At 39.5% G+C, this 72089-nt stretch overlaps 2 protein-coding genes, 1 long non-coding RNA gene and 1 pseudogene across 5 annotated transcripts in view; 1 reads left to right on the forward strand and 3 right to left on the reverse strand.

The window, feature by feature from the left end:
* Positions 1-1187: 1187 nt before the first annotated feature.
* On the reverse strand, positions 1188-11032 carry LOC134730172 (unconventional myosin-Vb-like; annotated as a pseudogene).
* Positions 11033-14467: 3435 nt separating this feature from the next.
* On the reverse strand, positions 14468-14797 carry LOC129395125 (cyclin-dependent kinase 2-associated protein 2-like). The gene has a single exon (XM_055105806.2). The coding sequence runs from the start codon at positions 14795-14797 to the stop codon at positions 14468-14470; it is 330 nt and encodes a 109-aa protein (XP_054961781.2).
* Positions 14798-21644: 6847 nt separating this feature from the next.
* Positions 21645-22812, forward strand: LOC134730092 (uncharacterized). The gene has a single exon (XM_063603132.1). It carries the CDS (start codon positions 21650-21652, stop codon positions 22370-22372), a length of 723 nt encoding a protein of 240 aa, XP_063459202.1. The 5' UTR covers positions 21645-21649; the 3' UTR covers positions 22373-22812.
* A 41675-nt stretch (positions 22813-64487) lies between these two features.
* LOC129395041 (uncharacterized) overlaps positions 64488-72089 on the reverse strand; it is a 22218-nt gene continuing 14616 nt past the window's right edge. For 2 of the 3 annotated variants that reach the window (XR_010111828.1, XR_010111827.1), the window contains exons 4-6: positions 69565-69690; positions 68726-68783; positions 64488-64565 (exon numbers count right to left, since the gene is read on the reverse strand). This is a non-coding gene — a long non-coding RNA (uncharacterized LOC129395041). Of the gene's footprint in view, positions 64566-68725; positions 68784-69564; positions 69691-70955; positions 71127-72089 lie in introns of those variants that run through there. The other variant, XR_008622523.2, reaches the window with a different exon arrangement.

A 72089-nucleotide genomic window follows, 5' to 3' on the forward strand; every position in this document is an offset into this window, starting at 1 on the left:
TTCTAAGAGCAGCAAACATCTACGTCTGTTATATTACTGAATTACTCTTTTTTAAAATCCTTATTTCATAGGAGAGATATTTACAATTTTGAATTACAACGTTTGAAAAACGTTGAAAATAACCTGAAAGGGGAAAGTTGACCTAAGCCATTTTATTCTCTTGAAAAAAACCCAAACTTTTGTATAATAGTAATCCCTGAACTGAGTATTTTTGAAGGTTTTTCAGATAATCTGATGTGCGAGGTTAGTTTGTTTTACTATTCAGTTGTTTGGAATAGTAGAGCATTATATGAGGCTCTTACTGGAGGCTTAATGGTATTAAGAGATTAAAAGCTTTCACATTGTTTGGTTTTTACATCTATAAATAAAACAAGTTGTTATCATTTTGTAATATTTAGCTTATATACATTTTTGTGAGAGTTTTGTGGGACTTGGAAAGTGTATGGACTAGCATCAGACACAAATTATTTTTCCATCTTTCTCACTTGGAGATTCAGGTAGCAGCATTTTAATCATCTCTTCCATTAAACCAAGATTACACAAAAGCGTTTGAGGACACTGAGGACTGGCACTTCTAATTTTGCTTCAGAAACCAGTACTCAAAATGTCTGGTTTGGAGGTCAGTTACACTGCTGTCTTTGTATAATCAGCCATTAAAAAATATTTTGGGGACATTTCTCAGAAGTCTCATCCCCATATTTTTTCTTAACACATCTCACCACAAACTCTACCACACCTATGGTTTGCAAACTTTGGGAAATGTCAGTATATGTCATTATCATGGTTATTAGTACTATTATTTGTTAAAAGCCCTTTGAAGGCAATTTATGTGACTTATATATAGTTAGTATTTTAATTTGGACATTCTCCAGTTATATGCAAAGATTAAAACTCAGCAGCTTCATTTTATAGAATTGGCATCTTGTAGATGGCTATGGGGACTGCTTGGTGTCTATAAATTATTATGTATATTTGTTGGACTGAAATCAAACTTAAAATCTTCCACATTTCAAGTGTTTTTATTCTGAGCAGTACGTACAAAAAATAACGCCATAGTTGTGTCTAATTCTGTATAGTTCAGCACCCTCCACAGGCTGTCAATCTCTGATTTGATCTACTTTTACCAGATTTAACAGATCCTTGAATTTACTTTACTGTCTATACTTCCTTTTTGCTCACATTGAGAATCAGACTAAACATGCATCTACTTCATTGAGGAACTCCAGATTGAGACATGCTGGGATTGACTCCATGGTTAGGGAAGATGGATGAAATGGAAACAAAACAGGAAACCTGTGCTTGGCATCTAATAGCAGTTGCTGAGGGTCATTCTGCTCTTGTAGTTGTGCCTGGATCGTTTGTATAAAGGCCACTGTTACCTGTTCTTCAAATTCATTCAGGGGAGGCTAAAGGTTTAAAATTTTGACAATCTGCTCGGTGCTGAGAGAGGCACACAGGGAGCAGATGGCCTCTGCATCCTCCTGGGTTTTCTTCTTTAATTGCAGGAGCTGGGCTGCTTGGATCAGAGGTTCCATGGTCTGAACTACTCCACTCTGGTGAAGGTTTCTTCCTCAAAACCACTCCTCAAGCTGACTTATATTGTACCTGAGTTGCATGCCTGTGCTCCAAGAGCAGACGTCCTTCCACAGGATCAGGTCATTAAGAGTCACTGCATTGACCATGTAGAAGAGCAGTTTGAATACCTTCAGGATGATCTCAGGGTCCAAGCCCTGGTCACACATGACTGTATGAAAGGCATTCATCTGGCAGATGATAGCTTCCAGGCGGTATGAGTTATCCCCATCTGCCATGCTGGAGGAGTGCTTCTGGGAGCCAGTGGGCTTCACACCAGATAGACCCTGAATGCTCTCATTTTCCAACATGGCAGAAACTATCATCAGCTGTAACACACCCTCAGCAATTTTAAAGAGCTGCTGGTAGATCTGAATGGAAAGGTCGCTCAGTACCTGATGGTATTCGGTGAGGTCAAAGTTCTTAAGGCAGTGTTCGTTGTGCTTTGCAGTATTCTGAGTCATGAAGCCCTCATCCCCGCTGTACCGCTTCAGACAGTGAAGAAGGTGGCAGGTGTTGGATAACAGGAATGACGTCATCTCAAAGTCATCACTGTGCTTCTTCAGGACTTTCTTAGTGCCGTTGGTGGTGGAGGTCATCAGGGAGTGCACCTTGAGATCATCGTTGGTTTGGTCCGTGAGCCGGATGCACATGTAGAGGATATAGGCGGGGAGACAGGGCACTGTGTCCAACAGCATCTGGGGCTTCAAGTCTGTCACCAGGTTGAGGATGAGGGCCTCGCCCTCTTTGTGGCACTCCAACATGCCCTGGAAATCCTTTTCTTTCCACTGAACTGTGACCTGCCTGTTGAACTCATGGTGCTTCCTCTCACTCTGGGCCAACGCCTGGGCAGCTTCTTCATGTAAATCTTCAGTTGCTTTTAGAGCTTCCTCTCATTCTTTTCCTCTTACTTTATTTTTCACCAAAGAACTTCCTATCAACTAGTATGTTGAATATTTTGCTTATTAACTTTGTTTATTGTCTTCTCCCTCGATTAGAATATTAGCCACTTGAGGACAAGGATTTGAGCCTGTTACATTCACTGCTGAATTTTAGGCTCCTGGAAGATACCCAGCATTCAATAGAGACCACACAATAAATATATGTCAAATAAATGAGTCTGTAAGTTCATCAATTTATTTGCCCATATGCATTAAGTTTTGCCCATATACATCCAATAACTCTTTTTATATGAAATCAACTGTACTATTTGCTTCATGTAACAGTTTAAAAATACATATGTGTGTATATAAATATATACAGAGATCATAGACCTAACTCCATCTATATATGTGTGTACGTGATATATATAAATATATACACACATATATATGACTGACATATATATATAAATATATACACACACATATATATGACTGACATATATATAAATATATACATACACATAGATATGACTGATATATATCTATCTTGTGTAAGTGGAATCAGGCAGTATTCAAACATACTTTCAATTAGTAATGACTATAGTTTAAATAAGAGAATGTTTAAAGATTCTGATAGTTTAAATAAGAGAAAGCAAACATCACTACTACTAGTATTGGGGGAAAAAGATTACAAATAGAGATATTATGATAAAAGCATACAATATTTTTTATGTTTGTGCACTTAGATCGATGTTCAAACTTTGGCTCACCTATACATGTATAGCACATTGGAATATGTGCTACAGTATGCCATTTATAAAGACTGAAAATAATAGTTTATAAACATTATTATTTATTTAGCAACATCATAAGCTTGGTTTCAAAAAAAATACCTGAATTACATAGCATAATCCCAGTGCTGGAGAACAGAACAGTAGCTGCCAAGGGTTAGGGTTGGCTGGAAGATATGATTAGTGAGGGATAACGTGAAAACGTGTACTTTGTTTGTGGTGATAGAGCAGTTCTGCATCCAGATAATGGTAATGGTTACATAAATCCACACTTCATAGATCTATACACACACATCACACATACATTCAAACACATCTGTACATGTAAAATCCTTAGAAATATGAATAGGGTCTGAACCTAAGTTAATGGTATGGAAACAATGTCAATTTCCTGATTTTGGCAATGTACTAGGTTAAGTTATATATAATCATTGGGGAAAGTTGCCTGAAAATAGCATAGTCATTCATTTTACTTCTTTTTTTAACTTCTTATGAGTCAAATTATTTTAAAACAAAAGGTATTAAGCAAAGACAAAAATTTGAAAGTTCAAAAATCAAAGCCCATATGAATTTGGACATATTATTTGATTTCTTTTGTAGATCTTGATTTCTTCACCTGTAAAAATGGAATAATAGTATGATTCCTATCTCATTATTGTCATGCTTAAATCATACCACTTAAGTAGGTGCCTGTATATATATATATATATATATATATATATATACACACACACACAAACACACACACATATATCTATATATATGACTGACTTTGACTGACTTAGGTCTATGATTTAAGATGCGGAAATTGGAATTTACCAGACCATTTGTGAATTGATTTGTTCTTATGCTTCACCAACTGTCATGGTAAAGGACACCTTAGCCCCAGCTCATAGTATGAAAACACGTAAATGCTTCTATGTGCCCTAAATTTCTCTTGGTTAAACTTTATACTTTTTTTTTTGTTTATGACACAGAAATATGATCACAAAGCACATGTGTACCACAATACAAATTTCATGTATTTTGTCTCTGTATTATGTTTTCTTTCCATTTATGTCTTTTCAAGCTAACAATTCCTAATCTCCTAATACAGTGGGCCTTTCAAGCACTTACTTCTTTACATAGTCATGTTCTTTTAACTAGGATCTCACAGATAAAGTTATCAAAGCAAAGAAAAGGGTGAAGAACCTTGACTCCTTCCCCTCTCCATCCCCCACTGAATTCAATTCGTCCCAACCTTGTATTTGTTTTATTCTTCTGGAAAAGAAAATATAGTCAACACCCTCAATAAATATACAATCTAGTTAGAGAGATATGACTTCAGAGTAGGATTTCTTAGTTTTGATTTTGATTATCTTCCTTTAGATATTTGGAAAGACCAAAATGCTCTATGCTTATGGACTGCAAGCAGTATGAGTGGAAAACAAAAGTAATAAATGTTACTTCTGACTTTATTATAACGTTAGGATTGTTAATAGTTAACAATTACTTACTGAAGGAAGATTTAAATTGAATATTTCTAAATGGGAAAAATTTAAAAAGCAGGTGAGTCCATAAATTTTAGGACCCAGAATCTACTGAGCTAAAAACTCAATGAGAGTTAATTCTCTGTTGGTGTTGTAGCAATTCTTGAGGTTATTTGTGAAGACTCACATGAGAGCTAAACAATAAAAGAGGACTGAGACCATTTCAAGGGATGGAGAACACCTTCCTTTCTTGTTCAGATGATGCTCTGAGACATCGCTGTTTATTTTGACTGCCTCTTTTTAAACAAACTTCCACTTAGGAACTTAAAAACCACCTGAAAACCAACAGCCACAAAAAAGTGGGGAACTCAGTGTTTAAGCATTATTGTTCACCAGACACAGTACTGGGCACTTACATAAATGGTATGGTTTAAGCATGACAATAATGAGATAGAAATTCTACTATCATTCCATTTTTACAGGTGAAGAAATCAGGGTCTACTAAAGAAATCAAATAATATGTTCAAATTCATAAGGGCTTTGATTTTAGAAATTTTAGATTTTTTGTCTTTGTTTAACACCAATTATTTTTAAATAATTTGACTCACAAGAAGTTAAAAAATAGTAAAAAGAATGACCGTGTTATTTTCAGCCAACTTTCCCCAATAATTATATCTAACTTAACCTAGTATGTTGCCAAAATCAGGAAATTCACATTGTTTCCATACCATTAACTCAGGTTCAGACCCTATTCATATTTCTAAGGATTTTACATGTACTCTTGTGTAGGTGGGTGTGAGTGTATGTGTGATGTGTGTGTATAGATCTATGAAGTGCAGATTTATGTAACCATCACCATAATCTGGATGCAGAACTGCTCTATCACCACAAAGAAAGTACATGTTTTCATGTTATCCCTCACTAATCACATCTTCCAACCAACCCTAACCTTTGGCAGCCACTGATCTGTTCTCCAGCACTAGGATTATGCTTTGTAAATCAGGTATTTTTGAAGCCAAAGCTCATGAGGTTGCCAAATAAATAATAATATTTTATAAAAATGTTATTTTCAGTCTTTATAAATGGCATACTGTAGCACATATTCAAATGTGCTATACATGTATAGGTGGCAAAGTTTGAACACGGATCTAAGTGCACAAACATAAAAAATATTGTACACTTTTATCACAATATCCATATTTGTAATATTTTCCCCCAAAAGCTAGTAGTAGTGATGTTTGCTTTCTCTTATTTAAATTATCCGAATTATAGTCATTACTAATTGAAAGTGTGTTTTAATACTGCCTGATTCCACTTACGTAAGATATCTAAAATAGTTAAACTCCTAGAAATAGAGTAGAATACTTGTTGCCAGGGTCTGGAAGGAGGGGAAATGGGGGGTTGCTGTTCAATGGGTATAAAATTCAGTTATAACAGATGAATAAGTTCTAGAGATCTGCTGTCAACAGAGCAGGTAGAGTTAACAGGATTGTATTGCACAGTTAAAAATTTATTAAGAGGATATATCTCATGTTAAACATACTTACTTCATTAACAGAAAAAAATGGAATATTTTACACATAAAATTACATATATGCCTGAATTTCTCATTTAGTTTCACAAATTGTACTGGTGCTAAAAAGGTATTTTTGCATTAAAAAACATCTAACTGAAGGAAAAGTTACAAATGAGTGATCATTCATAAATAAAATATAATCATAGGGACTGCTGTTTTTCCATTTTGAACACCCTCCACAATTAGTCTTAATAATTATGTTGACTGAATGCAAAATAATGATTTCTCAAGAGGCAATAGAAAATAGAGAATAAGTCCATTCTTGAGAAAATGTATAATTAGTGAAAGTAATTTTTTCATCCTCTTTTCTTATTTAAATCTCAAGTACTCTCTGCCACTCTGTGCTCTTCTTTCTGGGGTAAAATATGCCAGCTATCCACAGTCAGGGCATTCTCTAACCACTCCTCCTTAGAGATGTCTACAGACTTTTACTCAGCTAGACTGTCTTGTTGCCTGTCTTCATATCAACTTCGCAAGACGTGTGGACCATTCTCTTAGGCCCCTGCATGGCAGTGCATAATATATTCCATGCTAATTATCTAATGAGGTTCACTAAATTAATCTTTTATTATACCACATAAAATACTCTTAGATCTAACAGTACAAAAATTTCCAATTATGGGCCGGGCGCGGTGGTTCACGCCTGTAATCCCAGCACTTTGGGAGGCCGAGATGGGCGCATCACGAGGTCAGGAGATCGAGGCCATCCTGGGTAACATGGTGAAACCCCGTCTCAACCAAACATACAAAAAATTAGCCAGGTGCGGTGGCGGGCACCTGTAGTCTCAGCTACTCACAAGGCTGAGGCAGGAGAATGGCGTGAACCCAGGAGGTGGAGCTTGCGGTGCGCCCAGATTGCGCCACTGCACTCCAACCTGGGCGACAGAGGGAAACTCTGTCTCAAAAAAAAAAAAAAAAAAAAAAAAAAAAGAAGAAAATTCCAATTACATCACTCCTTTGAATTACATCCTAAGACTAATTTAAATAGGATATCACAAAAATAGAAATGATAGCGACAGAAAATGGTCCCAATTTTCACTGCACTGTTGCTAAGACCACCTTGCCACTCATCATTATAGAATGCCTTTCAGGTAACATAATAAGAGCCATTTTTAAAATGGAACCTTACTATACCCATGTGTGACAGGCAGAGGGACTCTATTATTATTCATAGTTTACAGATGAAGCACTTAGATTTGCCCCAGGTCACTGGCTTATTCAATGACAGGCTAAGACAGAATCAAGTTTTATTCTCAAATAAGACCATTAAGAAGAGGATTGATCCAAATGAATTATAAAATTTTCTTACAGCCCCAGTAACAATAATAGATAAGCTAATGATTTCTTTAATAAAAATCTGATATGACAAGTAGAATGTGACAGAATCAACATGATCAATTAATCAGATTTGGGTAGTAGTTTGGTAGCTAAATGTTGGATACTCTTGGACATAAAGATGACAGTATTTATGACGATAAAGATGACCATTCCACAGTTTGAGAATTTCTACAGAGAGAGAGATGAAGAAAATTTCTGAAGTTATTGAAACTGTGTGAAGATGAATTATTTGGTTGATGAACTGCTATCATTCTAAATGGACTTCACTTTCTCAAAAAATAACGCATAAGGATGAAATATGTATTGAATGAAAATTATATTTTGTTTTTCCATTTTTTACCTAATAAAAAAATCAGAAAAACAGATTTTTTTTAAAAAAAGAAAAGATGACTATAATAGACAATGGAGACTAGTAGAGGCAGTAGGGAGGGCAGCCAGGGTTGAAAAACTACAGGGTATTAAGCTTCGTATCTGCATGATGAGATCAGTCATACCCCAAACCTCAGCATGGCACAATATACCCGGGTAACAAACCTGCCTAGACATTTGTGTAAAATGAGATGATTGCAGGGTAGTTTTAAAAGTCATTCCCCTTATGAAAATATGGAATGTTGTGCACATTATTTCATAGACTTTGTGCTTAGTTAAAGGTCTTAACCAAAAATTCTAAATGATTTCTCCTATTAATAAATAAATATCAATAACATCATTTTAATGGGCTCTATGAAGACCTTATTGTGTGATTGTATCATAATTCAACAAGTGCCCTATTGTTGAACACTTAGACTCTTTCTGATTATTTCCCTTACAAAAAATGCTATATTATACATTGTTGTATATATTTTTAAGTTATGAAATTGTTAGGGCAAAAGGTGAATAAATGTAAGGTCTTTGATAAATACTGTCAGAATTCTCTCCATAGAGGATACGATAAAGCATCTTTTCATTTGAAGGAGCAAGAATAACTGCTAAATACTTCTGAGACTTCCAGTACTTTTTTAGTTTTAAGTTTTGTTGTTGTTTATTTGGTTTTTTGGAGGTTTTCTGTTTTGTTTTATAAGTAGGTTTCAGTATTACTAAGTATTCAGTCATGGTGGATATTCAAAGAATAATTTCTCTCTTTCGGATTATTCCTCTAACACTATGAGCAAGTATCACTGTGTTCTTTCTCTAAAGGAAAATATAAAGCATAGACAAATTAAATGCTGCTCAGATTCTAAAACTATGAAAATATAACAATGGAGAAACAAATAGCAAGTCTGTAGCTACTCAATGACTTTAGCATTGAGTGGATCCTAAAATGCCTATTTTTGCACAGAATGAAAAAGATACAGCAGGTTCCTTTGGAAGATCAAAGTGAGAAATTGACTACAGCTTTAACAGCCTTAAAATAAATTTTTGGCAGAATGGAAAAGTATGCATAATTGAGAAAAGTACACTAATCTGTAGACTAAAATAGATATAAAAACAGGCTAAACCATAATGCTGCTGCCTGTTGTTTTGACAACAATCTTCCACCTGTCCCTGACTGCTGTGTTTAGGGAATCAAAGTTTAGAGCTGAAAAAAATAGGAGGTTGGAGAGTTTAGGAGGAAGGCAGCGTAGGGCTGTGTAAATTGCAGAGAAGTCGGAGCCAGAAGATTTGAGTGGCATGCAATTGTGGATGGGCTATGAAATCCGGCAGCCTGCCTTTAAATACCAACTCAGACATTTACTAATCCTATGATCCCAGGCAAATACCATATCCTCTCTTTGGCTCAGTTTCTACATTTTTAAATAGGGATAAAAATAGTGCCTTACTGCCGGGCGCGGTGGCTCAAGCCTATAATCCCAGTAGTTTGGGAGGCTGAGGCAGGCGGATCATGAGGTCAGGAGATCGAGACCATCGTGGCTAACACGGCGAAACCCCATCTCTATTAAAAATGCAAAAAATTAGCTGGGCGTGGTGGTGGGTGCCTGTAGTCCCAGCTACCGGGGAGGCTGAGGCAGTAGAATGGCATGAACACGGGAGGCGGAGCTTGTAGTGAGTCGAGATCACGCCACTGCACTCCAGCCTGTACGACAGAAGGAGACTCCGTCTCAAAAAAAAAAAAAAAGTGCCTTATTTTCCCAGTGCCTGACTCATATTATTTATTAAATATTAGCCATTCTTTTATTATATAACTAGATTGGAACTGGGCAGGTCACCTTACCTTGTGTCTCAATTTCTTCAACTGTAAAATGAAGTAGTTAGACAATGTGAGCATGTGATATCACAACTAGATGTGAAAGTCTATGGTCCTATCACAACAGCAACAACAACAAACTCACTGGATGCTATCATGCTACCATTAGAGTAGGTTTGGAAATGATCCGAAGCCACCAAAGTGAATATGAAAATAAAGAATTCAAAGCACAGTAGGGGAGTAAAGGAGAGAGGGGAAATAAGAAAAGTCACTTTTACAGATAGATTTTTTACATCTACGTTTATCATCTGATACTATAATTATATCAAATATGTGATTGATTGCATAGGCAATAAAGTTACTATAAAACAGTCATTTGTGCATTGCAAGAAGAGTGGTTTTTTCCAACTTCCTTTTGTAAACCAATAAGTGAATGAGGCAGATCTCAAGTGATTTAGAGATTTTGCTTTGCAAGGTGGAGGATACACCTGGGAAAAAGAATCACAAGTCACAAGTAGGCGATGTCCTGTGCTTTTTCTAAAGAGGGTTTTGGGAACTTCAGTATTTAAAGGAGAAAGAGGAAGCAGGCCGGAAATTAAAACAGGGGAGGAAAAGAAGGAGAGAGGGAAGGCAAGGAAGCAAATGGCTACATTCTTGTGAGGCTCTGATTAGTGCTCAGTGAATCTGTATGTTACATGTGGCAAAAACAGGAGGAAGGAGTCAGTTGTGCATTCATCCTCTCAGTAAATCTACATTTTACATAAGTTAAAGTAAGCATATGAAATTACAGCTGTTTGGGAACAAAAGGATGGCAGTTTTTGCATGACTCAGGTTCCAAGCTTAATTTTCCTTTGTCATAGTGAGTTTGGGGTCCTGAGATTTTATTTTCCTTTCACACTTTCTACCAATATAAAGCTTCCTCATAGATGCCTTCTTTTTTCAAACATTAACAACCCTCGTGGTTTTCTCTCATTTTGAGTACAGAAAACATAATACTGTACAATAATTTTATCTGTCTTAAATACAAGACTGCTTATGATTCACTTAAAATAAAAAAATGGCTCCACATTTCTGGCTTTTAGTTGGATTATGATTTCAACCCCCAAAATCAGAACTTTTTAACCTTGAGTTTGAGTTTTACAGACCCAGTAAAGTGGAAATATAGACTTTTTCTTAGGACAGTGTTATGACACTCAAAAGAATCGTGGCCAAACTTAATTACCTGTTGCAAACATCATTGCAGTTTTTTACTGAACTATCAGAGACTTTCTTGTGCCTATCACAGTGTATATGCTAAATACATATTAGAGGGCCAGGCACGGTGGCCCATGCCTATAATCCCAATGCTTCGACAGGCCAAAGCAGGAGCATTGCTTGAGGCCAAGATTTTGACACCTGCCTGGGCAACATAGCACAACCCCATCTCTAAATTTTTTTTTTAATTAGCCAAGCATGGTGGCACATGCCTGTAGACGAAGCTACTTGGGAGGCTGAGATGGGAGGATCAATTGAGCCCAGGAGTAAGGTTACAGTGAATTATGATCACACCCCTGCACTTCAGCCTGGGTGACAGAGCGAGACCCTGATTCTAAAAATAAAAAATAAATTAAAATACATAAATACATAAATAAGTATTATGGAATCAACAAATAAATAAATTGAAAAAAGGATTGAGTAAAATTACTTAGTAATGAGGCCTTTGTTGTCTATCCTTATATAAAATAAATCCCCAGGCCCCCACATCCCCATTACTGTTCTTATTTTTCTCCATACCATTCATAGTCATGTTATACTACATATGTATTTGTTGATGGTCTTTCTCTTACTGGTAGAATGTAAGCTCCATGATAGAAGAGACGTTGTTGATGTTTTCCTTTGTATTTTTTTCACTGCTTAGTTCCCAGTGCACACAGTAAGCACACAATAAATATTTACTGTATGGATATTTAAGCAAGTCACTTCCCTCAATTTCTTCAAATTATTTATGTCACTTTGAAGGTAAAATCTCTCTTCTATACATCATTTTTCCTTCAATCTCCACTTTTAATATCTGTCACTGGCAAACGTAATAAGTATACTCATTGTTCAGGTCAATAATGAGAAATTTTAAGCACTTTATTAAATATTTATTGAGTGTTCCTCTATAATGGACACTCTACTATACATTTCTGCCTTATTTGTGGAATGTATTCAATGTAATTATGCCACACAGGTAGACTTCCAGATCCTTGTGCCAAACTTACTTTCCTTGGCTTTGTTGGAAAACACATACTGTTATGAAGCTCACTTTAAGGCAAATATTTCTTGAAAATCCAAAACTGATAGATATATGTATGTAGGTTTCCTTCTTATATGTCTTTTACAAGCAATGAAGTTGTATATCTCCTTTAGTGTTTAATGTGTTTCATCAGATAATGCCCTAGAAGTTTTATCAAATTTTTCTGTCCACCTTTTGAAGGTGTATGAGAGTGAAAAAATGCAGTCTGCTGCTTCACTAATAAAACTAGGACAAACGCCATTCCAACTGAAATATGTGAAACACTTGGTTTTATTAATTTGAAGCATTTTAAACCTCTAAATTTGGACTCGAGTAAAGACATTTTATAGAAAAACTGAAAATTTTTTGGTTTATTTTTTAATCTTGATAACTTGTAATAGTTTACAGCCACAGTGGCAGCTTTTATATGTGTACATGCATTTAAATACAGTTTCATAAATAGCCATGTGGCAAAATATCTGCCTCTAGGCAAAAAAAAATATTGGCCACTAAATGAACATCTTTAAGTAATATTGAAAATAGATGTGAGGTAATTTTTTATCTAAAGTGACTGTAGTCTATATTAAGACATACTCACTGTAACAATTCAAGTTTTAAAATCCTTGTTTTATAACTCAAAAGTGTGTCTTTTCCAAAAAACACATCTTTACATTTATTGCTATTGTACATTCATTTGGCAGGAAACAGGGATGTTTGATGTCTTGCAATGATAAAACAATCATATTCAATAGAAAATTATCTCACATTCTGCATGACTTTTGAACATTCTATAAGATAATTACATAAGTGAAAAACCAATTTGTAGATATCTGAGTGAGTACAACCATTTAATAAATGTGAATAAAGCATTTCAGAACATTTTAATGTACACTGCATTTTCTGATAGTAAGATTTTAGGTTAAAATAAGATTATACTTTAAAAAGCTTACCATTTTGAAAAAAATCATATCACTGTTGGCAATGCCTTTTTCATATTTGAGATGCTAGTCCAACATATTGCATATCCATTTGTTTTTGTTTGATTTTATTGTTATTACATTCATGGTAATACTAAAATACACACACACACAATTACTTAGGTTTTTTTTCAATAAAAAGCCCAAAGAAAAATGCTGACAACGTTCAGTTGAAATTTTGAAATTGGGTTTTATAATTCTGCCCACATAGCAAAAGCTGAAATGGTCTATGAAGATGTAGTTTTTGGAAGAATGAAGCAAGTAGTAAAACCAGCAAAACCAAGTGAAAATTATACAAGGAAACACAATAATAAGTTAACAAAAAAAAATACACTTTTTCTTCATGTTGACAAGACATGATTTATTCCTTTCTAATATTTTCCCATCTCTTATAAATATATAAGCTTGCTTGTTAATACTTTGTCTAACTCTAATTTTTATTCTGTTACCAATGTCATTAATACTTTATTTTTCTTTATTTCTCTTGTAAAGTGACTTCTGAACTTCCTAGTTTGTTTAAACTATTGCAAGGTCAGAAAACCAAACACTGCATATTCTCACTCATAGGTGGGAATTAAACAATGAGAATACTTGGACACAGGCAAGGGAACATCACACACTGGGGCCTGTCATGGGGTGGGGGGCTGGGGGAGGGAAAGCATTAGGAGAAATACCTAATGTAAATGACAGGTTAATGGGTGCAGCAAACCAACACAGCACATGTATACATATGTAACAAACCTGCACGTTGTGCACATGTACCCAAGAACTTAAAGTATAATAAAAATAAATAAATACATAAATAAAATAAAATGAATAAAAAAGAAATACAAACATATTAATCATAAGTAAATGAAACATCTGATAATCTCATTATGTCTGGTAGTAATGTCACCTCTGAGTATTTAAATATTCATCTACATATTTCTTTGCTAAATTTCCTTTTATTTCTCCTTTATATTAAACTTTTTTTTAGAGAGCATAACTCCAAAGCATCTTTTATTAATATAGAAAGGACATATTTAGCAAAAGACACAAAGCAGGGAAGTGTCAGGCCTGAGGCCTGAGCTGTGCTGAGGGAGAAGGAGGCTCCGGACAAGTGCTGGGAAGGGCTGAGTGGTGGGGGCCACAGAAAGTTCCAGTGGGCAACACTGTCGGCCGGTCATGGGTGGGACTCACGGGGACCTCACTGCTAACTCTTGTTGCGTTGGTGGGGTGGGGTGGGGAGGGGGGTCCTTAGTGCTGCCACCTGGAGTGAGAACCGCCCCTTGGTTCCTGGAGGGCACCCATCAAGGGACACAGGACAGGAAGCCCAGGATGGTTAGTGCAACTAGGGATGAAGGCCAGGGAGAAGCAGGTGCTCTGAAATCCAGACACAGAGGCCTAGGAGCTTCCTGTTAAGTGTGGGCATTCCACTCTGTCTCTACCAGGCACTCTGACTAGGGATGGATGATACCTCTCTTCGGGCGCTTCACGGCACTCTTGCTGCAAGCATAGGTGGGCCAGATCCCTTTGCCCATCTCCCCTGTGACCAACAGCAGTTCCGTGTAGGTGCTCTGGGAGCCCTGGGCACCAGGTGGTTTCATGGCCTGCACACAACCGATAGTAGGCGGTCCAAAGTCTTTAAACAGCGGTCTGAAAGGGGCAGTGGCTCCCGGCCCTGAGCCCGACGGCGACGGGACGCTTCCTGTAGGGACCGGAGTGCCTGGCCCAGGGGTGCTGGAGCCGGGGGTGCTGCTGGGGGCAGGGGTGTTAGGTTTGTAGGACATCCCCAACTCCTGGGCGCTGGGGAAGCCAGCAGGCTGCTCTTCAGGGGTTGGCTGTGGGACCGCTCAGCAGCGATCTGATTGGCAAGCAGTCTGCACGCCCCCTGGTAAATCTATATTAAACTTTTTAACTGCAATTTGTATTACTCTAAATACAGTTCAAATATTCTCCATGAAAATTTCACATTTGAGTTGAGACATCCTAAAATGTAAAATACACAATGGATTTCAAAGATTTCATATGAAAAAAGAATGCAAACTATGTCTAACAATTTTTATATTGATTACATATTGACCCAATATTTTGGATATATATTGGGTTAAATAAAATATACAATTTTAAAAAATCATGCTACATTTTTGTTAAAAAATTTAAATAAACTATATATGAAATTATTTCTTGGGATAGAAAAGGGGACATGATTAAATATGTACTTAAACTTTTTTCAAAAACATATCTTTGAAACACATGTTCAAACACAACAAAAGTATTTTAATTTTGAATAGGTAAAATAAACTTATTCCTGCTAAAATTCAATCATGGCATGATTTCCTTTGTATGCATTTGAGGACTCTGTTTATAACCGAGATACAAACATAAAACTTTTGAAACTCTTCTAAGAATGTCTAACACAAATTACCTGTATAGATATCACGGCACAGACGATGCTGAGGCCGGACTGACTGAAGAAGAACAGGCTGAAGATGCTGTACTCGCACAGCAGCTGGCCCCCAGGTTACCCACCCTTCATGTACATGGCGATGGTCACCTGGCTCACCAGCAAAGTGAACAACAGGTCGGTGGCAGCCAGCCGCATAACTGTGTAGAAGGTGGTCTCCTTCTGCTCCTTGCGCAACTTGCACAGCACCACGATGGCCACCAGGTTGCCCACCACCCCGAAAATGGACGGTCCCATGCTGTCCAGCAGATCGGGCTCCAGGCCAAGGACACATTGGCCTGGGAAGGGGTTAACATGACAGTGGCTGGTGGTATGCAGCCCTGGAGTGCGAAGCTGAGTCTGGAGATGGCAGAAGAGAGACAAAGCCACCATGAGTGAAATGACCACCTGCAGGGCATTAGACCCGCGCCCAGGAAACGGGATGCTAACATGACAAGGGAGGAACTCAATCCCACTCTCTGGATTGCAACCACTTACCAACGGCAGCCACCCAAATCTCCAGGCTCCCTCTGCTCCTGCCAGCAGCACACCCTTGCTGATCTTAATATTTATAAACTGAGCCTCCCATTCCTCTTCCTCCCCCCAGCCTATCTCACTCCACTGACAAGACCCATCTCCAGGGAAAGGTAGCTCCCTAGTATTATTCCCGACAGATTCTGAGTTAATAAAATGCACATTGAAACCCTGGAAGACAATTTGGAAAGCGCTCTCTTTCCTCCTTGGCTCCCCTGGCAGCACCCCATCTCCGCACCCTTTGCCCGATAGCCCACATCCCATGTCATGTGTAGTGGCCCCAGTGGTGGGGCCTAAGACAATGAAACCTAAGACTAATTGGTGTACCTGAGGAAGAAGTGAATTCTAAAAGCTAGGAAAACATATTCGGGGGAATAATCAAGGAAACCTTCCGTGGCCTTGTGAGAGACCTAGACATCCAAATAAAAGAAGCACAAATAACACCTGGGAAATTCATCACAAAAAGATCTTAGCCTAGGCACATTGTCATTGGGTCATCCAAAGTTAAGACAAAAGAAAGAATCTTAAGAGCTGTGAGACAGAAGCACTAGGTAACCTATAAAGGAAAACCTATCAAACTAACAGCAGATTTTGCAGCAGAAACCTTAAAAGCTAGATGGGATTGGGGCCCTTTCTTCAGCCTTCTCAAACAAAACAATTATCAGCCAAGAATTCTGTATCCAGCAAAACTAAACATCATATATGAAAGAAAGATACAGTCATTTTCAGACAAACAAATGCTGACAGAATTTGCCATTACCAAACCAGCACTGTAAGAACTGCTAAAAGGAGCTCTAAATCATGAAACAAACCCTGGAAACACATCAAAACAGAACTTCATTAAAGCATAAATCACACAAGACCTATAAAACAAAAATACCAGTTAAAAAGCAAAAACAAAAAACAAAAACAAAGTACAGAGGCAACAGAGAGCATAATGGTACCTCACTTTTTAATACTAATGTTGGTTGTAAATGGCTTCAATGCTCCACTTACAAGATACAGAACCACAGAATGGATAATAACTCACCAACTAACTATCTGCTGCCTTCAGGAGACTCACCTAACACATAACGACCTACATAAACTTAAGGAAAGTGGTAGAAAAAGGCATTTCATGCAAATGGACACCAAAAGCGAGCAGCGGTAGCTATTCACATATGAGACAAAACAAACTTTAAAGCAACAGTAGCTAAAAGAGACAAAGACAGACAGTATATAATGGTAAAGGTCTCATTCAACAGAAAAACATGACAATCCTAAACATACATGAACCTAACACTGGAGCTCCCAAATTTATAAACAATCACTAGTAAACATAAGAAATAAGATAGACAGCAACACAATAATAGTGGGGGACTTCATTACTCCACTGACAGCACTAGACAGGTCATCAAGACAGAAAGTCAACAAAGAAACACTGGATTTAAACTATACTTTGGAGCAAATGGACTTAACAGATATATAAGAACATTTCATCCAACAACCACAGAATACACATTCCATTCAACAGCACATGGAATTTTCTCCAAGATAGACCATATGATAGGCCATAAAACGAGTCTCAATAAATTTAAGAAAATTGAAATTGTACCACGCACTCTCTCAGATCACAGTGGAATAAAACTGAAAATCAACTCCAAAAGGAATCTTCAAAACCATGCAAATACATGGAAATTAAATAACCTGCTCCTGAATGAGCACTGGGTGAAAAACAAAATCAAGATGGAAATGGAAAAAATTTCTTTGAACTGGATGACACAACCTATCAAGACCTCTGGGATACAGCAAAGGCAGTGCTAAGAGGAAAGTTTGTAGCCCTAAACACCTATGTCAAAAAGTATGAAAGAGCACAAACAGACAATCTAAGTTCACGTCTCAGAGAACTGGAGAAGCAGGAACAAGCCAAACCCAATCCCAGCAAACAAAGGAAATAACCAAGATCACAGCAGAACTAAATGAAATTGACACAGCAACAACAACAACAACAAATACAAAACATGAACAAAACAAAAAGTTGGTTATTGAAAAGATAAACAAAATCGATAGACCATTACAAGATTAACCAAGAAAAGAAGAGAGGAAATCCAAATAACCTCACTAAGAAATGAAACAGGGGATATTACAACTGACACCACTGAAATATTAAAGATTATTCAAGGGTACTATGAACACCTTTTGGCACATAAACTAGAAAACCCAGAAGAGTTGCATAAATTCCTGGAAAAATACAACCCTCCTAGCTTAAATCAGGAAGAAGTAGATACCCCAAGCAGACCAATAAAACAAGCAGCAAGATTGAAATGGTAATTTTAAAATTATAAACAAAAAAAGCCGAGGACCAGACAGATTCACAGCAGAATTCTACCAGACATTCAAAGAATATTTTCTTTCATTCAAAGAAGAAATGATACCAATCCTTTCACACTATTCCACAAGACAGAGAAAGAAGAAACACTCCCTTCTTTCTATGAAGCCAGCATCACCCTAATACCAAAACCATGAAAGGACATAACCAAAAAAGAAAACTACAGACCAATATCCATGATGAACACAGATGCCAAAATCCTTAACAAAATACTATCTAACTGAATCCAACAACATATCAAAAAGATAATCCACCATGATCAAGTGGGTTTCATACCAGTGACACAGGAATGGTTTAACATATGCAAGTCAATAAATGTGATACACCAAATAAACAGAATTAAAAAAAAACTCACATGATTTTATCAACAGATGCAGAAAAAGCATTTGACAAAATCTAGCATTGCTTTATGATTAAAGCTCTCAGCAAAATAGGCATACAAGGAACATACCTTAATGTAATAAAAGCCATCTATGACAGACCCACAGCCAACATAATACTGAATGGGGAAAAGGTGAAAGCATTCCCTTTGAGAACTGGAACAAGATGAAGAGCCTACTCTCAACACTCCTCTTCAACATAGTACTGGAAGTCCTAGCCAGAGCAATCAGACAAAAGAAGGAAATAGAGGAAATCCAAATCGGTAAAGAGGAAGTCAAACTGTTACTGGTTGCTGACGATATGATCTTTTGCCTTGAAAACCCTACAGACTCCTCTAGAAAGCTCCTAGAAATGATAAAAGAATTCAGCAAAGTTTCCAGATACGAGATTAATGGACACAAATCAGTAGCTCTTCTATACATCAACAGCTACCAAGCTGAGAATCACATCAAGAACTCAAACCCTTTTACAATAGCTGCAAAAAACAAACAAAAATAAAACAACAAAACTTAGGAATATACCTAGCAAAGTAATCAAAAGACCTCTACAATGAAAATTACAAAACACTGCTGAAAGAAATCATAGATGGAGCCAAGCACGTTGGCGCATGCCTATAATCCCAGCTACTTGGGAAACTGAGGCAGGAGAATCGTTTGAACCCGGGAGGCAGAAGTTGTAGTGAGCCGAGATCACACCATTGAACTCCCACCTCAGCGACAAGAGCGAAACTACCTCTGAAAAAAAAAAAAAAAAAAAACAAGAAAGAAAAGAAATCATAGATGACACAAACAAATGGAAACGCATCCCCATGCTCATGGATGGGTAGAACTAATATTGTGAAAATTACCATTCTGTTAAAGGCAATCTATGAATTCAATGCAATCCCCATCTGAATACCACCATCATCCCTCACAGAATTACAAAAACAATTCTAAAATTAATATGGAACCAAAAGAGTGCCATGTAGCCAAACCAAGGCTAAGCAAAAAGAACAAACCTGGAGGCATCACACTACTTGATTTCAAACTGTACAATAAGGCCACAGTTACCAGAACAGCATGGTACTGGTTTAAAAGTAGGCACATAGACCAATGGAACAGAAGAGAGAACTCAGAAATTAACCCAAATACTTACAGCCATCTGATCTTTGACAAAGCAAACAAAAACATAAAGTGGGGAAAGGACACCCTTTTCAACACATGACGTTGGGATAATTGGCGAGCCACATGTAGGTTAATAAAACTGGATTCTCATCTCTCACCTCATACAAAAATCTACTCAAGATGGATTAAGAACTTAAACCTAATTCCTGAACTGTAAAAATTCTAGAAGATAACACTGGATAAACCCTTCTAGATATTGGCATAGGCAAGGATTTCATGACCAAGAACCCAAATGCAAATGCAATAAAAACAAAGATAAATAGCTGGGACTTAATTAAACTAAAGAGCTTTTGCATGGCAAAGGGAACAGTCAGCAGAGTAAATAGACAAATCGCAGAGTGGGACCCCTGACCCTGACCCTGACCCCTAACCACTGACCCTGACCCCCAACCCCTGACCCAAACCCTAACCACTATCCCTAACCCTAACCCCTAACCCCAACCCTCACCCTAACCCAACCCTAACCCCTAATCCCTAACATCTCTTAAACCCTAACTCTAAACGTTGACTCCTAACCCCTAACTCTGACCCCAATCCCTATCTCCAACCCCTAACCCTAAACTTAACCCCTAACCCCTAACCCTAACACCAACCTTAACCCTAGGTTCGTTACTACGTTTGTATTGACTATGTCAATGTTGATTATTATGATGGCTGTCTTTGGACTGCACGGCAGCAAGGGGATTGCGGATCTTATATTAATATTTTTGTATTGAGGCAGCGCATTAGCATTACAGGTGCTTTTTACATGAGCAATGTGGGTGTCATACTTTGGGTGTCATGTCTGCATTAGGAATGCCGCATTTGTCTTCCGAGGCTGCGGTGTGGATCTCGCACTGCGGCCGCCTCGCCTTGGCTGGGGAGAACTTCGGTGGGCAGGATTCAGAGGGGCTTTTGGTTTCCCGTTTTCCACACTGAACCCTTCTAACTGGTCTCTGACCCTGATTAATCAGGGCTGCAAACAGGAAGGATTTTATTCACCGTTGATGCGGCCCCGAGTTGTCCCAAAGCGAGGCAGTGCCCCCAAGGTCTGTGCTGAGGAGAACGCTGCTCTGCCTTCGCGGTGTCCCCCGGGTGTGTGCTGAGCAGAACGCAGCTCCGCCCTCGCGGTGCCCCCGGCCCGCCCGCCCGGGTCTGTGCTGAGGCGAACACTGCTCCGCCTTCGCTGTATCTCCGAAGTCTGTGCAGAGGAGAACTCAGCTCCGCCCTCGCGATGCTCTCCGGGTCTGTGCTGAGGAGAAGGCAGCTCCGCCCTAGCAAAGGCAGAGCGCCCTTCGCAAAGGCAGAGGCGCAGAGCGCCAGCGCAGGCGCGGAGGGGGCGCAGGGCGCCGGTGCAGGCGCGGAGAGGCGCAGAGCAGGGCAGGTGGCACCAACAGCGGGTCCCTCAGGCCTCGAGCGCATGCATTCCAGCGGCCACCCAGACCATGCTCCGCCGACTGGGCGCCCAAGCTGCAGTCGGCCTCTGTGTGCAGGCAGCAGCTGCCTGGCAACCCCCGAGCTCGCTCGCGCTGCCAGCATCACAGAACCAAGGCCAGGTGTCCCAGTGGCTGCGGCCAAGCCAGGCATTCTGACCGGCGGCGGCGGCTGCACAGGAGCGAGAACTGAGAACCCGCCGCTCAACCCCACACTGGGTGACTGCTGAGGGCCCATACCAACGGCCAGGATCTCCCTCAGGTGGAGGACTGGGCGGGAGGCACAGCCTGGGGGCCCTCAGGCTGGGCGCGCTGGCGATCCCGAGGCCGACCAGGCCATGCACCTCCAGCCCGCCTGGGCACCCAAGCTGCAGCCGCCTTCTGTGTGCAGGCAGCAACCTCCAGGCAACTCCCGAGTCCGCCCTCACTTCCCACATCTCGGAACGAGGGCCAGATGTCCCTGTGGCTGCGGCCAAGCCAGGCGGTCTGCCCTGCAGCAGCTGCACGGGGGCGGGAACCGGCCCTCAGCCCTATCCCCCGTGGCTGCAGAGGGCCCTTGGCTAGAGGTGTCGAGCTCTGGCATAGGAGGAGCCGGGCGGGGGCAGGCTCTGGCGGGCTCTCAGGCCAAGGGCACTTGCGATCCACAGGCCGCCCAGGCCATGCTCCACCACCTGGGCGCCCAGCTACAGGCGCCAGGCAACTCCCAAGCTGGCTGGCGCGCCCAGCCTCGCAGACCCGGGCCTGGATGTCGCCGTGGCTGCGGCCAAGCCAGGCGGTCTGCCCGGCGGCGGCTGCACCGGGGCAGGAACCGACCCTCAGCCCCATCCCTGGTGGCTGCGGACGGCCCCTGGAGCGGCCCGGACGTCTCTTCGGAGGAGAAGAGGGGCGGGAGTCACGGACAGGCAGGCCCTCAGGCGGGAAGGGATGCGCGCCTGCGATTCCGGGAGGTACCGCGCCAGCCCAGGAGAACCCGGAAGCCAGCAGCTCCTGTTTCTCTGTGTGATTCTGTGAGGAACCACCAAATTGTTTTCCACGGCAAGTGCATCATTTTCTATTCCTAGCAGCCAGTTCATGAGGGCTCCAATTTCTCCACCTCCTTAGCAACATTGATTTTCTGTGTCGTTGTTATGAAAGCCTTACTAGTGGATGTAAAGTGGCATCTCATTTGGGTTTTGTCTTGCATTTTATTAATGAATAACGGTGTTTAGCATCTTTTCTTATCCGTCTTAGACATTTGTGTATCTTCTTCGGAGAAATATCTATTCAAGTCCTTTGCCTATTTTTTAATTGGGATGTTAGAAATTCTGATGTTGAGTTGTGGGATATTAAGCTTTTATCAGATACGCACTTTGATTTTATCAGATACATATTTTCTCACATACTATGGGTTGTCTTTTAACTCCCTTGATAGTATCCTTTGATGCATAAAGGTTTTTTATTTTGATTAAATCTAATTTACGTGTATTTTCTTTTGTTATCTGTGCTTTTCTGTCATATTTCAAAATACACTTAAAACTCAAAGGTCATAAAGGTTTACCTTGTGTTTTCTTCTAAGAGTTACATACTTTAGTCCTTACATGTAAGTCTTTTATTAATTTAGAATTAATTTTCGTGTGTACTGCAAGGTAGGGGTCTAACTTCTCTCTTGTGCACTGACATCCAGCTGTTGAAGAGACTGTTCTTTCCTCCCTTGACTAGACTTGGACAGCTTGTTGAACAGTCATTGACCATATATGTGAGCACTAATTTGTAGGATCTGAAATCTGTTCTATTGTATTGGTCTAAAAGTCTATTAGTCTTATGCCAGTACCACACTCTCTTGATTACTGTAGATTTGTAGTAGGCTGTGAAACTGAAAAATGTGAGTTTTCTAATATTCTTTTTCAAGAGTGTTTTGTCTGTCAGATCCTTTGAATTTTTGTATGAATTGTAGAATGAGTTTCTTTCTTTCTGCAGAAATGCCTTTGGGATTTTGATGGTATTGCATTGAATCTGTAGATTACTTTAGATGGTATTGTCATCTTAACAATATTGTCTTACAACCCGTGAACACAGAATGTCTTTCCAGTTATTTCCACTCTCTTTCGTTTTTTTCAGCAAAGTTTTGTGTATACCACCATGGTTAGATTTATGCCCGAATAACTTATTCTTTGATGCTATTATAAATGGAATTTTTAAAATGTTTTCATAGTTCTTTACAACTATATAGAAATATAGCTCATTTGCCTATGTTTGTTTTGCATCCTGCCTCTTTTATTAGTTATAATCGGTTTTGTGTTTTATTTGGAGCTTTATACACATAAGATCATGTGTAGATATAATTTTACTTCTGTTTTTTATTTCTAATTTAGATGCCTTTTATTTCTTTGTCTTGCCTAATTGCTCTGGCTAAAATTGCCAGTGGTACATTGAATACAAGTGGCAAATGCACCATGCTTGTCTTGTTCTAGATGTTAGGAAAACAGCTTTCAATGTTTCATCATTGATCATGATATTAACTGTTGGGTTTTTGTACATCCTATTGTCATGTTGCTGAAAATCCCTTCTATGCCTAGTTTATTGAGTATTTTTATTATAGAAGGGTGTTGTATTTCATCAATGTTTTCTCTGCATCAATGGAAATAATCACGTGCTTATTCATTTTACTGTTAGAGTATATTACACTGATTGATTTTTTATATGTTGAGCCACCCTTGCATTTTGGGGATAAATCTCACAGGGTGATAGTTTACAATCCTTTGATTATACAGTATTGCTGCTAGTATTTTGCTAGTATTGCTAGTATTTTGCTGAGATTTTTGCTTATATATTCATAAGGGATATTGTGCTGTAGTTCTCTTTTTGTGCTCTCTTTGGCTTTGGTATAAGGATAATGCTGTTATCAAAAAATGAATTAGCAAGTATTCCTTCTTCATATATTATGTCAGAAGAGTTTGAGAAGAAATGGTATTAATTCTTCTTTAAATGTTAGTTTGACTCACCAGTTAATGCAGCTATTTGGTCATAAATGTTTCTTTGTTAATCACTTTCGATTACTAATTCAATCTCCTAGGTTATAGGTCTATTCAGATTTTCTCTTTCTTCTTGAGCCACTTTGGTAGTTTGTGTCTTTCTAGTGATTCGTCCATTTCATCCAGGGCAGCTAATTTGTTGTTAGACAATTGTTCACAGTATACTCCTGTAATCCTTTTGTATTTCTGTAAAGTTGGTAGTAATGGCTCTGCTTTCATTTATTATTTTAATAATTAGTCTTCCATCTTTTGCTCAGTCAATATAGTGAAAAGCTTGATCTTTCAAATAATCTATGTTTATTCATTCTACTGCTCTCCAAACTTCTATTTTATTGGTTTATGCTCTAATTATGCCCCCTATTATTTCTTTCATACTGCTAGCTTTGGATTTAGTCTTCTTTTGTCTTCTTCCACTGCCTTTAGGTATAGAGTGAGGATGTTGATTTGAGATTTTTCTTAAATGTAGTTGTTTATATCCCTACATTTTCCTTTGAACTCTACTTTCACTGCATTCAATAAGTTTTGGTAGATTTTGTTTTTATTTTAATTTATCTCAAGATATTTTAAAATTTTGCTTGTGATTTATTTTTTTCACTCACTGGTAGTTGAAGACTGTATTGTTTAATTTCCACATTTTCGTGAATTTTCCAGTTTTCACTTATTTATCCGTTGTTTCTTCCATTGTGGTTGTAAATTATATTTTGTATGATTTCAAACTTTTAAAAATGATTAGGACATATTTTGTGGACGAAGATATGGCCCATCCTAGAGAACTTCCATATACACTTGAAAGGAATGTATATTCTGCTGTTGTTGGATGGACTGTCCTGTATATGCGTATTAGCTCTCAGTGGCTTATACCGTTGTTTAACTCTTGTATTTCTCATGAAGCTTCTGTCTGGTTTTTCTATCCATTAATTAAAATGAGATATTGAAGTGTCCAACTGTGACTATAGAACTGTGGGTTTATCCTTTCAATCCTGTTAATTATTTCAGCTTTACTGAGGTGTAATAGAGAAATAAAAATTGTACATGTGATGCGTTTATATGCACATTCTGAAATGATTACCAAAACGAAGTCAATGAACATGTTAATTACCTCACAGAATAGTTACCTTTTTGTGTGCATGTGTGGGATAAGAAAACTTAACTCTATCCCCTGTGACTGCAGAGTGGACATTCCAGCTGCTCCAGGCTCCAGCAGAGGAAGACTGGGGCAGGTGGCACCACCAGGGAGGCCCTCAGGCCTGGTGTGCACGCATTCCAGAGGCCACCCAGACCATGCTCCGCCGCCTGGGCGCACAAGCTGCAGTCGCCCTCTGTGTGCAGGCAGCAGCTGCCTGGCAACCCCTGAGCCCGCTTGCGCTCCCAGTCTCGCAGAACCAGGGCCAGGTGTCCCTGTGGCTGTGGCCAAGCCAGGCATTCTGCCTGGCGGTGGCGGCTGCACAGGGGCGAGAACTGAAAACCCGCTGCTCAACCCCACATGGGGTGACTGCCGAGTGCCCATGACAGTGGCCCCGATCTCTCTCAGGTGGAGGAGTGGGTGGGAGGCACGGCCTGGGGGCCCTCAGGCTGGGCGCGCTGGCGATCCCGAGGCCGACCAGGCCATGCACCTCCAGCCCGCCTGGGCTCCCAAGCTGCAGCCGCCTTTTGTGTGCAGGCAGCAGCCTCCAGGCAACTCCTGAGCCTGCCCGCACTCCCCACATCTCGGAAGCAGGGCCAGATGTCCCTGTGGCTGCGGCCAAGCCAGGCTGTCTGCCCTGCAGCAGCTGCATGGGGGCGGGAAGCGGCCCTCAGCCCCATCCGCCTTGGCTCTAGAGGGCCCCTGGCTAGAGGTCTCGAGCTCTGGCAGAGGAGGAGCCGGGCGGGGGCAGGGTCTGGCTTGACCATTTGGAATTACAATACACTTCACTCATCAACTACAGAACATACACTGGAGTATCATCTGCGTGCAAATGAGTATACTGCTCAAAGCGATTTACAGATTCAATGCTTTTCCTATCAAACTACTAATGTCATTTTGCACAAAATAGAAAACATCTATAATTTATATGGAACCTAAAAGGAGTCTGAATAGCCAAGCCAAAGCAATACTAAGGCTAGAGACATAGGCTAGCCAAGCCAAAGCAATACTAAGGCTAGAGACATAGGCTAGAGACATCATATTTCATGACTTCAAACTATACTAGAAGACTATAGTAATCAAAACAACATGGTACTGGTAGAAAAACAGACACATAGACCAATGGAACAGACTAGAGTACTAGAAACTAAGGCCACATGCCTGCAACCATCACATCTTTAACAAAGTTGACAAAAGTAAGCAATGGGAAAAAGACTTTATTTAATAAATAATGCGGGGATAACTGGCTAGTCATATGCAGAAGAATAAAACTAGACCCCCATATTTCACCAAATACAAAAATTAACTTAAGATGGATTAAAGAGTTAAATGAAAAATCTCAAGCTATAAAACGCCTAGAAAAAAACCTAGGAAATACTTTTCTTGATAACAGCTTTGGCAAATAATTTATGGCTACGTCCTCAAAAGCAATTGCAACTAAAACAAAAAATGACAAGTGGGATTTAATTAAACTGAAAAACTTTTGCACAACAAGAGAAACTATCAAGGTAGTAAAGAGATAACCCACAGAATGAAAGAAAATATTCACAAACTACCCATCTAACAGAGGTCTATTATGCAGAACCTATAAGGAACTTAAACAAATCAACAAGCAAGCAGCAAGTAACTCCATTAAAAAGTGGGCAACAGGACATGAACGGACACTTTTCAAAAGAAGACATACACACAAGCACCCAACAAACATATGTAAAAGTGCTCATCGTCATTATTTATTAGAGAAATGCAAATCAAAACCTAAATGAAATACCATTTCACACCGGTCAGAATGGCTTTTTTTTGAAAAGTCAAAAGAAAAACACATATCGGTGAAGATTTAGAGAATAGAGAACACTTATACACTTTCTGAAGGAATGTAAATTAGTTCAGCCACTGTGGAAAGCAGGTTGGGGATTTCTTAAAGAACTGAGAGTTGATCTACCATTCAATCCAGTAACCCCATTACTGGGTATATATCCGAAAGAAAATAAATACCCTATCAAAAAGACACATGTAGCTATATTTTTATCACAGCAGTATTCACAATCACAAAGACATAGACTTAATCCAGACATCCATCAGTGGTGGATTGGATAAAGACTCATGGAATACTATACAGCCAGAAAAAACTCAAAATTATGCCATTTGAAGCAACATGAATGCATTGTTTCCAGAAAACTAATGCAAAAGCAAAAAACAAAATACCACATGTTCTCTTTCATAGGTGGGAGCTAAATGCTGGGTACACATGGTCATAATACAGAGGGGTGGGAGGGGCCGGGACTGGTGGCTCATGCCTATAATCCCAACACTTTGAGAGGCCAAGGTGAGCGGATCACCCGAGGTCAGGAGTTTGAGACCAGCCTGGCCAACGTGGTGAAACCCCGCCTCTAATGAAAACACAAAAATTAACTGGGCGTGGTGGCTGGCGCCTGTAATCCCAGCTACTCGGGGGTCTGAGGTGGAGAGTCACTTGAACCCGGGGGGCGGAGGTTGTAGTGAGCCAAGATCGTGCCACATCACTCCAGCCTGGGCGACGGAACAAAACTCTGTCTCAAAAACAAACAAACAAACAAAAAACAAAGAGGGAGGGGGGAGGGAATACAGATTGATTAAAACTACGGATTGGTTAGTGTCCTCTCTACCTTGCTAATGAATTCATTCATTTAATTCATAATTCATTCATTCAATTCATAATTCAGTTCCCCGTGAGAAAAAAATATTCACTTGTCATTAAAATCTCTCTGTATCTTACTGATTTCAGATAGAAGTTAAATTTCACCTTAATAATAGACACAAAAGAACTAGTTAAACTGACAAAAACTAATAAACGTTTGCTCAAATTTACTGAGAGAGTCATGGGTACTTCATATAATAGTGACATTCTACCAGTTTTAAGCAAAATAAATAAGGAAACAATCTTAACTCCATCGCCTACCGGAAGGGACGTGCCCCCGCTCCCAGGTGAGTGGGACCCTGCTTTCCGGGCGGGTTGCGCCACGGTCTCTGGTGTCTGGCACCTCTTGTTGGCAGCGTCGCCATTGCAGGCACAGGGCAGGCATTGGGGGGCGGGCAGCGGGCCAGGCCCAGGCGACTCCTTTGCCAGGGGCTGGGCAGGTGTGGAGAGGGGCGGAGCGGTGCTGCCCTGGGCGATGGAGCCTCCCGCTCTGGACGGTTCGCCGCCCCTGCCCCAGGAAGGCGCTACAGGATCTGGGTGGGGAAGGGGAGGGACGAGGGAACACAGGCCAGGCCAGGTGGCCCCTTAGACCTGGGTGATGCAGGAGGGGCTGTGGGAGACCAGAGAGGACCCGAAGCAGAAACCGGGAACTGATACCTCTGGCTGAATATTTGTCCTCTTGCTGAAGTTTGAAAGTCAGTTATTTCATTAAAGTTTAATTTTATTATAAAAATAACAACTATTAAAAATTCCCTGTAGTCACTGGAATGATAAATTTTGGTGCAGTTTCAGCATAACACTCTAATTATTCAAATTGCGGCCATATTTCAAAATATATGCCATATATTTTTATGGCATCCACCCCTGTGTCCCTGTGTCCCGCATCCGCCTCTGTGTCCCTGCTGGCTCAGGAAACGAGCTTCTTCCTCCTTCCACAGACTCGAATCAGGCCGTCCTCCCTCCTGCGCCTGAGGCTGTCATGGGGACAGCCTGCCCTCGAATAGCCGGAGAACGCCCGGCCTGTGCCCTGTGCTCGGCCTGGTGTCCTGGCTCGTGCCCCTCAGGGCCCCGCACAAAGCAGTGTGACAGGTGTGGAAGGACCCAGCACCAGGCAGCGGTGAGCGGATGGATGCTCCAGGGATGTGGGGCTGCTGGCAGTCAAGAACCCATTGCCAAATTCCATGGCATAATTTTGGATATTTTTCCCTTATATTTTTGTGTAAGATTTTCAGACTTACACATTTTGAGTTTTTTAAAAAAATATAGTATAAACTACAATTCTGACTTCTATATTTTACATGTTGATAGCAAATCTTCATACCATTTTTGTGTTAAAGGGGGCTATTATTCCCTCTCCATAGTTTGGCCTTTGCACCCTTGTTGAAGATCATTTTGACCATATATACAAGGTTTTGTGGAGAGAGGGGTCTCTATTATTTTCTATGTCTACACGTCTTGATTTAATACATTTCTTTTCAGATTTTTTCCTTTTTACTTTTTGAGACAGGTTCTTTGTCATCCAGGCTGGGGTGCACTGGTGCGACCATGGCTCACTGCAGCCTTGCTCTCCCAGGCTTAAAAAATCCTCTCACTTCAGCCTCTGGAATAGCTGAGACTACAGGTTCATGTCACATTGCCAGGTTAATTTTAATTTTAATTTTTTTTTAGCGATGGGTGTTCTCACTAGGATATCCAGTGTGGTTTGAACTCCTGGGTTCAAGCAATCCTCCTACCTCAGCCTCACAAAGTGCTGAGGTTACACGTGTAAGCCATAGAACCTGGCCTCAAAATACCACATTTGAAAAGAGTTCAACAGCACTGCAATTAGTTTTTGATTTAAAAATTGTGAGGGCTCCACAACTGACATTATTTTACAAGTTTAATTGGCTATTTTCAATCTTGAGATTTCATATGTTTTAGAATTTTGTATTTCTGCAAGTAAATATTGTTATGATTTATATAGCTATTGCATTTAATCTGTTGTTGATTTCATTAGTATAGACTTAAGAATATTGTTTTCTAATTTATGAATATGGGATATCTTTTCAATTGTCTAATCTACAAATATAGAATATCTTCCCCATTGTTTGTGACTTTTCTTCAGCAACATCTTGTAACTTCTAGTATACTAGTCTTACATCTCTTTGCTTGTTTATTCCAAAGTATATTCTTCTTAATGCTATTTTCAATGGAATTTTAAAAACTTGGATTGTACCGTGTAATGAAGAGAGATACACTTAATTTTGTATTCTGCAATTTTGCTAAATGCAACTATTAGTTCTAACAGGTATTGTTTTCAGCATATAGGATTTTTTTGTATATAACATCATATCATAAGTAACAGGTAATTTTACTTCTTCCTTTGGAATGTGGATCTTTTCTTTTTTTCATTGCCTAGTTGTTTTGCCAGGACTTTCACTGCTATTTTTGAATAGATGTGGCAACAATGAATATCTTGCCTTATTATTAATCTTAGAGGATAAACTTTCCACACTTCAGAATTCAGTATAATATTAGTGATGATTGTTTTTGTTTTTTTGTTTTTGTTGTTGTTTTTGTTTTTCTGAGATAGGATCTTGCTCTGTCAACCAGGCTGGAGTGCAGTGGCATGATCTGGGCTCACTGCAACCTCCACCTCCCGAGTTCAAGCTATTCTCATGCCTCAGCCTCCCTGGTAGCTGGGACTACAGGCACATACCACAAAGTCAAGCTAATGTTAATATTTTTTGTAGAGACAGGGATTCACCATGTTGGTCAGGCTGGTCTGGAACTCCTGACCTAAAATCATCCACCCACCTCAGCCACCCAAACTGCTGGGACTATAGGCATGAGCTGTTGAACCCAGTTGGTGATGAGTTATTTACATATATTTTGCTATGTTAGTTTCCTTTTATTTCTAGTTTATTGAGTGTTTTTTTATCTTGAAAAGATGATTAATACTGTCAGTTGGCTTTTCTGCATTATTTGAGATGATTGTGTGGTTTACATCTTTTACTCTGTTAATGTGATATATTAAACTGATTGATTTAAACTCTCATTCCAATATAGCCAAATAGGAAGAGCTCTGGTCTGCAGCTCCCAGTGTGATCAATGCAAGATGGGTGATTTCTGCATTTCCAACTGAGCTACCTGATTCATCTCATTGGGACTGATTGGACAGTGAGTTCATCCCATGGAGGGTGAGCTGAAGCAGGGCAGGGCATCAACTCACCCAGGAAGTGCAAGGGTTTGGGGGATTTTCCTTTCCTAGCCAAGGGAAGGCATGACAGACTGTACCTGGAAAAACAGGACACTCTTGCCCAAATGCTGGACTTTTTGCACAGTCTTAGCAACTGGCAGACCAGGAGATTCTCTCCTGTGCCTGATTCATTGGGTCCCACACCCATAGGGCCTTCCTTACTGCCAGTGCAGCAGTCTGAGATTAACCTTCATGCTGCAGCTGAGCAGGTGGAGGTGAATCCACAATTTTTGAGGTTTCAGTAGGTAAACAAAGTGGCCAGGAAGCTTGAACAGGGTAGAGCCACTCACAGCTCAGCAAGGCCTACTGCCTTTATAAACTCCACCTCTGCGGGCAGGGCATAGCTGAATAAAAGGCAGCAGAAACTTCTGCAGACTTAAACCTCCCATCTGACAGCTCTGAAGAGAGCAGTGGTTCTCCTGGCATGGTGTTTGTGCTCTGAGAATGGACATACTGCCTCCTCAAATGGGTCCCTGAACCCCGTGTAGCCTAACTGGGAGACATCTCATAGTAAGGGCCAACAGACACCTCATACAGGTGGGAGACCCTCTTCAGCGAAGCTTCCAGGGAAGGATCAAGCAGCAATATTTGCTGTTCTTCAGCCTTCTCTGTTGATACCCAGGCAAACAGGGTCTGGAGTGGACCTCCAGCAAACTCCAACAGACCTGCAGCTGAGGGACCTGACTGTCAGAAGGAAAACTAACAAACAGAAAGGAATAGCATCAACATAAACAAAAAGGACATCCACACCAAAACCCCATCTGTAGGTTACCAACATCAAATACCAAAGATAGATAAAACCACAAAGATGGGAAGAAACCAGAACAGAAAAGCTGAAAATCCTAAAAACCAGAGCACCTCTTTTCTTCCAAAGGATTGCAGCTCCTCACCAGCAATGGAACAAAGCTGGAGGAAAAGTGACTTTGACGAGTTGACAGAAGGAGGCTTCAGAAGGCTGGTAATAACAAACTTCTCCAAGCTAAAAGAGCATGTTCGAACACATCGCAAGGAAGCTAAAATCCTTGAAAAAAGGTCAGACTATGGCTAACTAGAATAAACAGTGTAGAGAATACCTTAAATGACCTTATGGAGCTGATAACCATGGCACAAGAACTTTGTGACACATGCACAAGCTTCAATAGCTGATTCAATCCAGTGGAAGAAAGGATATCAGTGATCGAAGATCAAATTAATAAAATAAAGTGAGAAGACAAGTTTAGAGTAAAAAGAGTGAAAAGAAATGAACAAAGCCTCCACGAAAAATGGGACTATGTGAAAAGACCAAATCTATGTTTGCTTGGTGTACCTAAATGTGACAGAGAGAATGGAACCAAGTTGGAAAACACTCCTTAGGATGTTATTCAGGAGAATTTTCCCAATGTAGCAAGGCAGGCCAGCATTCAAATTCAGGAAATACAGACAACACCACAAAGTTACTTCTGGATAAGAGCAACCCCAAGATACTAATTGTCAGATTCACCAGGGTTGAAATGAAGGAAAAAATGTTAAGGGCAGCCAGAGAGAAAGGTCGGGTTACCCACAAGGGGAAACCCATCAAACTAACAGCAGATCTCTCAGCAGAAACCCTAGAAGCCAGAAGAGAGTGGGGGTCAATATTCAACATTCTTAAAGATAAGAATTTTCAGCCCAGAATTTCATATCCAGCTAAACTAAGCTTCATAAGTGAGGGAGAAATAAAATCCTTTACAGACAAGCAAATGCTGAGAGATTTTGAGACCACCTGGCCTGCCTTAAAAGAGCTCCTGAAGGAAGCACTAAGCATGGAAAGGAACTACCGGTACCAGCCACTGCAAAAAATATGCCAAATTGTAAAGACCATCGATTTTATGAAGAAGCTGCATCAATTAACAGGAAAAACAGTGAGCTAACATAACAATGACAGGGTCAAATTCACACATAACAGTATTGACCTTAAATGTAAATGGGCTAAATGACTCAATAAAAAGACATAGACTGTCAAATTGGATAAAGAGTCAAGACCCATCAGTGTGTTGTATTCAGGAGACCCATCTCACATGCAGAGACACACATAGGCTCAAAATAAAGGGATGGAGGAAGATCTACCAAGCAAATGGAACGCAAAAAAATTAAAAATTAAAAAAAAGCAGGGGTTGCAATCCTAGTCTCTGATAAAACAGAATTTAAACCAACAAAGATCAAAAGACACAAAGAAGGCCATTACATAATGGTAAAAGGATCAATTCAGCAAGAAGCACTGACTACCCTAAATATATATGCACTCAATACAGGAGCACGCAGTTTTGTAAAGTAAGTCCTTAGATACCTACAAACAGACTTAGACTCCCACACAATAATAATGGGAGACTTTAACACTCCACTGTCAATATTAGACAGATCAACAAGACAGAAGGTTAACAAGGATATCCAGGACTTGAACTCAGCTCTGCACCAAGTGGACCTAATAGAAATTTACAGTATTCTCCACCCCATATCACCAGAATAAACATTCTTCTCAGCACCACATCGCAGTTATTCTAAAATTGATCACATAATTGGAAGTAAGCACTCCTCATCAAAGGTAAAAGAACAGACATCACAACAAACTGTCTCTCAGATCACAGTGCAATCAAATTAGAACTTAGAATTAAGAAACTCACTCAAAATGGCACAAACACATGGAAACAGAACAACCTGCTTCTGAATGGCTACTGGGCAAATAACGAAATGAAGGCAAAAATAAAGATGTTCTTTGAAACCAGTGAGAACAAAGACAAAAAACACCAGAATCTCTGGGACACATCTAAAGGAGTGTGCAGAGGGAAATTTATAGCACTAAATGCCCACAAGAGAAAGCAGGAATGACCTAAAATTGACAGCCCCACATCACAATTAAAAGAACTAGAGAAACAGGAGCAAACAAATTCAAAAACAAGCAAAAGGCAAGAAAGATCAGAGCAGAACTAAAGGAGATAGAGACAAAAAAACCCTTAAAAAATCAATGAATTTAGGAGCTGATTTTTTGAAAGATCAACAAAATTGATAGACCACTAGCAAGACTAATAAAGAAGAAAAAAGACAAGAATCAAATAGACACAATAAAAAAATGATAAATGGTATATCATCACTGATCCCACAGAAATACAAACTACCATCAGAGAATACTATAAACTCCTCTACACAAATAAACTAGAAAATCTAGAAGAAATGGATAAATTCCTGGACACATACACCCTCCCAAGATTAAACCAGGAAGAAGTTGAATCTCTGAATAGACCAATAACAGGATCTGAAAATTGAGGCAATAATTAATAGCATACCAACAAAAAAATATCCAGGACCAGATGGATTCACAGCTGAATCCTGCCAGAGGTACAAAAATGAGCTGGTACCATTCCTTCTGAAACTATTCCAATCGATAGAGAAAGAGGAAATCCTCCCTAATTCATTTTATGGGACCAGTATCATCCTGATACCAAACCCTGGCAGAGACAAAACAAAAAAAAGAGAATTATAGACCAATATCCTTGATGAACATCGATGTGAAAATCCTCAATAAAATACTGGCAAATGGAATCCAGCAGCATATCAAAAAGCTTATCCACCACAATCAAGTACTCTTCATCCCTGGAATGCAAGGCTGGTACAACACACACAAATTAATAAATGTAATCCATCATATAAACAGAATCAATGACAAAAACCACATGACTGTCTCCATAGATATAGAAAAGGCCTTTGACAAAATTCAACAGTCTTTCCTGCTAAAAACTCTCAATAAACTACATTTTGATGAAATGTATCTCAAAATAATAACAGCTATTTATGACAAACCCACAGCCAGGGCAATCAGGCAAGAGAAAGAAACAAAGGTATTCAATTAGGAAGTCTAATTATCTCTGTTTGCAGATGACATGATTGTATATTTAGAAAACCCCATCGTCTCAGCCCAAAATCTCCTTAAGCTGATAAGCAACTTTAGCAAAGTCTCAGGATAAGAAATCAATATGCAAAAATCACAAGAATTTCTATACACCAATAACAGACAAACAGAGAGCCAAATCATGAGTGAGCTCCCATTGACAATTGCTACAAAGAGAATAAAATACCTTGGAATACATCTTACAAGGGATGTGAACGACCTCTTCAAGGAAAACTACAAATCACTGCTCAATGAAATAAAAGAGGACACAAACGAATGGAAGAACATTCCATGCTCATGGATAGGAATAACCAATATTGTGAAAATGGTCATACTGCCCTAGGTAATTTACAGATTCAATGCCATCCCCATCAAGCTACGAATGACTTTCTTCACAGAATTAGAAAATACTACTTTAAAGTTCATATGGAACCAAAAAAGAGCCCATATCGCCAAGACAATCTAAGCAAAAAGAACAAAGCCGGAGGCATCACACTATCTGACTTCAATCTATACTACAAGGCTACAGTAACCAAACAGCATGGTACTGATATCAAAACAGATCTATAGACCAATGGAACAGAACAGAGGCCTCAGAAATAACACCACACATCTACAACCATCTGATCTTTGAAAAACCTGACAAAAACAAGCAATGGAGAAAGGATTCCCTATTTAATAAATGGTGCTGGGAAAACTAGCTAGTCATAGGTAGAAAGCTGAAACTGGATCCCTTCCTTACACCTTATACACAAATTAATTCAACAGGGATTAAAGACTTAAATGTTAGGCCTAAAACCATAAAAACCCTAGAAGAAATCCTAGGCTACATCATCCAGGTCATAGGCATGGGCAAAGATTTCATGACTAAAATACCAAAAGCAATGGCAACAAAAGCCAGAATAGACAAATCAGATCTAATTAAACTAAAGCGCTTCTGCACAGTAAGAGAAACTACCAACAGCATGAATAGACAACCTACAGAATGGGAGAAAATTGTTGGCAATCTATCCATCTGACAAAGGGCTAGTATCAAGAATCTACAAAAAACTTAAACAAATTTACAAGAAAAAAAAACCATCAAAAATTGGGCAAAGGATATGGACAGACATTTCTCAAAAGAAGACATCTATGCAGCCAACAGACACGTGAGAAAATGCTCATCATCACTGGTCATCAGAGAAATGCAAATCAAAACCACAGTGAGATACAATCTCACGCCAGTTAGAATGGTGATTATTTGAAAGTCAGGAAACAACAGATGCTGGAAAGGATGTGGAAAAATAGGAAGGCTTTTACACTGTTGGAGGGATTGCAAATTAGTTCCACCATTGTGGAAGACAGTGTGGCCATTCCTCCAGGATCTAGAACTAGAAATACCATCTGACCCAGCAATCCCATTACTGGGCATATACCCAAAGGATTATAAATCATGCCACTATAAAGACACAAGCACACGTATGTTTATTGCAGCACTATTCACAATAGCAAAGACTTGGAACCAACCCAAATGTCCATCAATGATAGAACTGATTAAGAAAATGCAGCACGTATACACCATGGAATAGTATGCAGCCATAAAAACAGATGAGTTTTTGTCCTTTGCGGGGACTTGGATGAAGCCAGAAACCATCATTTTCAGCAAACTATCACAAGGACAGATAACCAAACACCACATGTTCTCACTCATAGGTGGGAATTTACCAATGAGAACACTTGGACACAAGGCAGGTAACATCACACAATGGGGCCTGTCAGGGGCTGGAGGGCTAGAGGAGAGATAGCAGTAGGAGAAATATCTAATGTAAATGATGAGTTGATGGGTGCGGCAAAACAACATGGCACATGTAAACCTATGTAACAAACCTGCATGTTGTCCACACGTACCCTAGAACTTAAAGTATAATAAAAAAATAAAAAATAAATAGATTGATTTACACGTGTTGAACAATACTTTCATTGGAGAGTTAATTCCTTCTTCATCATGGTGTATAATCCTTGCAATATATTATTGAATTTGGTGTTCTAATGTTCCGAGGAGAATTTTTACATCAATAGTCAACAGGAAAATTGATTTGTAGTTGTATTTTTTTTTCTCCTTAGTGTCTTTGTGGGGTTTGGTGTTGTGTTAATGCTGGGCTCATAAAATAAGTTGGAAATTGTTTTATCTTTTTCATTCTTCTGAAGTAGTTTAAGAAGGGTTGGTGTTAACCCTGCTTTAACATTTTGAAAAATATATATATTTAATGAAGTGATCCGGGCCTGGGCTTTTTGAGGGGAGGTTGTTGTTACTACTTATATGCCTATTCAGATTTTTTTATGGTTTATTTTTAGTATAATCTGTATTTCTAGACATTTGTCTATTTTCTTAGCTTATCATATTTTTTGGCATATACTTGGAATTAAACTTTTAGAATGGCAATCATTAAAAAGTCAGGAAACAACAGGTGCTGGAGAGGATGTGGAGAAATAGGAACACTTTTACACTGTTGGTGGGACTGTAAACTAGTTCAACCATTGTGGAAGTCAGTGTGGCGATTCCTCAGGGATCTAGAACTAGAAATACCATTTGACCCAGCCATCCCATTACTGGGTATATACCCAAATGACTATAAATCATGCTGCTATAAAGACACATGCACACGTATGTTTATTGCGGCATTATTCACAATAGCAAAGACTTGGAACCAACCCAAATGTCCAACAATGATAGACTGGATTAAGAAAATGTGGCACATATACACCATGGAATACTATGCAGCCATAAAAAATGATGAGTTCATATCCTTTGTAGGGACATGGATGAAATTGGAAACCATCATTCTCAGTAAACTATCGCAAGAACAAAAAACCAAACACCGCATATTCTCACTCATAGGTGGGAATTGAACAATGAGATCACATGGACACAGGAAGGGGAATATCATACTCTGGGGACTGTGGTGGGGAGGGGGGAGGGGGGAGGGATAGCATTGGGAGATATACCTAATGCTAGATGACGAGTTAGTGGGTGCAGCGCACCAGCATGGCACATGTATACATATGTAACTAACCTGCACAATGTGCACATGTACCCTAAAACTTAAAGTATAATAAAAAAGAAAAAAAAAGAAAAAAAAACTTTTATAATCTCTTCTTTTCCTACTTTTGTGGCATCAGTAGTAATAGCTCCTCTTTTATTTATGAATTTAATTATTTGGGGTATCTTCTTTTTTCTTTTAATCTGTTTGTCGGTTTTCTTAATCTTTTCAATAAAACCAAACTTTAATTGATTTTTCTATGGCTTTTAATTGTTATTTATTCATAATTGCTGAAATTCTTATTCTTTGCTGATGTTTGATTACATTTACTAGTTGATTTAGATAGATTTTTTTAAATGCAAACATTTACTACTACAATTGAATACAAGCTTTAGATGCATGCAATAATTTTGTTATGCTTTGTCTCCAGTTATGTTGAAATTTTCACTGTGATTTCTCCTTTAACCCATAATGTTGTTTAGGAGCATGTTACTTGATTTTTATGTATTTGCAAATTTTTAAATTTTTCTTCTGGTATTCACTTCTGGTTCCATTCCATTTTAGTTGTAAATGATACTTCGTATGATTTTAATTTGCTTGAATTGATTTCTTTGTGGTCTGATTTGTGATATAGTCTCAAGAATGTTCCATGTGCACGCCAGAATCATGCGCATTCTGTTGCTGAGAAGACCGTTTCTAAAAGTCTGTTGGATTTGGTTGAATCACTCCTTGCTCAATCCTCTGTCTTCATTTGGTCTCCCAGGTTGTCCTCTCCATTATTAAAGTCTCCTATCATTTTGGTGGTGGTCTCTATTCCTCCCTTTATTTTTATTTATAATTTTGTTTCTTACACAGACGAAGTGTTGCTATCTTGCCCAGGTTAGTCTCAACTCCTGGGCTCAAGCCATCCTCCTGCCTCTGCCCCCGCCAAGATGCAGGGATTACAAGCAGGCGTGAGCCACTGTACTCAGCCTATTTCTCCTTTTAATTCTGTCATTATTTGTGTTATGTGTTTGGAATAGTTGCTGATTCATGTGCATATTTTAATTATGATATCTTCTTGGAGATTTATTTTTATTATATAATGTCCTTGTTTGTCTTTATGACAGTTTTTTGCTTAAAGTCTAATCATCTAATGTAAATGTGACCCACTTTGTTCTATTTTGGTTGCTATTTAGGATGATTTGGTTACCATATAGAATATAATTTTCCATCCCTGCATTTTCATTCCATGTTTATCCTTAAATAAACATAATTTATTTGATTTTATATTTTTATTTTTATAAAAAATTTATAAACAGAATTCATTCGATTTTATATTTTTATTTCTTCAGTGACCTTGTGTCTGTTATTGGAGAATTTAACATTGTTACATATAAGGTTATTATTTTCAGTTAAGGAGTTACTACTGCCATTTTGTTAATTGTATTGTGTTACTTTTGTAGTTCTTTTGTTTATTTATTTTATTTCTTGCTGTCTTCCTTTTTGTCTAATTAATTTTTGTACTAATATGTTTTTATTTCTTTTTCTTTTGTATACATTCTACATGTATTATCTTTGTGATTACTATACAGGTGACATGAAACGTCTCAAAGTTATAACAATCTAGTTTAATCTGATGTTATCTCAGTAGCATATAAAAACTCCAGTCTTTTACATGACTGTCTTTCCCAACACATATGTTGTTCTTGATGTCACAAATTAGGCCTTTTTACATGATGTATTCTTTAACATACATATAAAATATTTTTGTGTATTGGTGTCAAATTCTATAAGGGGATTGAAATTACTTACCAACATCACAATAATACAGGATGCTATATTTCTCTATATATTTGCTTTACAACAGAGCTTTATAGCATTCTATGGCTTTTTTGGTACTCTAATTTTTTAATCTCAAAGGACTTTCTAGCATTTCTTGAAGAACAAACCTAGCGGTCATAAACTGCTTCATAGTGGTCATAATAAAGGGTATTCAATTAGGGAAAGAGGAAGTCAAATTGTCCCTATTTGCAGATGACATGATTGTATATCTAGAAACCCCCATCATCTCAGCCCAAAATCTCCTTAAGCTGATAAGCAACTTCAGCAATGTCTCAGGATACAAAATCAATGTACAAAAATCACAAGCATTCTTGTACACCAACAACAGGCAAACAGAGAGCCAAATCATGAGTGAATTCCCATTCACAATTGCTTCAGAGAGAATAAAATACCTAGGAATCCAACTTACAAGGGATGTGAAGGACCTCTTCAAGGAGAACTACAAATCACTGCTCAATGAAATAAAAGAGGATACAAACAAATGGAAGAATATTCCATGCTCATGGGTAGGAAGAATCAATATCATGAAAATGGCCATACTGCCCAAGGTAATTGATAGATTCAATGTCATCCCCATCAAGCTACCAATGACTTTCTTCACAGAATTGGAAAAAAACTACTTTAAAGTTCATATGGAACAAAAAAGGGCCCACATCGCCAAGTCAATCCTAAGCCAAAAGAACAAAGCTGGAGGCATCACGCTACCAGACTTCAAACTATACTACAAGGCTACAGTAACCAAAACAGAGATATAGACCAATGGAACAGAACAGAGCCCTCAGAAATAATGCTGCATATCTACAACTATCTGATCTTTGACAAACCTGACAAAAACAAAAAATGGGGAAAGGATTCCCTACATAATAAGTGATGCTGGGAAAACTGGCTAGCCATATGTAGAAAGCTGAAACTGGATCGCTTCCTTACACCTTATATACAAATTAATTCAAGATGGATTAAAGACTTAAACGTTAGATCTAAAACCATAAAAACCCTAGAATAAAACCTAGGCAATACCATTCAGGACATAGGCGTCGGCAAGGACTTCGTGTCTAAAACACCAAAAGCAATGGCAACAAAAGCCAAAATTGACAAATGGGATCTAATTAAACTAAAGAGCTCTGCACAGCAAAAGAAACTACCATCAGAGTGAATAGGCAACCTACAGAATGGGGGAAAATTTTTCCAATCTACTCATCTGACAAAGGGCTAATATCCAGAATCTACAATGAACCCAAACAAATTTACAAGAAAAACCCAAACAACCCCATCAAAAAGTGGGTGAAGGATATGAACAGACACTACTCAAAAGAAGACATTTATGCAGCCAAAAGACACATGAAAAAATGTTCATCATCACTGGCCATCAGAGAAATGCAAATCAAAGCCACAATGAGATACCATCTCATACCAGTTAGAATGATGATCACTAAAAAGTCAGGAAACAACAGGTGCTGGAGAGGATGTGGAGAAATAGGAACACTTTTACACTGTTGGTAGGACTGTAAACTAGTTCAAACTTTGTGGAAGTCAGTGTGGCGATTCCTCAGGGATCTAGAACTAGAAATACCGTTTGACCCAGCCATCCCATTACTGGGTATATACCCAAAGGACTATAAATCATGCTGCTATAAAGACACATGCACACGTATGTTGATTGCAGCACTATTCACAATAGCAAAGACTGGGAACCAACACAAATGTCCGACAATGATAGACTGGATTAAGAAAATGTGGCACATATACACCATGGAATACTATGCAGCCATAAAAAATGATGAGTTCATGTCCTTTGCAGGGACATGGAGGAAGCTGGAAACCATCATTCTCAGCAAACTATCACAAAGACAAAAAACCAAACACCCGCATGTTGTCACTTATAGGTGGGAATTGAACAATGAGAACACGTGGACACAGGAAGGGGAACATCACACACCAGGGACGGTTGAGTGGTATGGGGATGGGGGAGGGATAGCATTAGGAGATATACCTGATGCTAAATGACGAGTTAATGGGTGCAGCACACCAACATGTCACGTGTTTACATATGTAACAAACCTGCACGTTGTGCCCGTGTACTCTATAACTTAAAGTATAATAAAAAAAGAAACAAGCAAAACAACTAATAAAAACTCTATACTGCCATTCTTTTCAACTTTTTGTTGTTTCTCTTCATTCCCTATTTTACAGTCTATGTATTGGAAATAAATACGTTGTAGTTATTATTTTTATTGGTTTATTGTTTACTCGTTCTATTTGAGATTTTTGCACCCCATAATTACCATATTATAATATTCAGTGTTTTTCCATGTGCTATTGCTAGTGAGTTGTGTACTTTCAGATGATTTCTTATTGCTCACTAACTTGTTTTCTTTTAGGTTAAGATATACCTTTAGCATTTCTTGTAGGACAGGTCTGGTGTTAATGAAATCCCTCAGTTTTTGTTTGTTGGAAAAAGTTCTTATTTTTCCGTCAAGTTTAAAGGACGTTTTTGCCAGATACATTATTCTAAAGTAAAAGTCTTTTTTTCCTTCAGTTTTTTAATATGTCATGTCAATCTCCAGCCTGTAAATTTTCCCCTGAAAAGTCTGCTGTCAGATGTATTGGAGTTCCGCTGAATGTTATTTGTTTCTCTTCTCTCGATGCTTTTAGAATCATTTCTTTATCCTTAACTTTTGGGAGTTCAGTTTAGTGCCTTGAGGTGGTCTTCTTTGGGTTAAACCTGCTTTATGTTCTGTAACTTTCTGTTACTCGAATGTTGATATCAAATGTTGAGGAATTGTTTAATATTATTTAATATTATTTATTTAAATAAATATTCAACTCATCTCTTTTTCTACCTCCTCTTTAAGGCCAATAACTCTTAGATTTGCTATTTTGAGGCTATTTTAAAAATTCTATAGGCATGCTTTATTTTTTATTCCTTTTTGTCTCCTCTGACTTTGTATTTTTAAATAGTCTGGCTTCAAGTTCACTAAATCTATCTTCTCCTTGGTCAATTCTTTTAAGTAATTCTGATCCATTCTTCAGTATGACAATAGCATTTTAACCTCAGAATTTCTACTTTATTCTTTTTATTTCAATCTCATTGTTAAATTTATCTGATAGAATTTTGAATTCCTTCTCTGTGTTATATTGTACATTTCTTTGAATTACCTCAACTAGTTATTTTGGATTTCCTGTATGAAAGGTCACATATCTTTTTTTTTCCAGGATTTGTCCCTGGTACTTTATTTAGCTTGTGTGGTGAGGACATGTTTTCCTGGATGGCCTTGATACTTGTAGATATTCATCTGTATCTGGGCATTGAAGAATTCAGTCTTTATTGTAGTCTTCACAGTCTGGGCTTGTTAGTGCCCATTATCTTCGGGAACACTTTCCAGGTATTCAAAGAAACTTGGTTCCCAAACCCAATAGCACAGTAGTTTATGCAAACACATAGAGGTACTGCCTTGGTGGCCTTGGATTAACATCAAGAAAAATTCTCTTGATTTATCAAGTAGAGAAGCTTGTTCTCTTCCCTTACTTTCTCTCAAATCAGCAGTCTCTCTTTCTGTGCTGAGACATGTGGAGCTGGGGTTGGGGTAACAGAAGAACTCCTGTGGCAGCCACCACTGAAACTGTGCTGGTTCACACCTGAAGTAGGCACAGAACTTGGTCTCACCCAAGGCCCACTGCAACAACTACTTGGCTACCATATAAGTTTATTCAAAGCCCTAGGACTCTGTGATTAATAGTTGGCAATGCCAGCCAGGTTTGTGTGTCTGCCTATAGGGTTGCAAGTTCCCCTAGCCATGAGTGGGTCCACAGATGCTATCTGGGAGCCAGAGATTAAAGCATAGAATCTTCAAAATTTAGCTGCTCTTCTATTTTATTGTAGCTAACCTGGCACTTAGGGAATAAGACAAAGTATTTTCTACTCTTCTTTCCCCTCTCTGCAGGCAGAAGAGCTTCTTCTATGACTGCCAACACTACTGGCCCGTGGGGGGTTTCCACCAAATCATCATCACTTTCTCACTTAAAGCCCAAGGACTCTTTAGTTAGCTTGTGATAAATTCTGCAATGCCTGGGACTCGACCTTTGGCCCAGGGCAAGTGCAGAAATGCTGACCAAGAAGACCCTAGGCCTGGACTCAGGGACTCTAAGAATCTGCTTGGTGATCTACCCCACTGTGGTTGAGCTGGTATACCAGGTACAATGTAGAGTTCCCTTTACTTTCCCCCCTGCCTTTCTCAAACAGAAGTCTTTCACCATAGCTACCACGGCTAGAAATGTACTGGGTCACACCTGAACTTAGCACTTCTCAGAGCCCAATGCCCATGGTGTATTACCTGGTTGTCACTGTTTTTTATTCTGGGTACAGGGGTTCTTTAGTCAGCAGGTGATAAATTCTGCCAGGTCTTTACTGACATGGCAGCACTGAGTTTGATGTAAAGTCCTCCAGTCACTGTGCTCTCCCTCTCCCAAATTCACAGGTTTCTGTGTGTTGTGTGGCTGCTGCTAGGTGGGGGGTGGGGGAGTGGTGTTGTGAGCACTCCCTTAGCTGCTCTGGCTGCTGTCTCGGTAGACCCCATACTCCCCACCCTCCACATTCCACTGGCTCTGAGCCCAGCTCGGAATATGACTTGCCTAATAATTGAAGTCCTTGTGGCCTACACTGCCCCTTAAGTTCTCTTAGAGTCCAATAGCACGTCAACTCATGATGGCAAGACTTGTAAAAACTCAAGCTCCCAACACTAGGATGGGAGGTTTTCCTCTTTCTAGGGCCAATACACATGCTCCTTCCATTGGCAGATGTCAGCTGAGTACAGTCTGGTTCTGCTTTTCACTGTGACAGGGTAGTACTGAGTTTATTGCAAAGCCTCACAAACTATGCGCTCCCTCTCCCAAACATACTATCTCTGCATGATGTAGCCACTAGTGGTGGTTGAAAAAGAGGTGGCATCCGTGCTTCTAGACCGTCTTTTATTTTTTTGTCTTCTCCAATGTCCGTTTCAGTGATATGAAGTTAATACCAGGTACTGTGATTGCTCACCCAATTTTTGGTCCCTTTGACAGTGCTTCTTGAATGTAGTTAGTTGTGAAAATTTGGTGTTTTTGTGTGGTGGATGAGAATGTAGGCTTCCATTCTGCCCTCTTACTCTGTCTCTGCCTTAAATTTTTTAGATTCGGGGAGTATATCTGCAGGTTTATTACATGGATATATTGTGTGATGCTGAGCAATGTGGGATATTATTGATCCCATCACCAAGGTAGTGAGCATATATTGTGGGATATAATTGATCCCATCACCTAGGCAGTAAGCATAGCACCTATGGTTTTTCACCCCCTGCCCTCCTCCTTCCCTCATTCATCTGGTAGTTCTCAGTGTCTATTGTTGTCATCTTTATATTCATGAGTACCCCATGTTTAGATCCTACTTATAGGCAAGAACATATGGTATTTGGTTTTCTGTTCCTGTATTAATTTCCTTATGATAATGGCCTCCAGACATATGCATGTTACTGCACAGGACATAATTGTATTCTTTTTAACGTGTGCATAGTGTTTTATGGTGTATATGTGGCACATATTTCTATCCAATTTATTGATTCACACATAAGTTAATTCCATGCCTTCCCTATTGTGAATAGCAATATGACGCATATACAAGTGCATGTGGGGTTTCTTTTTGTAGAATTCTTAATTTTCTTTTGGATATATACTCAGTAATGGAATTGCTGGTTGAATGGCACTTCTGTTTTAAATTCTTTGAAAAATCTCCAAACTGCTTTTCACAGTGGCTGAACTAATTTACATTCTCACCAACAGTGTATAAGCATTTCATTTTCTCTGAAGTCTAACCAGAATTTGTCATTTTTTTACTTTTTAATAGTAGCCATTCTGACTAATATGAGATGGTATCTCACATTGACTTGCATTTCTCTGATGATTAGTGATGTTGGACATTAGGAAAACAACCCCATTAAAACATTGACAAGGGACATAAGCAGACACTTCTCAAAAGAAGATGAGCCAGGCACAGTGGCTCACGCCTGTAATCCCAGCACTTTGGGAGGCCAGGATGGGGGGATCACAGGGTCAGGAGATCGAGACCATCTTGGCTAACACGGTGAAACCCTGTCTCTACAAAAAATACAAAAAATTAGCCAGGCGTGGTGGTGGGCACCTGTAGTCCCAGCTACTCGGGAGGCTGAGGCAGGAGAATGGCGTCAACCCGGGAGGCAGAGCTTGCAGTGAGCCAAGATTGCACCACTGCACTCCAGCCTGGGCGACAGAGCGAGACTCCGTCTCAAAAAAAAAAAAAAAAAAAAAAAAAAATTCATATAGAACCAAGAAAGAACCTAAGTAGCCAAGGCAATCCTAAGCAAAAAGAACAAAGCTTGAGGCATCACATTACCCGACTTCAAACTAACCTGCAGCACCACAGTAACCAAAACAGCATGGTACTAGTACAAAAACAGACACATACACCAGTGGAACAGAATAGAGAGGTTAGAAGTAAGACCACATACCTACAACTATGTAATCTTTGACAAAGCTGGCAAAAACAATCAATGGGGAAAAGATTCCCTATTCAATAAATGGTGCTGGGATAACTGGCTAGCCATATGCAGAAGATTGAAGTTGGACTTCTTCCTTATACCATATACAAAAATCAACTCAAGATGGATTAAATACTTAAATGTAAAACCCAAAACTATAAAAACTCTGGAAGACAACCTAGACAATACCATCCTGGACATAGAAAGAGGCAAAGATTTCATGATAAAGACACCAAAAACAACAAATACAACTATTGACAAGTGGGATCTAATTAAACTTAAAAGCTTCTGCTCAGCAAAAGAAATGATCAATAGAGTGAACAACCTATAGAATGAGGAAAAAATATTTACAAACTATGTATCTGACAAAGATCTAATATTCAATATGAGGAACTTAAATTTACAAGAGAAAAACAAAAAACCCTATTAAAAAGTGGCCAAAGCCCTGACTTCTGAATAGCACTTCTGGACCCAGCCAGGGACTGAGGGATCTCACTGCCCTAAAGGAAAGAACACAGGCCTGTCTGGCTTTGCCACCTGCTAATTGTAGAGACCAAAGGCCTTGAGTGAACATAGGGAGTCGTCAGAAAGTGCATGCAGCAGGACTTGAGCAAGACCTGTGCTGTGATAGCTTCAGGTCTGATCCAGGGCAGTCATAGTGGTGGTGGCCAGAGGTGCTTGTGTCTTTCTTCTCCCAGCTTTAGGTGGCTTAGAACAGAGAGAAAGACTCTGTATCTTTGAGGGAAAATAAGGGTAGGGAAAGAGTCTGTGGCTAGTAATCCAGAAAATTCTCCTGGATTTTGTTGAAGGCTGTCAAGGTGGTACTTCTCTGAGTCTGGAAGAATTACAGCATTATTGGGTATAAGGTGCCCCATAAAGCAGATATGGCTTAGATCACAACACCCAACTCTTTTCAAATATGTGAAAAGCCTTCCCAAGAAATACAGCTACAAATAATCCCAGACAGTGAAGACTACAATAAATACTCACCTTTTCTCTCTTTAAATTTTATTTTTTAAACTTCTCATATGGTGCTGCATGCCCAAGATTTTAATGTCCAGACACTGAAGAACATCTACTAGCATCAACACCATCCAGGAAAACATGACCTCACCAAGTGAACTAAATAAGGCACTGGGGACAAATCCTGGAGAAAAAGAGATATGTGATGTTTCAGACAGAGAATTCAAAATAGCTGTATTAAAAAAAAAACTGAAAGAAATTTAAGATAACAAAGTAAGGAAATTCCAAATTTTATCAGCTAAACTCAACAAAGAGATTGAAATAGTTACAGTAAATTAAGCAGAAATTCTGAGCTGAAAAATGCAATTGGCATGCTGAAGAATGCATTACAGCCATGTAATAGCAGAATGGATCAAGCAGAAGAAATAGTGAGCTTGAAGACAGGCTCTTTGAAAATACATAGAAGAGACAAAAGAAAAAGAATAAAAACAACAAATCATGCCGACAGGATCTAGAAAATAGCCTCACAAAGACAGATCTAAGAGTTATTTGTTTTAAAGAAGATGTAAAGAAAGAGGCAGGGGAGGATCTAGAAAATAGCCTCACGAAGACAGATCTAAGAGTTATTGGTTTTAAAGAAGATGCAGAGAAAGAGGCAGTGGTAGAAAAATTTAGTCAAAGGGATAATAACAGAGAACTTTCCAAACCTAGAGAAAGACATCCATATCCAACTACAAAAATGTTATAGAACATTAAGCAGATTTAACACAAAAAAGACTACTTCAAAGCATTCAATAGTCTTCCAAAGGTCAAAGATAAAAGTTCTTAAGGAAGAAAGAGAAAAGAAACAAATAACCTACTGGGGAGCTCCAACAGGTCTGGCAGCAGACTTTACAGTGGAAACTCTACTGGCCAGGAGAGAGAAGCAATAAATATTTAAAGTACTAAAGGAAAGAAACTTTTACCTTAGAATAGAATATACAGTGAAAATGTTCTTCAAAAAAAAAAAAAGAATACTGACTTTTTCAGACAAACAAAAGCTGAAGTATTTTATGAATACCATACCTGTCCTAAAGGAATGCTAAAGGGAGTACTTCAATCAGGAAGAAAAGGACATTAATGAGTAACAAATGATCACCTAAAGGTAAAAAAAATCCTCACTGCTAATAGGATACAAAACAAAACAGAATATTATAACACTATAGCTGTGTGGTGTGCAAACTACTCTTATTTAAAGTAGGAATACTAAATAATATCCAATCAAAAGTAATAGCTACAACAACATTTCAAGACATAGCACAATAAAATATAAATAGAAACAACAAAAAGTTAAAAAGTTAAGGGATGAGCACGACCCGTCCTGAGCCGGCAGATGTGGTGGAAGCCCCGGAGCTCCCGGAAGGACTGGAGCGTGGGCGGAAAGGAGGCCGCCCCTAGAGCCAGAAGCCTGCGCAGGGGACAGAGGCCTCCGACGGCGCCCCCCAGCAACAGCAGGGCGGTGCCACATTGGTCCTGAGCCAGGCCTGGCCGCCGGTGACGGCGGGACTCTCTGGGAGGCCGGCGGTCCTCGGGTATAGAGGGAGACAGCTGCCCGGGGGCACGGGCGAGCGCCTCTGGGGGTCCTGGATCTGAGACCTGCGGCCCCGGGGTGGCGGTGACGCCTGGAGTCATGTGGGCTTGGCTGGGCCGGGCTCTTGGGGCAGCCAGGCGCCGCTGCTGGCGTCTAGGCCACACCACCCTGAACGCGCCCGCTCGCCTCTGATCTGTTGAAGCTAAGCAGGGTCGGGACTCGTTAGTACTTGGATGGGATTCCGCCTGGTAATAGCGGTAACATAGGCTTTTGGCTTCCCGCTCCCTCCTTCTTTCCCCCTTTTGTCTCCGTGCTTCCCAACTGCCCCCCGCCTCTGCTCCCCGTTGACCGCCCCCGTACCCCAGCCGAAGCCCAGAACCTCCTCCTGAAGATCCGCCGCTGCAGCACCGCCAGGCAGCAGCATCCCACCTCTTCCGACTCGCGGCAGACCCACCCAACCCGGGCGGGACGGGACCGACCCCGAGGGTGCAGGCGCGGGTTCCCTGAGGTCCCGGGTGTCTTCACGCTCCCCGGACTCCCAGGCAATTGTATTCATTCATTCAGCGTCACTGCAACCGTCCAAGCCGGTGGAAGGGGCGAGCAGGGGCAGCGGGTGCCACAGACCCCAGCCAAGACCTCAGCTCCAGAACCCGAGGGCTGCTTTCCCCAGAGGAAGGACATTTTCTTCGCCAGCCACGAGGAAATCCGTCCCTGTGCACCCTGTTTCCCAATGCCACCGACTTCGTGTAAACTCCAGTCCGGAGGACAGGAGAGAGACCCAGGCCTCGCCCCGTGGACAGGCTCGGTGCCACGGCTCCCGCCAGACACACGAGCACACTCTACAAATCTCGGGGCCCACTGCATCAAGGAGACAGAAAGAAGCAAACAAAGGAAGGACCTTATGAAACGCACCCCCAAAGCAACCAACCAATCGAGGAAAAAAAAACACGTCTCAGGGCTCCATTGATTTTCCTGGGTGGGGGGCCCTGACCCCCTGTTCTAGCCCGGCCCAAGAACCCTCCACCCCACCCCAGCCTGCTGAAAGGTGCCCTGTCTACCTGAGCAGAGCCTCCCTCTCCAAGGCTCTGTCGCTGTCACTCCACAACTCCCTCACCCTCTCCCTTTCTCTACTTCCCCCTCCACCTCGCGCTCTACTGTGGTGCTCTCTCTTCCCCCTTCTCTCTCTCCTCCCCCCTTTTCTCTCTCTCTCTCTCTCTCTCTATCGCTGTCTCTCTCTCTGCCTCTGGTTCTATTTCTCCATCCCTCTCTCCCTTGCTCTCCTTCTGCAGCAGGAGGAGCTGCAGACAGAACCCCTCAGACACCAAGTTGTAGAAAGAGGGGCTTTATTCAGCTGGGAGCATCCACAGACTCATGTCTCCAAAAACCGAGCTCTCCGAGTGAGCAATTCCTGTCCCTCTTAAGGGCTTACAACTCTAAGGGGGTCCACGTGAGAGGGTCCTGATGGATTGAGGAAGCAGAGGGTACCTGACTAGGGGCTGCATGCACAGGTAATTAGATCAGAACAAAACAGGACAGGGATTTTCACAGTGCTTTTCTATACAATGTCTGTAATCTATAGATAACATAACCGAGTAGGTCAGGGGTCGATCTTTAACTACCAGGCCCAGGGTGTGGCGCAGGGCTGTCTGCCTGTGGATTTCATTTCTGCCTTTTAGATTTTACTTCTTCTTTCTTTGGAGGCAGAAATTGGGCATAACACAATATGAGGGGTGGTCTCCCTTCAAGCGCTCTGTGTCTGTGTCTTTGTGTGTCTGTGTGTGTGTGCCCGGGTGTGGTGTGTGTGTGTGTCTGCGTGCATGCACCCGTGTGTATCCGTGTGTGTCAGGGTGGGTTTGCTCGTGGTAGTGGTGGGGTGTGTCTGGGTGTCCGTCAGCCCCTCTTTCCCGGGATGAGGCTGCCGGGGCTCTAGTGCCAGGGCGGGGCAAAGCAGAGCCTTCTTGCCCCTTTGGCCATGGCGGGTCCTCGTCAGAACAAGCGACGATTGTGTGAGCATTGTGAGAAAAAGGGCCCATGGGGCTGGGCCGGCTGTTCGCCCCTGGGCAGCCCTGGCGGCTCTGGGTGTGTGGGGCAAGAGGGGGCCTTGCAGGAGGGGCGGCGAGGAATCCAAAATAAATTTTCCGCGGCAAGGCGGAGGACCGGAGGGGACCCCAGGACCGTGGGCCCCGGGCCCTGACGCCTCGGAGCACATCCCGTCCTAAGCGGGCCCCAGGTGTTGGAAGCTCGGGAGCTCAAGAGCATAGAGAAGGCCTGGAGTCTCAGCGAGAGGGTGGCTGCCTGGAGAGTCCAGAGCCCTGGCAGGGGATGGAGGCCTCTGGCGCCTGGGCTGTCTCGCGCATGGTCTGGCCGCTGGCGACATCGGGACGCTCTGGGAGGTCGGCGGAAAGCGCAGCGCGGCGATGGTGGTGCTTGGGCGTAGAGGGGGAGAGCAGCCCGGCCACAGGCAAGCGGCTCCGGGGTGCCTGATCCCAGCCTCGCGGCCCCAGGGTTGGTGGTGACGCCTGGAATCAGGCAGGCGCAGCTGGACTGGGTTCTTGGGCCAGCCAGGCGCCACTGCCATTGTCTACGGCCATACCACCCGGAAAACGAGAGAGACCCAAGCCGCGGCCCGTGGGCACGCTCAGCGCCACTGCTCCTGCCACAGTGAGGGGCGCACTCTACAACTTTCAGGGCCCACAGCACCAAGAGGACAGGGAGGAGCCCTTGCTGCCTGGCTCACGAAAGCCCCCTGTGGGAGAGCCCCAGGAGCGCAGGGCATGTGGGGTGCAGGAAGCACCTTTCCCCAAGCCCCGGTGTAGGTGAACTCAATAGAGGATGGAGGAGGGTGACACCCACCAGGGGTGCTAATTAGTAACCACAGTGGCCTCAAAGAACTCAAATGAAAGGAAGACTTGCAAGTCTCTCACTTTAAGTCCAGAGCTAGAAATGATTAAGCTTAGTGAAGATGTAGAATTTTCATAGCTAGAGAGAAGTCAACGCTTGGCTTCAAAACTTCAAAGGATGGGCTGACTCTCTTTGAGGAGCACAGCAGCTGGTGACTTTAAGTTACAGCCAGTGCTCATTGACCACTCTGAAAATCTCAGGGCCCTTAAGAATTATGCAAAATCTATTCTTTCTGTGCTCTAGAAATGGAACATCACTGTCTGGGTGACAGCACATCTGTTAATAGCATGGTTTACTGAATATTTTAATCCCACTATTGAGACCTACTGCTCAGAAAAAAAAAAAAAAAACGATTCTTTTAAAAAGATTGTTGGTTGGCCAGGCATAGTGGCTCATACTTGTAATCCCTGCACTTTGGGAGGCCGAGGATCATCTGAGGTCAGGAGTTCAAGACCAGCCCGGCCAAAATGATGAAACCCCATCTCTAATAAAAATACAAAAAAATTAGCCAGGCATGGTGGTAGTACCTGTAATTTCAGCTACTCGGGAGGCTGAGGCAGAAGAATGGCTTGAACCCTGGAGGCAGAGGTTGCAGTGAGCCGAGACCGCACCACTGTACTCCAGCCTGGGCAACAAGAGCAAAACTACGTCAAAAAAAAAAAAAAAAAAAAAAGAAAAGAAAAGAAAAGAAAGAAAAAGAAAAAATAAAAGGAAAGAAAAGGAAAAAAGAAAAAAAGATTGCTGCTTATTGACAATTCACCTAGCCACCCAGAAGCTTAGATGGAGATGTACTTGGAAATTAATGTTATTTTCATGGCTGCTAGTACAATATTTACCTTCAGCCTGTGGATCAAGGAGTGGTTTTGACTTTCAAGTGTTTTTATTAATTAATAATTGCATTTTGTAAAGGTATAGCTGTCATAGATAGTGATTTCTTTGATGAATCTGAATAAACTGAATTGAAAACCTTTTGGAAAGGATTCACCATTAATCCTTTCATGATATTTGAACCTCCTCCCGTGAATCACAAATGTCCTTAATAGCAATCCTTAAATGCCATTAAGGACATTTGTGATTGATGGGAGGAGGATGAAATATTAACATTAACAGGAGTTTGGAAGAAGTTGATTCCAGCCCTCATGGATGACTTTGAGGTCTCAGGATGTCAGTGGAGGAAGTCCCTGCAGATGTGGTAGAAATCACAAGACAACTAGAATTAGAATTAGGGCCTTAAGATGAGATGAAATTGCTGTAAACTCATGATGAAACTTGAACAAATAGGGAGTTGCTTCTTATGGACGAGCAAAGAAAATATTTTCTTGAGATGGAATCTAATCCAGGTGGAAATGCTATCAACATTGTTGAAATGACAACAAAGGATTTAGAATATTCCATAAACCTAGTTGATAAAGCAGCAGCAGGGTTTGAGAGGGTTTACTCCAATTTTGAAAGAAGTTCTACTGTTGATAAAATGCTGTCAAACAGCGTCACATGCTACAGGGAAATCTTCTGTGAAAGGAACAAACTTCATTGTTTTAAAAAATTGACACATGCTTCCAACCTTCAGCAGCCCCCACACTGATTAGCCAGCAGTCATCAATATAGAGGCAAGACTCTCACCAGCAAAAAGATTATGACTTGGTAAGGCTCAGATATTCATTAGCATTTTTTAGCACTGACGTATTTTAACTTAAGGTATGTACACAGTTTTTTAGACATGCTATTAATTACTAATTAATAATTATTAAATACTCATTAGACTACAATATAGTTTAAGCATAACTTTTATAAGCACTGGGAAATAAAATGTTTATGCAACTAACTTGATTGTAACATTTGCCTTATTGAAGTGGTCTGGAACAAAACCCACACTATCTCTGAGGTGTGCTTGTAGGTTTTTGTTTGTAACATTTGCTTTACTGCAGTTGTCTGGAACCAAACCCACACTATCTCTGAGGTGTGCTTCTAGGTTTTTGGTTGTTCTTTGTTTTGAGATGGGGTTTTGCTCTGTCGCCTAGGCCAGAGTGCAGTGGCATGATCATAGCTCACTGCAGCCTCAAACTGCTGGGTCAAGTGATTTTTCTACCACAGCCTCCTGAGTAGCTGGGACTACAGGCATGCAGCACTATGCCTGGCTATGTTTTCTTAATACTTTTTTTGTAGAGACGGGATCTCACTATGTTGCCCACCTGGTCTTGAACTCTGGGGCTCAGGCAATCCAGCCACTTCAGCCTCCCAAAATGCAGCCATTACAGGCTTGAGCCACTGCACCCAGCTTGTCTGCAGTTTTTAAAACAAAAATGGCCAGGTGCGGTGTCTGACACCTGTAATCCCAGCACTTTGGGAGGCCAAGGCAGGTGAATCACAAGGTCAGGAGTTCAAGACCAGCCTGGCCAAGATGGTGAACGCAGTCTCTACTAAAAATACAAAAATTAGCCAGGCACAGTGGCGGGCACCTGTAGTCCCAGCTACTCGGGAGGCCGAGGCAGGAGACTCGCTTGAACCCGGGAGGTGGAGGTTGCAGTAAGCCGAGATCATGCCACTGCACTCCTGCCTTGCGACAGAGCAAGACTCCATCAAAAAAAAAAAATGTAATTTAAAAGATTAAAAGTTACGATAGATTTTTACAAATGTATATATCTACCATTATAGTATCATACAGAATGGTTTTACTGCCGTGAAGATTCTCTGTGCTCTGTGTATCCATCTCTTCCTTCCCCTTGGTCCATGGCAACCACTGATCTTTCTACTGATCCCATAGTTTCACCGTTTCCAGAACGTCATATAATTGGAATCGAACAGTACGTAGACTTTTCGGATTGGCTTCTTATTTTAGCAATATGCATTTAAGTTTCCTCCATGTATTTTTTTGTGGCTTGATAGTTCATCTCCTGTTAGCAGTGAATAACATCCTGTTGCCATTATACTTTTGTCAAGACTCAGAACGTACAACGTGACGAGTAAACGTGAATGTGCACTGTAAGCTCTGAGTGATAACGAAGGATCAAGGTAGGTTTCTGGTTGTCACAGGTGTGCTCCTTTGAGGCAGGAAGCTGTAGTGCGGAGGCTGTGTGTGGGGAAAGGGACATATGAGAAGTCTGTACTCTCTGCTCCGTTTAGCTGTGAACCTGCACTTCTCTAAAAAATAAAATTAGTTAAAATTAAAAGCAAAAAATTAGAAAAATTAAACATTACAATGTGTCATATAGTTTTCAAATCACAAGACAGAAAAAGACATAATAAAAGAAACTATAGAAAACAACAAGGATAGGAATAAAACATCAGTGATAGAAGGCAGAAGACAGAAACGTGGAGCCAAACACATTAATTTATTTTAATCATTAATTATACTCATTTATACTAATTTATATTGATTTAACATATTAATTCTGACTAAATGGCATTAAAAGAGGTCTGAGGAATTTGCATGTCACATTCTGGATGACAGGACTCGATAATATTAACTCTTTAGTTTGCTGTAAATCATTTAAAAATATGCTCAAATTCCAATAAAAATTCCAAGAAAAATATTTTCGAACAAGAACATGTGATTTTAAATCCATATATTGAACACACACATACAATGAGAGCCATCATTATAACATTTACTATAAGATATTTAAGATTATTATCACTATCCAAAATTAAACAAATTTGAAATGGCACAAAAATAAACACATTAATGAAAGAGAATTAAAAACACAGAAATTGAGTGTAATTTTATCTAGTAACAGGGTAACATTTTAAACCCACAAAACAGAGAGATTGTTCCATTTGTGGTATTAAAATATTGGGTAATGATTTGAGAATATAAAATGACAGAATTGAATCATGGTCCTACATCTTACATAAAAGTTAATTCCAGTATTAAATATAAAAAAAGAGAGAGAGAGAAAAAAGAAAATTAGATGTGTGTGTGCTTTATGACTTTGAGAATGAATGTCTTCTAAAATAAAAATTTCAAACAGAAACCATATAAAAAGGAATAAACCTAACGTACCTAAAATGTAAATTCTTATACATTTTAACACCAGGTAAATAGCACAAAACAAACTGGGGAAACTTTTACAGCAATTATGTTACATGAAAGTTAAAATCCTTATGACATATACAATGTATAAAACAGTATGATTACTGCTATTATTAATAGCATTATGATTACCTGGTCTTCCCGCGCACCAGTCCTCTTCTGGTGCCCTGTGGTGAAGCAGAGCCCTCCCTCTCTGGCCACAGTGAGGGATCCAGCAGGAACCTGTGCCTAAACCCACAGAGGGTGTGAGCCAAGCCAGGACATCACATTCCCTCCTGCGAAATGATGCAGATACCCACTCACGACAGAGATTTGGTCCCTCACTGGAAAAGCTGTGTAACAATTATTGCAGAAATTTGTTTCTTATGTTCCCAGACACATGGTGAAAGCTGGTCTGGAAGACTGATGTCCACATGCTAAGAGAAGCAGTCACTCATAACACACACACTGCACACACCACACCGTGTGCACATGCACACACACCCCACACACAGACACCACACAAACAGCACACACACCATGTGCACATGCACACACACCCCTCACACCCACTGCCCACACCCCATAAACACACCTACTGCACACACACCATGTGCACATGCATACACCCCATACAGACACCACACACACTGCACACACACCACATATAGACACCACACACACTGCACACACATTATGTGCACACACCCCACACACACTGCATACACACCATGTGCACACACACACCACAGACACCACACACACTGCACACACACCATATGCACATGCACACACTGCACACAAACACACTACACACACACCATGTGCACACACATACCCCACATACACCACACACAGTGCACACACCATGTGCACATGCACACACCCCACACAGACACCACACAAACTGCACACACACCATGTGCATATGCACAACCCAGACATCACACACACTACACACACCACTTCATGTGCACACACGCACCCCAGACCCCACACACACTGCACACACACACCATGTGCACACACACACCCCATACACCACACACACACCACACACGCCATGTGCACATGCACACCCCAGACACCACACACTGCACACAGCAGACACACTACACACACGCCATGTGCACACGCACACACCCACATACACACCACACTGCACACACCACGTCATGTGCACATGCACACCCCACATGCAGAAGCCACACACACGGCACACACACCATGTACACATGCACACACACCACACACCATGCACGTGCACACACACACCCCTCAGACACCACACTGCACACACAACCAAGACACCACACGCACTGCACACACCCCACACACCATGTGCACACGTACACACACCACACACTGCACACACACCATGTACACATGCACACACCCCACACAGACACCACCCAGACACCACACACACTGTACACAGCACACCATGTATACACACACACTGCACACACACCATGTACACATGCACACACACCCTGCACACAGACACCACACACTGCACACACCACACCATGTGCACACGCACACACACCCTAGACACCACAGACACCACACACTGCACACACACCATGTATACATGCACACACCATGCACACACACCATGTGCACTTGCACACACACCCCAGACACCACACACAGACACCACACTGCACCCACACCATGTATACATGCACACACCCCACACACTGTACACACACCATGTGCACACATGCACACCTCTGACACCACACACACTGTGTACACACCATGTGCACACACACCCCCCACAGACATCACACACACCACACAGTATGTGCACACGTGCACACACCCCCACACCACACACATGAATCTACTACACATACACCACACACATACAGCACCACACACATCACACGCCCCATACATACTCCCCACACACCACACATACTCCCCACACACTGCACACGTACATACAGTGCCACACACATAGAGCAAACACATACCTCACATACATACACCACACCACACACACATTCTACAAACACATCAAGCACACATCAAACACTACACACACCGCACACACACAGCACCATACACACACAAAACACACACATCACATACACCACACACATATCACATGCACACCAAACACACATACACCACAAACACAGCAAATATACACACCATGCGCCACCCACATACTACACGCAGTATACACACATAACACACACAATACACTCCACACACACATATACATACCCCATGTACCTACTACACACACAGACCACACACACATATCATGCATACACCTGCACACACCTCACAGAATACATACAATCCTCACTTTTAGAAATTAATTTCGCTTTTAAGGAGCCTGGATAGTAAAGTATTTTATTGGCGTTTGAGTGAGCCAAGAAAATGCGTATAAATACACATGCATAACTATGAGGGCACAAGCAGCACTTTCGAAATCACAACATTAGATTAAACCGTGTAAATTTTTTATTGTTTTTAAAAAGTCAACTCTTTCTCATTTTACTAGAAACTATTTACCAGAGTAAACTAGTGAGATTCTTCCTGAGGTCAAAAGACTTTCTGGAAAAACTTCTCCTTGATGAAATTGCACTTAAAACATCACTTCCATAGTGAACTATTTCTTTAAGATGTTCTTGGTCCTTTTCCTGTTATGTGGAATCGTCAATTCAAATTTTAAAAGTGACTATGAGATGTTTTTCATCTATTATTTAAAAAATGTTGAAGGGCTTTTTAATTCTGCCTTCAGCAGAGATCGACACACTCTGATTATGATGTAAAACTGAATACGTTACTCTGACAGGCTTTCTCCTCTGCAGCGCCGCTACCATCATTATTAATAATGATTGAATGCTTTTACTCCATGCACAATCTATATTCTCTGCTTTATAAAGAATCGAAATCTAATTCTCACTATGAAGGCAGATAAAAGTAATCCCTTCAATCTACAGATGACTGAATCATTTACCAAAGCACTCAGACTTTAAATATAATTTATCAAATGTGTCTATATTTCTATGCATATAATTCATATAAAGAACATGTAGTTTAAATCATTGCACATTTTATGCTTTTAATCAGTTGTGATGGTCATTAGTATTTTTATCACATTTCCCCAAAGGTAGGCTAATTACTGTTATTATTTTCAGCTAAAAATATAAAAGGTATTTTCTATTTTTGATGACTTTGAAACATAACCCTTGGAATATAATATCTGTGTATAATATCTGTGGAAAGCATGAAAGTAATATTCAAACAGTATGCATTTTTTCCAGAATGAAAATTCCCTCTACAATAACATTCATCCTTTTTTCCTGATGGACACATAAAAGTCAACATTTCTAACATTGCTGGATGTTATTTACATTAAACTTGCCTCAGCTTCAGTTGTTGCAGAAACTGGGCAAGAGGCCACAAGGTACACAATACACATGCACAAAAAAAACTTGTATTATTATACTTAAGTGTCTAAAGAGGTGGATAAATATATTAGATTGCTCCAGAACAAGGATTTTTATGGGGCCTATTGGAAAGTATGACTGCAGTTTGAGTGAGATGCCTGTAAGAGATTCAATTTGGCCACTATTTATTGAGTATCCAATTTTAAAAGTACTGACAGAAGGCTCATGAGATAGAAATTTTCACCTAAGTCTACTGGAAATGTGCTACTGGATGCTGTAGTAAACAGTGGTGTGGTAATTGTAAAACACATCTGATATCTAAACCTTTGTTTGTTTTTTACCTGAAATCTTTATGGGGGTGATTGTGTATGTCAATTTGAATCTTCCCATCAACAAGATAAATAAATAAATAGCCAGCCTACCTCGATAAATTAGTTCACCTTTTCGGCAGTGCTTCTCCTCCTTTGACAGCCACAAGATTCACTCGGGGATCTCCTTAAAATGCAAAACCATAGACCACACTTTGACTAGCTTGGATAAGGGGCCAGAGCATTGAAATGAGTGTGTAGGTGACTGTGCTAAGATTCTCCTGCTCATTTGGGAACTGGCTCACCATATAAATACAGCTTAGGACCTCTAGTCCTTGCTGGAAAAGAAATACACATACATAGGATGTGACTGTGCATATGGAATATCTGTTGTGTTCTGGACATTGTGCTAGACAACAGAGATAAGGAGTCAAATAATCCCTTATCTGTATCTGAAAAGAGCTTCTGACACAGTGGCTTCTGAGGTCTTTGAAACGAGATTCACTTTCAGATTTGATTATTTCATTTATGATTTGATATTTTCATTGAACCTCATGATATGATAAAGTTTTCCAGAACCTGCTAGAACAATTGACTTTGCTTTCAGCATTATGAAGCCACTGGGGCATATAAGTAGTTCATTTATGTTTGTATTTAACCAGACAGGAACAATTTGAGCTACTTTTCTGGCCACCTTTGTTTAGACCTGTTTTTTTTAGTTATTTTTGTTTGTTTGTTTTTGAAACGGGTCTCACTCTGTCACCTAGGCTGGAATGCAGTGGCGTGATCAGAGCTCACTGCAGCCTCTACCTTCTAGGCTCAAGCAATCCTCTCACCTCAGCCTCCTGAAAAGCTGCGACCACAGGCTCATACCACCATACCCAGCTAATTAAAAATATATTTTTTTGTACAGACAGGGTTTTTCCATGTTTCCTAGACTTGTCTCCAACTCCTGAGCTCAAGCAATCTGCCTTCCTCAGCCTCCTAAAGTGTAGAGCTGTGTTTTTAGTCTTTTTTGAGCTGTTTTACAATGCAGTTTTGAATTGATAAGTTTGGATTCATTCTGATATTTACAGATTTAACATCCTACTTCACAAGATGCTCATAGCCTTGATCCATTACAGTAGCCACCTTGTCCATCTCTGCTCATAGCCTAAACTAACAGAAGCCAGAGGGAAGAAATGGAAGCCAACAAGAGTCCAGAACACACATTTTATAAGAGCATAAGAAATTTAAAAATAGCAAAGTATATCATGAAGTTTCTAATAGATATGCGTGGATAAAATTTATTCTTAATCAATATATTCTATAAACTGGGAGAAAATATTAAACACATGAAAAGTAAGGAACTTGGGCTGGGCGCGGTGACTCACGCCTGTAATCCCAGCACTTTGGGAGGCTGAGGTGGGCGGATCACAAAGTCAGGAGATCAAGACCATCCTGGCTAACACGGTGCAACCCTGTCTCTACTAAAAATACAGAAAATTAGCCAGGCATGGTGGCGGGTGCCTGTAGTCCCAGCTACTTGGGAGGCTGAGGCAGGAGAATGCTGTCAACCTGGGAGGCGGAGCTTGCAGTGAACCAAGATTGCGCCACTGCACTCCAGCCTGGGTGACAGAGCAAGACTCCGTCTCAAAAAAAAAAAGAAAGAAAAGTAAGGAACTTTTATTATTATTATATAACTAATATTGGTAAGCTATTGATTATTGCCACAATTTCAGATCCTGTTATTGGTCTATTCAGAAATTCAACTTCTTCCTGGTTTCGTCTTGGGAGAGGGTACGTGTCAAGGAATTTATCCATTTCTTCTAGAATTTCTAGTTGATTTGTGTAGAGGTGTTTGTAGTATTCTCTGATGGTAGTTTGTATTTCTGTGGGATCGGTGGTGATATCCCCTTTATCATTTTTTATTGCGTCTATTTGATTCTTCTCTCTTTTTTTCTTTATTAGTCTTGCTAGCGGTCTATCAATTTTGTTGATCCTTTCAAAAAACCAGCTCCTGGATTCATTAATTTTTTGAAGGGTTTTTTGTGTCTCTATTTCCTTCAGTTCTGCTCTGATTTTAGTTATTTCTTGCCTTCTGCTAGCTTTTGAAGGTGTTTGCTCTTGCTTTTCTAGTTCTTTTAATTGTGATGATAGGGTGTCGATTTTGGATCTTTCTTGCTTTCTCTTGTGGGCATTTAGTGCTATAAATTTCCCTCTACACACTGCTTTGAATGCGTCCCAGAGATTCTGGTATGTTGTGTCTTTGATCTTGTTGGTTTCAAAGAACATCTTTATTTCTGCCTTCATTTCGTTATGCAACTATTAGTCATTCAGGAGCAGGTTGTTCAGTTTCCATGTAGTTGAGCGGTTTTGAGTGAGATTCTTAATCCTGAGTTCTAGTTTGATTGCACTGTGGTCTGAGAGATAGTTTGTTATAATTTCTGTTCTTTTACATTTGCTGAGGAGAGCTTTACTTCCAAGTATGTGGTCAATTTTGGAATAGATGTGGTGTGGTGCTGAAAAAAATGTATATTCTGTTGATTTGGGGTGGAGAGTTCTGTAGATGTCTATTAGGTCCGCTTGGTGCAGAGCTGAGTTCAATTCCTGGGTATCCTTGTTGACTTTCTGTCTCGTTGATCTGTCTAATGTTGACAGTGGGGTGTTAAAGTCTCCCATTATTAATGTGTGGGAGTCTTACCACACCTTGAAATCACTGTGATTTCCATGAACTGACTGACAAAAACCACGAGGATGTAAGGAGGGTCAGAGGCTGTCTTACTGTCTGTAAGGCTGAGCTCACATCCACCTCACAGGAGCATTATGGAAAATTCAAGACTGCAACGCATGTGCTGGATGCATGCAACGAAAAAATATAACACTTCACTTCTCTAACTGTAAGAAAATACCTACATTTTAGATTGAAATTGTTTGAGCTTTAGATTTGAAATTATCTGAAATCAAGACTATTCTAAAAAGAAAATCAAACACATGACCGGAAATCTAACATGAAGCACATACAGAGAATTGATAGATGCTTTTAAATTACACTGGTAGTAGAGAAAAATGTAACATAAATTTTTATGCTCTGATTATAAGAACAAAGGGCATTTTAGAAAAGGCATTTGCCCCCTCTCTTAGAGCCTTCCACTCTGGCCCCCACAATGCCTGACAGAGCAAATCTGGGTCAGACTGGATGCAACCTGTGATTCCCAAAAGAGACAAACAAAACAAGGTTCAGGATGCTCAGTACTGCGATGGAATGCCAAGACACAGAAAAGCCATGTGTCAAGAAGGGGGGAGTTATTCTTTAGACACATCCTGATATATGTTTATCATTAAAGATCAGTGGCTTTTGTGAGTCTAAAAAATTAAGCCTTAAATGTTTTCATCAAATTCCAGTTAACTACCTGATTTATCTAGGTTATATTAACAGTATTATTTAGAATTTCACCTTGATATGAAGATGTCTGTGTAACTTTTACAATGATGTAAAACAAAGCGTAGGATTAGGGAGGGCACAGGCCACTGGTGCAATGGATAACGCATCTGACTATGGATGAAGGAATTTAGCCTGGAATAAGGAACTTTTATTTCCAGCTTAGTGACGCACACAAATTTTAAAAATAAAATAAAAACCATGTTTTATGTGATTCATGTTTCTCCTAATGCAAAGAAGATGGGTACTATTAATAAAAATATTTTTAAAATGTGAGGGCTAAGGCCCCAGAAGTTCTGCTATGATTTTTAATGTTTCATAGAGTGATTATCATCACAGAAGCTCAAGCATTACATAAATACAAACGCGTATACCCCGACCTGGTAATTCTGTTTCTTGAAATTTATCTTCAGGTCCACCCGCATATCTACAAATTGATGCATATTCAATGTTATGTACTGCAGCACTGTTTATAAGAGCAAAAGACTGGAAACAGCCTAAATTTCCATCTATAAAAGACTAAATAAATAAAGGTACATCCCTAAAATGGAATATTATGTGGCTGTTAAAAAAGAGAGAGAGAGAAAGAGAGGAGAAGCAAGAAAAAGAGAAAACTTTCTACATTCAAACTAATAGTAGAAAACTCTCCAAGATACAATTTTAAAGAAAAAAAAAATCAAAGTCAAGAAAACTATAGAGGAGGCTGCCTTTAGTGTAAGACAGTTGAAAATTATAAATATATTCATATGTTTATAAAGAAATTTTAGAAGGCTATAAAAAACAAAACAAAGGGAAAGAGGAACAGGAGCTGGGACACAGGTGAGCAAGATGCACGGCAGGCATATGTCTTCATCTTCGTATGCTTTTATTTAAAAATGTTGGACCACGTGTACATGTTATCTATTTTAAAATTTAGATTTTAAAATACAAGCAAGAAAACAAGAAAATGAAAGCATAAAAATAGCATGTGGAACTACCAGTAAAAGATACTAATCCATGGAGATAATGGCAAGGTAGCTCCTAGATGCGCTGATTTCTCTATCACATTGTATAAACAAGCCATCAACTATGGGATTTGTAATTAAAAATGAGTCTATTTGAAACACCACATTATAAAAAGCTATTAAGTAAATCTTTAAAGTGACAGTAAATGATGACTTAACATTTTAAAGAGATACAGTCACATCGCATGTGTGACTGCAGTCATCTGTATAAAAGTCATCATTACCTTCATCATTTCTTCTTCTCCTGCCATTTTACTTTTTGCTTCTATGTCCCCTGCTTCATTGCATCTAATAAACCAGCTATTTGAGGCCAACAAAGCCATTTTCCCCTAAGTGAAACAAAATAACAAAATCGCCATGAGGATACTTCTTGTAGAAGAAACATTAAGTGTTTAGACTGAATGAATTTTTCCTCCCTGATTTAAAAATCACAGAAAAGAACTTAGAGAAAAACCTGAAAAATATAATACAAGAACATATAGAAAAGGAAACCAAAATCACCTTTCATTTTGCTATTCAAAGATTGCCACAATAAATATTTGTAGTGTATCTTCCTAGTAGGACTAAACTCTAATTAGATGAGGTAGGATTGCTTCCTTTCTAAAAGATCTACTGAAGATAAAACTGATTTAGTTCTGTTTGAAAAATTAACTTTAAAGACAAGAACATAATTATGAATGCATACTTTATTCAAATATTAGCATTTTAAGTAAAATTTATTTTCTTCATAATTAGAAAACATGAAAAGGCATATACAATGCCTTTGGTGTTTTGAATTTAAGAATCAATGTCTGAGGGAATTTTGTGTGTGAAAATAAATATTCATACACATTTTTCGTTGTTTAATGTTTGATGTATTACACTGCTTTCTATTAAACAAAACTTTAAAAACAGATTTTCTTGTGTATCTAAATCTGGGTTATAAATTTGGTTAGCTTAACTCCCGTAACAAATATAATGTTTATTTATAACTTGTATTTGGTTGATTCTTTTGGAAAACTTGGAATACAATAACATTTAGACAAAATATCTATAAATACAATGATTACAAAATATGTTAACCTTATATCACATCGAGTTAAAAACGTGCTGATAATATGGATTTAATTTCTTAGTCAAGTCACAAGGGCTGGGTGGTCTCTCATCTCGATGGCTCCCGGTGAGCCCTGGAACATGGCGGTGTGGTCCAAGGTGATTTAAACCTGTGCCACAGATTATTCAGCTGAGTCCTTTTTGCAATAGAGTTTTAAGACCCTCTTTCATTTAAATTTAAATTTTTGAAACTTAGTTTCCTTCCTAAAAATAAAATGAAATGAACTTTCCTAAAGTGTTGTAAATTAGTACTATCTAAGTCATCATCCTGGCCTTATGAAATATTGGCATTTTCTACTGGTGTAACTTTTATTAGAAGCATTCATCATAACTAGTAGGATCATCTCAAAGGGGTTGCAACACATTAGCAGGTAATGAAATCAATGTAGTGTTTCCTGAATGGTATCAGGTGGGTGGGGGGGGAAAAAGAATACACACAGACACACAGAGGAAGGCGAAAAAGAGAATAAGAAATATCAAAATGCATAACACACGGATAAGTAAGTATTGTTAAGTACAACTCTTGCTTCAGTTATACATATGTGTGTGCTGGGCTGCAATGTAAAAATGCATTTCTCAATGGATTGGGTCAAAATAGTTTTCAAGTCACTGACTTAAGATTTTATCCTAGGGGATGAGGAAATTAGTCTAAGTGATTACCTCTTTCTGGTGGGATGTTTGTTTAATCTGTCATCTTAGAAAACACTGCTGAGTTCCTATTTTCAGTTCATTGTTGTATACTACCAAAGCTGCTACTCAAAGGCTGAGCTTATCTTCTATTTGCTTGTTCTGCATGGTGCCCACTGGTCCTTACTGTTTTTGATATAGTTATCTACTTTTTAAAGACAGTTTAGCACTCACATATTTTTGTTCAATCTTTACTTCTCACACAAACAGAAAAAGGAAATTATGTATTCTGTATCAACAAAGATTTAACAAAACATCCATACACTACAACTGTCTACTTACTAAAATTAAGAATTAGTATATTATCTTTTTTCTTCTTATATTAAAACTATCTTTTCATACACTATTTTAAGCTTATGAACTGAAAGTCTTTTAGAGATAATTTACTTCAATGAACTATTATTATTTATATTTTATAAGCAAATTGTCACAACTTGGTCTTAGCTAGCTCTACTGTTCGCTTACAGTCTCTAAAGTTTCTGAAAGCATCCATGACTTCTGCTACAAAGAAGATACTTAGGAACGATTCTGTTTTCCTACTCTGTGACCTAAAATTGACTGGTTCTTCAATGGAAATGAGATCCATATCGGGCACTAAGGGTATACAGAAATAATTGTGGGCAAAAGTACTAAAGCTATTTTTGTTGCACTATATATTGAGATCTCTTTAAGGCTCTGTGTTCTTACTGATTTATTCCAATTTAATGTATTATACTATTGCATCCTACTTTTTCTTTTTAAATATATTATTATTGATGACTACAGACTTTGTGTTAAACTGACAGGAAGTTTTTATAAACAATAACAGCACTCACATTTTGAAAGACTGCTTCCCATTGTTCTCTTGGTCCAATTGCATCTGAACGCCAACAACAAGTTCATCTGAATTTATACTAAGATATTTTCCATAGCCAGGTTTCAGGGTGATTCTGTACATTAATAAGATAGATAAAAGTTAAAAACTGAGAGAAAATTAATTATAGGACATCAAAACAGGACATGTGTATGTGTGTGGGTGTGTACATATCTAAAATTCCAGACTGGACATATTCCAAGTGTTCAAAAGATGCATGTGGCTGAGTGGTGACTCACTCCTGTAATCTCTGTGCTTTGGGAAGCCAATGGGAGAAGTGCTTGAGGCAAGAAGTTCAAGATCAGCCTGGACAACATAGTGAGACCCCATCTTTACAAAAAATTTGAAAAGTTAGCTGGGCATGGTGGTGTGCACATATAATACCAGCTACTTGGGAGGCTGACGCAGGAGGAGTGCTTGAGCTCAGAAATTTGAGGTTATAGTGAGCTATGATCACACCACTGCCCTCCAGCCTGGGTGACAGATTGAGACTCTGTGCCTTCAAAAAAAAAAAAAAAGCTACATGTGACTAGTTGTTGCCATATTGGACAGTACAGTTTAAAATTTAGTTTTATATTTTGCTTTTTTAATATAAACATTGTACCTTATATATTACATAATATTTTCAAAATTCATCATGCTTCAATTATACCTCTTTAGTTATAAACTTCAATAATAAATTACTAAAACTTTATGTCATCAAACAGTTTTCCAGAAAATGCTGCTTCCATTTACATTCTTACCTCAAATTAACAGAGTATGTTTTGTATCATGGATTTTTTTTTAAACGTTATGACTCTAAAAAAATACTTGAAAACCTGATACGAAAAAAACAGTATCCTATTAATTTGCATTTTAGTAGTTAACTAGAATAACAATTGTTTTCTTTTCCTTTCCTTTTTAGTTTTTAGATTATCTGGTAATGCCCCTTGTCCATTTTTCTATTCAGATCTGATTGTTCGCAATTTTTCTACTGGGGTCTTCAGTGCTATGAATTCTATACAAGATACATATGAAGAGTAAGAACTCACTGCCTATTAAGATTGTTGCAAATATTTTCTCATTTGTCAGTTTTCTTTATAATCCTTCTTTGTTTATAATTGTAAAGCCATTTAAAACTATTGAATTTTTCTTCTCTGCTTTTATTCTTTTTCACCCTACTTATCAGACTTTCAAAGAAAGTATAGAAATAATCATCTTAATGTGATTTTTTAAAATTATGATTTCTTTTACCTTACCAAGAATCTCCTCGGATGCCAGAATTGACTTGTACTCCTTTATACATTAATGATTATATAACAGAAATCATTATCATGTTGATGTAACCAATTACTAAAATATGTAAATTCACTTTCAGTATCTTTTACTCAAAGAATCATTCTATACTTCTGCACAAGGTGAGAATAAAAAAGGTTACTTTATAAAATGACTGTAAAAATATTGAGTAAAAATATTCTTTTGGTCGTTATGATGCTGTTAACATTCTCTGCTGGTTTCAACAATATTCCTTTTTTTTTAGTCTTCCTGTTTGTCTGTGGACTTCCAAACAGTGAGTTAAAATATCATAGCAAGAGTGAACCAGGTTTTGTACTATTTGATTTATTTTTTAATCTATCTTATTTGGTGTATGAAATTATTAATCTTCATCTTTTAACTTACATATCTTTTTTCCAGCCTAGCATTATATATTGATAGGAAATCCACTAAAAGTAGATCACAAAATCTACTTTTCAAAAAAGCTATTTCATTTTTTATATCAAAATTACCATGGGCTTAAGACAGATACTAAAATTTTTAATGAATACAATTAAATTTTTAAAATAACTGGTTACTAATTATATTACAATATAAGTTCACCTGGAATCAGATAATTTGACAGCCATAAACTGCTCTGGAGGACTAGGGCCCTCATCAACTATTGGAGAAAAAACATTTGAAAATAAATTTGACATATGCTATAAATATAAAGACATTATTTTACTTTAAAAAATGTGGCTATTTTCTTCTGCAATTAAATGTAAGAATATTCAGATACACTGATGTCACTGTAATACTGTATCTTTGGAATCAAGATCTATTTTATCTTCTTTTAACTACAGTGGTAATTTTATACACTGAGTAAGACAGGGTGATATAATGCTTATTTAATAACTTTCGAGATAGCTTCTCTTTATATTTTAAAATACAGTCAGAAATAAGCACTTATTTAAAAAAGCTAAATGCCTTCATTTATTCAATGGATGGCCTTGCTGACGAAATGATACTGCTTTTTATCTTCTAATTACTTCATATCTCATTAGTGCTTCCTCTAATGGGCTAAAGAAACTGTGGAAACTTCAAACTGTTAAATGCACCCAGGTTAGTTTTGGTAATAGGTCTGAATAAAAAAGAAATTCAAATATGTTTGACTCAAATAGGTTTTCTTTTTTCTTTCCACTTACTATTTTAATTATTCATATTGTTTTGATTTCCAAAGATACTCTTCTGGAACTATACGGAATGTTTTCAAATGCTTATATTAGAAAGAGGGACTTGCCAATGGCTGGCAAATATTAAGGAATTTAAAAAAATGGAAGAGTCAAATGCAATGGTTCCATTCCTTGGGAAAATGTTTGAGACTAGTTAGAGTTTGGCCTAAGTGAATGAATGTCCTAAAATCTACACTTGTGGCAGGATCTTCCGTTCCAGACACAAACCTTCTTTGTGTGGAGCTCCCAGGGTAAAAAGACCATTGTCGAGTGCATGTATATAGGTTCCCTCATCCATTTCAATGGCTATGGTTCCTGAAATTTCACCAAAGTTTGTTACTGTTCACCAGATTCCTAAAAAATAAAATTGATATTTCAACTTTATATTTTAGTTTTGACACAGAGTTCTTTGTTATTATAACTTAGTTTTAAAAACTTTTTATTTTGCAGTCGTAAGAAATACTACGAAGATCTCACATATCCTTTACTCACTTTGTCTCAGTGATAACATCTTGCATAAGTATCATACATTGTTAGAATCAGGAAACTGACATTGATATAATCCATGAAGCTTATTCAGATTTCACCAGTTGTACATGTACTTGTTTGCATGTATGTGCAGATTCATGCGACTACCAGCACAGTCAGGATTAGGTTTTTAAAATACACAATAGCAACATACAGCCAGGCATGGGGGTGCATGCCTGTAATCCCAGCTACTCGGGGAGCTGTGAAAGAGGATCACTTGAGCCCAGGAGTTCAAGGTTATAGTGAGCTATGATCATGCCACTGCACTCTAGCCTGAGTGACAGAGCAAGGTCCTGTCTCAGAAAAAGACCAAAACAAAACAAAAGGCAACATGTGAAGGTACAAAGTGATATATGGAGAACGGTCTCTCTCATGATAGACCTCAGCCATCTATTCATGCCTGCTTTCCAGAGGCAATGCCTATGATAATGCTTCTTAAAAATGCCTCTACAGGAAGACTTTCTAGCATAGTAATTTTTTTTTTTTTTTGAGATGGAGTCTCGCTCTGTCGCCCAGGCTGAAGTGCAGCGACGCGATATTGGCTCACTGTAACCTCCACCTCCTGGGTTCAAACAATTCTCTGCCTCAGCTTCCCGAGTAGCTGGGGTTACAAGAGCCTGTCACCATGCCCAAATAATTTTTTTTTGTATTTTTAGTAGAGACGGGGTTTCACCACATTGGCCAGGCTGGTCTTGAACTCCTGACCTCGTGATCCACCCGCCTCTGCCTCCCAAAGTGCTGGGATTACAGGTGTGAGCCACCACGCCCAGCCAGTAATCTTAACTATGATTTTAGATTGAAAGCAAAATGAGCAGAATCTATGTCTATGTATACTAAAGTCCAATTTGCCAATATAAATGTTAGACTCTAGCAACAATTATTTTAGCACTTGTTATAAAAGTTTATATCTTAATGTTAAAAAATATTCTCAAACCTCCTCCTAAATTGTACCTTAACTAGAGTAGAAATGAGTCAATCATTAACTGGATATGACATATTAAGGAATTCTTGTTAATTTTACAAGGTCTGATAATAACATAGTATAATGTATAAAAGTAAAGAACAAAAGAGGTGATGAGAGAAAGACATACCACGTTAAGAAATGTACATTTATTTTTTTCAAAGTTTTCAACTTCTTTGCCTTTGGTTTGAATGTCCTCCCGTAGCTCACAGTAATTTGTTCGTCAGAAGCCTTCTTCTCTCAGCTCATCAAAGTCATTCTCCGTCCAGCTTTGTTTCGTTGCTGGTGAGGAGCTGTGTTCCTTTGGAGGAGGAGAGGCGCTCTGATTTTTAGAGTTTCCAGTTTTTCTGTTCTGTTTTTTCCCCATCTTTGTGGTTTTATCTACTTTTGGTCTTTGATGATGGTGATGTACAGAAGGGTTTTTGGTGTGTGGATGTCCTTCCTGTTTGTTAGTTTTCCTTCTAACAGACAGGACCCTCAGCTGTAGGTCTGTTGGAGTACCCTGCAGTGTGAGGTGTCAGTGTGCACCTGCTGGAGGGTGCCTCCCAGTTAGAATAACCAATATAGAGAAGTGCTTAAAGGAGCTGATGGAGCTGAAAACCAAGGCTCGAGAACTACGTGAAGAATGCAGAAGCCTCAGAAGCCAACGCAATCAACTGGAAGAAAGGGTATCAGCAATGGAAGATGAAATGAATGAAATGAAGCGAGAAGGAAAGTTTAGAGAAAAAAGAATAAAAAGAAACGAGCAAAGCCTCCAAGAAATATGGGACTATGTGAAAAGACCAAATCTATGTCTGACTGGTGTACCTGAAAGTGATGGGGAGAATGGAACCAAGTTGGAAAACACTCTGCAGGATATTATCCAGGAGAATTTCCCCAATCTAGCAAGGCAGGCCAACGTTCAGATTCAGGAAATACAGAGAATGCCACAAAGATACTCCTCGAGAAGAGCAACTCCAAGACACATAATTGTCAGATTCACCAAAGCTGAAATGAAGGAAAAAATGTTAAGGGCAGTCAGAGAGAAAGGTCGGGTTACCCTCAAAGGGAAGCCCATCAGACTAACAGTGGATTTCTCGGCAGAAACGCTGCAAGCCAGAAGAGAGTGGAGGCCAATATTCAACATTCTTAAAGAAAGGAATTTTCAACCCAGAATTTCATATCCAGACAAACTAAGCTTCATAAGTGAAGGAGAAATAAAATACTTTACAGACAAGCAAATGCTGAGAGATTTTGTCACCACCAGGCCTGCCCTAAAAGAGCT

Source organism: Pan paniscus, chromosome 23 (assembly GCF_029289425.2).
Source record: "Pan paniscus chromosome 23, NHGRI_mPanPan1-v2.0_pri, whole genome shotgun sequence".
NCBI lineage: Eukaryota > Metazoa > Chordata > Mammalia > Primates > Hominidae > Pan > Pan paniscus.

Excerpts from the sequence above, each read along its gene's own strand:
- LOC129395125 (XM_055105806.2), bottom strand. The coding sequence starts at position 14,797 with ATGTCCTACAAACCTAACACCCCTGCCCCCAGCAGCACCCCCGGCTCC.
- LOC134730092 (XM_063603132.1), top strand. The coding sequence starts at position 21,650 with ATGCACCTCCAGCCCGCCTGGGCACCCAAGCTGCAGCCGCCTTCTGTG.